The sequence below is a fragment of the Mustelus asterias genome, chromosome 22 (genome assembly GCF_964213995.1).
Source record: "Mustelus asterias chromosome 22, sMusAst1.hap1.1, whole genome shotgun sequence".
NCBI classification, from domain to species: Eukaryota; Metazoa; Chordata; class Chondrichthyes; order Carcharhiniformes; family Triakidae; genus Mustelus; species Mustelus asterias.
In genome coordinates this window covers 55,949,335-56,020,597 of record NC_135822.1, presented here as the reverse complement: position 1 = coordinate 56,020,597, position 71,263 = coordinate 55,949,335, and the positions used below count along the sequence as shown (strand labels likewise).

At 49.5% G+C, this 71,263-nt stretch overlaps 2 protein-coding genes across 5 annotated transcripts; both read right to left on the bottom strand.

Annotated features, from left to right (window-relative positions):
* Positions 1-3,266: 3,266 nt before the first annotated feature.
* On the bottom strand, positions 3,267-8,803 carry LOC144510079 (progonadoliberin-1-like). Its single transcript, XM_078239317.1, has 3 exons — positions 8,641-8,803; positions 6,174-6,251; positions 3,267-3,458 (listed from the first exon to the last, which is right to left on the bottom strand). Exons 1-3 carry the CDS (start codon positions 8,782-8,784, stop codon positions 3,426-3,428), a joined length of 255 nt encoding a protein of 84 aa, XP_078095443.1. The 5' UTR covers positions 8,785-8,803; the 3' UTR covers positions 3,267-3,425.
* A 16,946-nt stretch (positions 8,804-25,749) lies between these two features.
* Positions 25,750-50,375, bottom strand: LOC144510052 (BTB/POZ domain-containing protein KCTD9). Of its 4 annotated transcripts, none has more exons than XM_078239274.1 (13): positions 50,289-50,369; positions 47,926-48,047; positions 43,112-43,155; positions 42,076-42,172; positions 39,638-39,696; positions 39,033-39,161; positions 38,263-38,330; positions 37,217-37,312; positions 33,243-33,392; positions 30,294-30,399; positions 29,974-30,107; positions 27,373-27,524; positions 25,750-27,014 (listed from the first exon to the last, which is right to left on the bottom strand). In XM_078239274.1, exons 1-12 carry the CDS (start codon positions 50,334-50,336, stop codon positions 27,408-27,410), a joined length of 1,170 nt encoding a protein of 389 aa, XP_078095400.1. In that variant the 5' UTR covers positions 50,337-50,369; the 3' UTR covers positions 25,750-27,014; positions 27,373-27,407. The 4 variants fall into 4 exon arrangements, with proteins under 4 accessions (XP_078095400.1, XP_078095398.1, XP_078095402.1 ...); XM_078239272.1 differs by having other exon boundaries at positions 25,750-26,380; positions 27,417-27,524; XM_078239276.1 differs by lacking the exon at positions 43,112-43,155 and having other exon boundaries at positions 25,750-26,380; positions 27,417-27,524; positions 50,289-50,375.
* Positions 50,376-71,263: the final 20,888 nt, after the last annotated feature.

Genomic DNA, 71,263 nt, shown 5'->3' with positions numbered 1-71,263 from the left:
TCCGAAAGACGTGCTGGTTAGGTGCTAAATTCTCCCTCAGTGTAACCCGAACAGGCGCCGGAGTGTGGGACTGGGGGATTCTCACTGTAACTTCATTGCAGTGTTAATGCAAGCCTACTTGTGACACCCAGAGTTAAACATTTGCCTCAAGCCTCAAGGAGGAGGCTGCGGTCTATCAGGCCCCTTCAAGGATGGAAATTCTGGGAAGCTACCTACTCAAGAACCAGGCTTTTGAGGCCTAGCAGCAAAGAGCAAAATGAGGGAGGTGGATACTCAACAAGACCTTGGAGTCCTCGTGCATCAGTCGCTGAAAGTAAGCGCAGCAGGCAGTAAAGAAGGCAAATGGTATGTTGGCCTTCACAGCGAGAGGATTTGAGTATAGGAATAGGGATGTTTTGCTGCAATTGTACAGGGCGTTGGTGAGGCCACACCTGGAGTATTGTGCGCAGTTTTGGTGTCCTTATCTGAGGAAGGATGTCCTTGCTATAGAGGGAGTTCAGCGAAGGTTTACCAGGCTGATTCCTGGGATGGCAGGTCTGTCATATGAGGAGAGACTAAGTCGGTTAGGATTATATTGACTGGAGTTTAGAAGAGCGAGAGGGGATCTCATAGAAACTTATAAAATTCTAACAGGGTTAGACAGGGTAGATTCAGAAAGAATGTTCCCGATGGTCCAGAACTAGGGGTCATAGTTTGAGGATAAGGGGTAAACCTTTTAGGACTGAGGTGAGGAGAAATTTCTTCACCCAGAGGGTGGTGAATGTGTGGAATTCACTCCCACAGAAAGTAGTTGAGGCCAAAACGTTGTGTGATTTGAAGAAGAAATTAGATTTCGCTCTTGGGTCTAAAGGGATCGAGGGATACGGGGGGAAGGGGAAAGGATCAGGATATTGAATTTGATGATCAGCCAATGGGCGGCACGGTAGCACAGTGGTTAGCACTGCTGCTTCACAGCTCCAGGGTCCCAGGTTCGATTCCCGGCTCGGGTCACTGTCTGTGCGGAGTTTGCACATTCTCCCCGTGTCTGCGTGGGTTTCCTCCGGGTGCTCCGGTTTCCTCCCATAGTCCAAAGATGTGTGGGTTAGGTTGATTGGCCAGGTTAAAAATTGCCCCTTAGAGTCCAGAGATGGTTAGAGGGATTAGCAGGTAAAATATGTGGGGTAGGGCCTGGGTGGGATTGTGGTCGGTGCAGACTCGATGGGCTGAATGGCCTCCTTCTGCACTTTAGGGTTTCTATGATTCTATGAATGATCAAAATGAATGGTGGAGCAGGCTCGAAGGGCCGAATGGCCTCCTCCTGCTTCTCGTTTCTAACAAAGATATTAAAAGCCCAAATCAGCGATCCTGTTATTATGATTTATTTTTTAAAAATCACTTTTCTCGATCATTTTCTTTAATTCTAAGCATTGTTTTGGATGTTATATCTTTAAAAACTTTTTAAAAAAAGAAGGATAGAACATAAATATTGAAACAATTGACCGAGCAGGAATGCCAACTGTTGACATAGGTTGAGGCAATTAAAAGCTCAGATGACAGCGTGACAAAAGTTACCCTGACAACGGGCCTGGAATCTTTCGGAAATGCGTTTTGTTTCCAGGGGGTGAGGGAGTTGGGAACTGACTACTCGATCAGTACACAATAGCGGCCAGCTAGCTGACACTTGGCTGCCAGTCTATTGACGCCAAGATACTTCAGATTCCCATCCTTTTCAAATCCCACACCATCTCTCTCTTCCATCCCCCCGGCCTTTCCGAGTTCTCTGAACTCCTCCAAATCCGGCCTATTGGGCAGGCCTAACTGCTCCCCTCGATTTTTATCATCGAACCTCGAAGCAGGAGTAGGCCATTCGAGCTTTGAGCCCACTCCGCCACTCATTGGCGGATCATCAAATTCAATATCCTGATTCCCTCCCCCATATCCCTTGATTCCTTTAGCCTTAAAGGAGATGTATGAGGCAAGTTTTTTTACACAGAGGGTGGTGGGTGCCTGGAACTCGCTGCCGGGGGAGGTAGTGGAAGCGGATACGATAGTGAGTTTTAAGGGGCGTCTGGACAAATACATGAATAGGATGGGAATAGAGGGATACGGTCCCCGGAAGGGTAGGGGGTTTTAGTTCAGTCGGGCAGCATGGTCGGTGCGGGCTTGGAGGGCCGAAGGGCCTGTTCCTGTGCTGTATTGTTCTTTGTTCAAGAGCGATATCTAATTCCCTCTTGAAATCTCACAATGTTTTGGCCTCAACTACTTTCTGTGGGAGTGAATTCCACACATTCACCACCCTCTGGGTGAAGACATTTCTCCTCACCTCAGTTCTAAAAGGTTTACCCCTTATCCTCAAACTATGACCCCTAGTTCTGGACTCCCCCCACCATCGGGAACATTCTTTCTGAATCTACCCTGTCTAACCCTGTTAGAATTTATAAGTTTCTATGAGATCCCCTCTCACTCTTCTAAGCTCCAGTGAATATAATCCTAACCCACTTAGTCTCTCCACATATGACAGACCTGCCATCCCAGGAATCAGCCTGGTAAACCTTCGCTGCGCTCCCTCTATAGCAAGGACATCCTTCCTCAGATAAGGACACCAAAACTGCACACAATACTCCAGGTGTGGCCTCACCAACACCCTACACAATTGCAGCAAAACATCCCTATCCCGATACTCAAATCCCCTCGCTATGAAGGCCAACATACCATTTGCCTTCTTTACTGCCTGCTGTACCTGCGCGCTTTCTTTCAGCGACTGATGCACGAGGACACCAAGGTCTCGCTGAGTATCCACCTCTCTCACTCCAGGTGAGGCCTCGCCAACGGCCTACACAACTGCAGCGGAACATCTGCATCATCGCTCCACCATTGGCGGCCATGCTTTCAGCTGCCATTCCCCCATCATCCCCCTCTAGCTCTGGAATTCCCTCCCTCTGCCTTGGCCAAGCGTTCCGTCAGTTGAAGACCTCTCCTTAAGTGGCTCGGGTAGATATGGTCTGATTGCCCCCGGGGAATATTTGGGCGAATCGAAGGGAAATGCAAAGGTGGTTCTCCGACGTGGTTGGGCTCCCAGCCAGTTGAACCAACATTTCCTCAGGAAAGACTCTTCCCGAAGAGACACAAAGGGCAGGATTTTCCGGCCACGCTTGCCCCCCAAGGCCGGAGATTCCCACCCTAGGACAACGGACCTTTGCACGGTCCATGTCCTGCCCACTACAATTCCTGGCGGGACAGGAAAATTCCACCCATTGTATGAATGAATAATGATTAAGACGCACTTTGGCCCAAAGAGTTTAGAGACTTTATTTGCACTCAACATCGAAGGAACTATTAATTTAACAGATTCGATTCAGGACTGATGGTATAACATCTGCCGTCGATAGAACAGGTTGAAGCTGTCATTCCCAATTCTAGGAATGTCCCTCGGAGTCAGTCCCACTCTAAAACTTCTTTCTCCTGGGCGTAAACTTTGCCTGGAAAGCGGAAAAGTCAAACAGCGTTGGCACAGAGACGTTTAAATAGCTCACTACCAACCGCAAGCTTTCTTTCATTCATTTGTGGGACATGGGCGTCGCTGGCTGGCCAGCATTTATTGCCCATCCCTAGTTGCCCTTGAGAAGGCGGTGGTGAGTTGCCGTCTCGACAGCTGAGTGTCTCGCCCAGCCATTTTCGGAGGGCAGTTGAGAGTCAACCACATTGCTGTGGCTCTGGAGTCACATGTAGGCCAGACCAGGTAAGGACGGCAGATTTCCTTCCCTAAAGGACATTAGTGAACCAGATGGGTTTTTCCAACAATGGTCATCAGTAGATTCTCAATTCCAGATATTTAGGGCGGCACGGTGGTTGGCACTGCTGCCTCACAGCGCCAGGGACCCGGGGTCGATTCCCGGCTTGGGTCAATATCTGTGCGGAGTCTGCACATTCTCCCCGTGTCTGCGTGGGTTTCCTCCGGGTGCTCCGGTTTCCTCCCACACTCCAAAGATGTGCGGGTTAGGTGGATTGGCCTTGCAAAATTGAGCCTTAGTGTCAGGGGGACTAGCTAGGGTAAATGTATGGGGATAGGGGCTGGGTGGGATTGTGGTCGGTGCAGACTCGATGGGCCGAATGGCCTCCTTCTGCACTGTAGGGATTCTATGAATTCAAATTTCACCACCTGCCGTGGCGGGATTCGAAACCAGGGCCCCAGAACATTAGCTGAGATTCTGGATTAATAGTCTCGCGGTAATATCGCTAGGCCATCGCCCTTTTTAGCCAAGGCTGTCGTGAGTAATGTTGCTGTCATTAAAGGCTAACAAGCCAGTTCACGCAAGCAATTGGGAAGGCAAGTAGTATGTTGGCCGTCATCGCAAAGGGATCTGTGTACGCAGAGTGAGAAAACCTTGCTGCAATTGTATACAGCCTTGGTGAGACCTCACCTGGAGGCAATCATGTACACTTTTAGTGTCCTCATCTAAGGGTGTTAACGCTTGAGTCTGTATCATTGCCTGGGAAGTAATGGCCCAGTGGTATTATCGCTCAACTATTAATCCAGAAACTCACCTAATGTTCTGGGGTCCTTGTTAGAATCATAGAATCCCTACAGTGCAAAAGGAGGCCATTCGGCCCATCGAGTCTGCACCGACCACAATCCCACCCAGCCCCTATCCCCATACATTTACCCTATCTAGTTCCCCTGACACTAAAGGGCAATTTATCATGGCCAATCCACCTAATCCGCACATCTTTGGAGTGTGGGAGGAAACCGGAGCACCCGGAGGAAACCCACGCAGACACGGGGGAGAATGTGCAAACTCCACACAGACAGTGACCCAAGTTGGGAATCGAACCCGGGTCGTGCCACCATGCCAAGTGGTAATTAATCACCAGGTTGATATCGGAGATGAGGGGGTGTAGCTTATGAGGAGAGATTGAGCAAATTGGGTCTGTACTCGTTGGAGTTTAGAAGGCTGAGGGGTGATCTTATAGAGACCTATAAGATAATGAAGGGGCTGGATAGGGTAGAGGTAGAGAGATTCTTTCCACTTAGAAAGGAAACTAGAACTAGAGGGCACAGCCTCAAAATAAGTGGGGGCCAGTTCAGAACAGAGTTGAGGGGGAACTTCTTCTCTCAGAGGGTAGTGAATCTCTGGAATTCTCTGCCCATTGAAGTGGTGGAGGCTACCTCGTTGAACATGTTTAAATCACGGATAGATGGATTTCTGATCGATAAGGGAATTAGGGGTTATGGGGAGCAGGCAGGTAAGTGGAACTGATTCACTTCAGCTCAGCCATGATCTTATTGAATGGCGGGGCAGGCTCGAGGGGCTAGATGGCCTACTCCTGCTCCTATTTCTTATGTTCTTATGTAATATCACTAGACTATTAACCCAGAAATTCAGCTAATGTTCTGGGGACCCGGGTTCGAATCCCACCGCGGCAGATGGTGGAATTTGAACTCAATAAAAAAAATCTGGAATTAAGAATCTACTGATGACCATGAAACCATTGTCGGAAAAACCCATCTGGTTCACTAATGTCCTTTAGTGAAGGAAATCTGCCGTCCTTACCCGGTCTGGCCTACATGTGACTCCAGAGCCTCAGCAATGTGGTTGACTCTCAACTGCCCTCGGGCAACGAGGGATGGGCAATAAATGCTGGCCCAGCCAGCGATGCCCATGTCCCGGGAATGAATAATCTTCGGTACCGCTTCGGAGGAAAGGTTTACAGAAATACGAAGACCGAGATTGAGTGGACGTGGAGAAGATGTTTCCACTAGTGGGAGAGACTAGAACTCGAGGGCAAAACCTCAGAGTGAAGGGACGCGCCTTTAACACTGAGATGAGGAGGAATTTCTCCAGCCAAAGGGTTTGGTGAATCTGTGGAACTCATTGCCACAGAGGAGGCCGGGTCATTGAGTGTCTTTAAGACAGAGATAGATAGATTCTTGATCAATAAGGGAATCAAGGGTTACGGGGAAAAGGCGGGAGAATGGGGATGAGGAGCATATCATCCATGATTGAATGGCGGAGCAGACTCGATGGGCCGAGTGGCCTAATTCTGCTCCTATATCTTATGGTCTGATGGACATGGGGACATCTAGCCACCGGGGATGAATGAACAGATCGGGAGTGGAGAAAGGAACTATCAAAGCTAACAAGCCAAGGTTTAGGGGAACACATTCAGAAGGGGCACAATACTCCCTCGCTTACCAGAGTGTTTCCCAAATAATCGGGAGGAGGAAATTCCACCATTTGGTTGTTCATCAACTCATCCGCATCCATGGCAGCCTGGAATAAGGAAGGGTAATGAAATATTAATTCCTTCAAAAAGCACATTCATATCGAGACCCTGGCTTCAAATTCTCTGCTTGTTAGATAGGCCGGTGGGGAGGGGCATTCTGGGAACAAAAGCAGGCTGCGGGGAGATATGATGGAGGTGGCACAGTGGTTAGCGCTGCTGCCTCACAGCTCCAGGGACCCGGTTCGATTCCCGGCTCGGGTCACTGTCTGTGTGGAGTTTGCACATTCTCCCCGTGTCTGCGTGGGTTTCCTCCGGGTGCTCCGGTTTCCTCCCACAGTCTGAAAGACGTGCTGGTTTGGTGCTAAATTCTCCCTCAGTGTAACCCGAACAGGCGCTGGAGTGTGGCGACTGGGGGATTTTCACAGTAACTTCATTGCAGTGTTAATGTAAGCCTACTTGTGACACTGATAAATAAACTTAAACTATTTCTACTCCATTCAAAGTGCTTTTTGGCCCCCTGTTGTCATTTGTTTCCGACTTGACCTCTATGAGGCATCGAGATGCGTACAAAGTTGGGTGGGAGGGTGAGCTGTGAGGAGGATGCAGAGATGCTTCAGTGTGATTCGGACAGGCTGAGTGTGTGGGTATGTGCATGGCAGATGCAGCATAATGTGGATAAATGTGAGGTTATCCACTTTGGTAGCAATAATAGGAAGACAGATTATTATTTGAATGGGTGTAAATTGAGAGAGGTGGATACTCAGCAAGACCTTGGAGTCCTCGTGCATCAGTCGCTGAAAGTAAGCGCGCAGGTACAGCAGGCAGTAAAGAAGGCAAATGGTATGTTGGCCTCATAGCGAGAGGATTTGAGTATCGGGATAGAGATGTTTTACTGCAATTGTACAGGGCGTTGGTGAGGCCACACCTGGAGTATTGTGTGCAGGTTGGTGTCCTTATCTGAGGAAGGATGTCCTTGCTATAGAGGGAGTACAGCGAAGGTTTACCAGGCTGATTCCTGGGATGGCAGGTCTGTCATGTGAGGAGAGACTAAGTCGGTTAGGATTATATTCACTGGAGTTTAGAAGAGTGAGAGGGGAATCTCATAGAAACTTATAAAATTCTAACAGGGTTAGACAGGGTAGATTCAGAAAGAATGTTCCCGATGGTGGGGGGAGTCCAGAACTAGGGGTCATAGTTTGAGGATAAGGGGTAAACCTTTTAGGACTGAGGTGAGGAGAAATTTCTTCACCCAGAGGATGGTGAATGTGTGGAATTCACTCCCACAGAAAGTAGTTGAGGCCAAAACGTTGTGTGATTTCAAGAAGAAATTAGATTTCGCTCTTGGGGCTAAAGGGATCGAGGGATATGGGGGGGAAGGGGGGATCAGGATATTTACCCTGTGAATCCCCCTGACACTAAGGGGCAATTTAGCATGGCCAATCCACCTAACCTGCACATCTTTGGACACTAAGGGGCAATTTAGCATGGCCAATCCACCTAACCTGCACATCTTTGGACACTGAGGGGCAATTTAGCATGGCCAATCCACCTAACCTGCACATCTTTGGACACTGAGGGGCAATTTAGCATGGCCAATCCACCTAACCCGCACACCTTTGGACTATGGGAGGAAACCGGAGCACCCGGAGGAAACCCACGCAGACACGGGGAGAACGTGCAGACTCCACACAGACAGTGACCCGAGGCCAGAATCGAACCCGGGTCCCTGGCGCTGTGAGGCAGCCGTGCTAACCACTGTGCCACTGAGCTGCTGCCTCATAGCGAGAGGATTTGAGTATAGGGATAGGGATGTTTTGCTGCAATTGTACAGGGTGTTGGTGAGGCCACACCTGGAGTATTGTGTGCAGTTTTGGTCTCCTTATCTGAGGAAGGATGTCCTTGCTATAGAGGGAGTGCAGTGAAGGTTTACCTGGGATGGCAGGTCTGTCGTATGAGGAGAGATTAAGTTGGATATGACTCGCGTTCCCATTCTCCACGTGGTAACTGGCTGATTCAACATGTTTGAAAGATAGAAATAGGAGTGGGAGGAGTCCCCTTGAGCCTGCTCCACCATTCATTACGATCATGGCCGATCCTCTATCACAGCGCAACACTCCCCCATTCTTTCCCCATACCCTTGCTGCTTCAGGCTACACTGTTTTCAAACCTTCGGGGTGGCAAAGGTGGTCGTGACGATGCCAGAATGTTTGGTGATTAGTTTGAGCCGGGGCAGAGTCAGTCTGATATTCAACCAGAGACATTTCAAATCAGAACATGCTGTAAATACATGGGACATCCTTTAGTTCTTCCTTGCAGACTCCCTCTGCTGGTACAAGTGCGTGTTCATGTGTCTATGTGTGCGCGCATGTGCGTGTAGGATTCCGTCTGGGAGGAAGCAAGTTAAAACCTGGGAAAAGACAGAATCGAGGCACCTACGTCCTGTAGCGGTTCCAGAAGATCGCCCCCAGCTCTCTTCCCGCCAGGTCGGAGGTCAAAGGACCAATGCTGTGCGGACAGTAGGTTGACAAAGATGGCGAACCCCAGGGCGAGGTAGACAAGTGATCTCATCGTAGCTGGCATTCTGGGATAGCGAGTGTGATGCTAGCTGCAAATAGAAAGACGCACACTTACTTATTATTAAATTTGGAAAAATAAGTCGGGGCGGAGAGAGTGATAAATTATTGTGAGTAAATTGTAGAAATAAGAATGAATGTTGTCTGAAAACTGGAGGAAACAATTTGTGTGGAGTTTGCACATTCTCCCCATGTCTGCGTGGGTTTCCTCCGGGTGCTCCGGTTTCCTCCCACACTCCAAAGATGTGCGGGTTAGGTGGATTGGCCATGCTAAATTGCCCCTTAGTGTCCAAAGATATGTAGATTAGGTGGATTGGCCATGCTAAATTGCCCCTTAGTGCCCAAAGATGTGCAGGTTAGGTGGATTGGCCATGCTAAATTGGCCCTTAGTGTCCAAAGATGTGCAGATTAGGTGGATTGGCCATGCTAAATTGGCCCGAGTATCAGGGGGGACTGGCTAGGGTAAATGCATGGGGTTATGGGGATAGGGCCTGGGTGGGATTGTGGTAAGTGCAGATTTGATGGGCCAAATGGCCTCCTTCTGCACTGTAGGGATTCTATGATTCCGTGAACAGGCGCCGGAGTGTGGCGACTGGGGGATTTTCACAGTAACTTCATTGCGGTGTTAATGTAAGCCCACGTGTGACATGACTAAATAAAGAAGATTTAAACTTTTAAAAGCACGGTTTTAACTAACCCCACTGGAATCCTTTAAACAGTGAAACCAGGAGGCCATTCGGCCGTTTGAGCCTGTTTCACCATTCACTACAATCGTGGCCGATCTTTGGCCATCTTCCCGCTATTGTCCCATACCCTCGATGCCATTAAAATCTAACACATTCACCATCTCTTTCCTGAAGACACTTAGAGGGTGAGGCGATGGCCTCGTGGTATTATCGCTCAGGCTATTAATCCAGAAACTCAACTAATGTTCTGGGGACCCCGGGTTCGAATCCCGCCACAGCAGATGGTGGAATTTGAATTCAATAAAAAACATCTGGAATTAAGAATCTACTGATGACCATGAAACCATTGTCGATTGTCGGAGAAACCCATCCGGTTCTCTTTCGGGAAGGAAATCTGCCGTCCTTACCTGGTCTGGCCTACATGTGACTCCAGAGCCAATGTGGTTAGAATCATAGAATCCCTATAGTACAGAATGAGGCCATTCAGCCCATTGAGTCTGCACCGACCACAATCCCACCCAGGCCCTATTCCCGTAACCCCACACATTCATCCTGCTAATCTCACTGACACTAAGTGTCAATTTAGCATGGCCAATCCACCTAACCCACACATCTTTGGACTGTGGGAGGAAACTGGAGCACCCGGAGGAAACCCACGCAGACACGAGGAGAATGTGCAGACTCCACACAGACAGTGACCCAAGCCGGGAATCGAACCCAGGTCCCTGGCGCTGTGAGGCAGCAGTGCCAACCACTGTTCCACCATGCCACCCTACTTCTTTTTGCTTTCTGTAAATCCTCATTTAAGTCCTCCTGGCTCCCCCTGTTCATCACCATGTCAAACCAGGTGCCTTCATGGGTGCGGCACGGTGGCACAGTGGTTAGCACTGCCTCCTGACAGCGCCAGGGACCCAGGTTCGATTCCCGGCCTTGGGTCACTGTCTGCGTGGAGTCTCCCCGTGTCTGCGTGGGTTTCCTCCGGGTGCTCCGGTTTCCTCCCACAGTCCGAAAGACGTGCTGGTTAGATGCTAAATTCTCCCTCAGTGTACCCGAACAGGAGTCGGAGTGTGGCGACTAGGGGATTTTCACAGTAACTTCATATAAGCCGACTTGCGACACTAATAAATAAACTAAAACATGCCCTTCTTATTGAGTTTGAACTTTATGAGGCCTTTCTGTCTCTGATCCAGTTAAAGCAGTTACATCCCCACAAGATTTAGCTGTCCAGTATGTGAGAATAGGACAGCAATATTAGAAACAAACGGAAATATTAAAATTCCAGTTCCCGACACTCACATCTCAGTTCTACTTGTACGTACCTCCATCCCTCACTTGTGGGAGCGTTCCGTTTGAGTGTAGCATTCCTTACCAATGGCTCTGTCGTTTGATGCCTTTTTCCTAATCCCAAACGTCCGGGATCTCCGTAGGCTGGGATAGCAGCAAGTGAGTGACAATACAGATTGGAAACCAGAGCCACACCTATCTATTTACGGAGCTACGCATTACAAGCAAGTACCTCCGAACCCAAAAGCTTAGAGCTCCAGCCCGCTGCTATTGACAGGAGCTTAAGTGAGTGCCTAGTCTACAATTCACATACAATTAACACTCAAAAGGATACCTCTCCCTCAGGTTACTGTCTAAATTCACTATTCATTGTGGATTTACATAGAACAGTACAGCACAGGAGCAGGCCCTTCGCCCCACAATGTTGTGCCCAACTTGACACCAAATTAAACTAATCCCTTCTCCCTGCCCTTGTTCCATATCCCTTTGCATATTCATGTGCTTATCTAAAAGCCCCTTAAACCCCTCTCTATCGTATCTGCCTCCACCACCACCCCTGGCAACGCGTTCCAGACACCCACCACTCTCCGTGTAAAAACTTACCCCTCACATCTCCTTTGAACTTTCCCCTCTCACCTTTTAAGTGCCCGCCCCCGAGTATTAGACATTTCCACTCTGGGAAAAAAGATTCTGTCGACCCTATCTCTGCCTCTCATAGTTTTATAGACTTCTATCCGGTCTCCCCTCAGCCTCCGCCGCTCCAGAGAAAACAACCCTAGTTTGTCCAGCCTCTCCGAATAACTCACACCCTCTAATCCAGGCAGCATCCTGGTAAACCGCTTCTGCACCCTCTCCAAAGCCTCCACATCCTTCCTGTAATGTGGCGACCAGAATTGAACGCAATTCTCTAAAGTGCGGCCTAGCCAAAGTTTTATAAAGCTGCAACGTGACATCCTGACTCTCGTACTCAGTGCCCCGACCAATAAAGGCAAGTGTGCCATCCGCCTTCTTTACCACCCTATCCACTTGTGTGGTCACTTTCAGGAAACTATGGACTTGTGGGTTGTTTTTGCTGGAGTTCAGACGAATGAGGGGGAATCTCATAGAGACTTATAAAATTCTAACAGGACTAGACAGGGTAGATGCAGGGAGGATGTTCCCGATGGTGGGGGTGTCCAGAACCAGGGGTCACAGTCTGAGGATTCGGGGTAGATCATTTAGGACGGAGATGAGGAGACATTTCTTCACCCAAAGAGTGGTGAGCCTGTGGAATTCATTACCACAGGAAGTAGTTGATGCCAAAATGTTGAATGTATTCAAGAGGCGGCTGGATATAGCACTTGGGGCGAACGGGATCAAAGGTTATGGGGGGAAAGCAGGATTAGGCTATTGAGTTGGACGATCAGCCATGATTGTGATGAATGGCGGAGCAGGCTCGAAGGGCCGAATGGCCTCCTCCTGCTCCTATCTTCTATGTTTCTATGAACCCCAAGATCCCTCTGTATATCAATGCTGTCCAAGGTCCTGCCACTAACTGTATACTTACCCTTAATAATTGATCTCCCAAAGTGTCGCACCTCACACTTGCCCCGATTAAACTCCATCTGCCATTTCTCCGCATATCTGCAACTGATCTATAATCCCGCTGTATCCTTTGACAACCTTCTACACTATCCACAACTCCACCTACCTGCAAACTTACTAACCCACCCATCTACGTTTTCATCCAAGACATTTATATATATATTACAAACAGCAGAGGTCCCAGCACGGATCCCTGTGGAGCACCGCTGGTCATAGAGTTCCAGCCAGCAAAACGCCCTTCCACCATCTCCCTCTGCCTTCTGCGGGCAAGCCAATTCTGAATCCAAACAGCCATGTCATTGTGGATCCCGTGCACCTTAATCTTCTGGATGGGCCCACCATGAGGGGCCTTGTCGAAAGTCTTACTAAAGTCCATGCCATAGTCATAGAGGTTTACAGCATGGAAACAGGCCCTTCAGCCCAACTTGTCCATGCCGCCCCTTTTTTTTAAACGACTAAGCTAGTCCCAATTGCCCGCATTTGGCCCATATCCCTCTATACCCATCTTACCCATGTAATTATCTAAATGCTTTTTAAAAGACAAAATTGTACCCACCTCTACTACTGCCTCTGGCAGCTCGTTCCAGACACTCACCACCCTCTGTGTGAAAAAATTGCCCCTCTGAACCCTTTTGTATCTCTCCCCTCTCACCTTAAACCTATGCCCTCTAGTTTTAGACTCCTCTACCTTTGGGAAAAGATATTGACTATCTAGCTGATCTGTGCCCCTCATTATTTTATAGACCTCTATAAGATCACCCCTCAGCCTCCTACACTCCAGAGAAAAAAGACGCACTCTATCCAGCCTCTCCTTATAACTCAAACCATCAAATCCCGGTAGCATCCTAGTAAATCTCTTCTGCACTCTTTCTAGTTTAATAATATCCTTTCTATAATAGGGTGACCAGAACTGTACACAGTATTCCAAGTGTGGCCTTACCAATGTCTTGTACAACTTCAACAAGACGTCCCAACTCCTGTATTCAGTATTCTGACCAATGAAACCAAGCATGCCGAATGCCTTCTTCCCCACTCTGTCCACCTGTGACTCCACTTTCAAGGAGTTATGAACCTTTACCCCTGGGTCTCTTTGTTCTGTAACTCTCCCCAACGCCCTACCATTAACTGAGTAAGTCCTGCCCTGGTTCAATCGACCAAAATGCATCACCTCGCATTTATCTAAATTAAACTCCATCTGCCATTCGTCAGCCCACTGGCCCAATTGATCAAGATCCCGTTGCAATCCGAGATGACCTTCTGATGCAGACAGCATCCACTGTGCTACCCTCATACCCTTTGCCTGGCTTAAACCAGACATGTTGCACTCAGCATCCTGGAACAGGAACCTTCAGGAGATATAGTCGGGAGCTGGCACCGATAGCCCAGGGAACCAGAGGGAAGGATTAAAGAGATGCGCCAAGAGGAAGAATATCCTTACCTTGCTTGGTTGACACTTGGAGCCCAGTGCTCAGTTCGCGTTTCAGCCGCTGCTTATATTCAACACAGCCATGAAGAGACCAATAGCGGGGGGGGGGGGGGGATCGTCCAGAGGATTAAACCAAATCCATAATCCCCTCCGCATTGTAATTATTCAGCCATTGAAGTCAAAACTAACAGATTTCTGGCTACTTAATCAAGCTCAGGGGAATGCTTTGTGATCCCAAAGTGCTCAGACTTAGAGACAACAGTGTCCCACTGTGCCGCGAAGTGGGGACACGGATGCGTGTGTCAGCACCATCCTTCTCTTGAGCAGGCGATAACCTATTCAACCATTACAGATTAACACATTAAACAGGTCCCCTACTGCGTAACCTTAAGACTTCACTTGTGGATGTCCCCCTTTCAAATCCAGCATGGGAGTCCATTAAGTGCGCACATTTTTCGAAAACTAAGAACTGCTCCTTCTAAGGTGTGTTATTCATCTCCCTGTTCAGAGTTTTCATCCCCAACAAACTTTCTCGCCTCTTTTGAAACCAAATTATTCACAAAAATAATGACTTTTGCCTTCACTTTTTTTCATTTGATTTGATTTGATTTATTATTGTCACATGGGGAGACGATGGTATTATCGCTCGACGATTAATCCAGACACTCAACTAATGTTCTGGGGACCCGGGTTCGAATCCCGCCACGGCAGATGGTGGAATTTGAATTCAATACAAAATAATCTGGAATTTAAGAATCCACTGATGACCCATTGTCGATTGTTGGACAAACCCAACTGGGTCACTAATGTCCTTTAGGGAAGGAAATCTGCCGTCCTTACCCGGTCTGGCCTACATGTGGCCAGGTTAAAGTCCAACAGGTTTATTTGGGAGCAAAAGCCACACAAGCTTTTGCTACCAAATAAACCTGTTGGACTTTAACCTGGTGTTGTTAAACTTCTTACTGTGTTTACCCCAGTCCAACGCCGGCATCTCCACATCATGGTTACATGTGACTCCAGAGCCACAGCAATGTGGTTGACTCTCAACTGCCTTCAGGCAACTAGGGATGGGCAATAAATGCTGGCCCAGCCAGCGACACCCATGTCCCACGAATGAATTTTAAAAATGTATTGGGCTGTAGTGAAAAGTATTTCTTGCGCACTATACAAACAAGGCATACTGTTCATAGAGTATGTAGGGGAAAAGGTAAGGATTTGATTTGATTTATTGTCACATATATTAGCATACAGTGAAAAGTATCCTTTCTTGTGCGCTATACAAAGCATACCGTTCATAGAGAAGGAAAGGAGAGGCTGCAGTTGATCTCTCGCTACATCCTAGCTATGACTATAACAGTGGGGTTATATTCATAGCTCGGGTGCAGCGAAAGATCAACTTAATATTTGATTTGATTTATTATTGCCACATATTGGGATACAGTAAAAAGCATTGTTTCTTGCGCACTTTACAGACAACGCATACCATTCATAGAGTACATAGTGGAGAAGGAAAGGAGAGGGTGCAGAATGCAGTGTTACAGTCATAGCTAGGGTGTAGAGAAAGATCAACTTAATATTTTTGATTTATTATTGTCACATGTACTGGGATACAGTAAAAAGTATTGTTTCCTGCGCTCTAAACAAAGCATACCATTCATAGAGTACATGGGGAGAAGGAAAGGAGAGAGTGCAGAATGTAGAGTTACAGTCATAGCTAGGGTGTAGAGAAAGATCAACTTAATATGAGGTTGATCCGTTCAAAAGTCTGACGGCAGCAGGGAAGAAGCTGTTCTTGAGTCGGTTGGGACGTGACCTCAGACTTTTGTATCTTTTTCCTGACGGAAGAAGGTGGAAGAGAGAATGTCTGGGGTGCGTGGGGTCCTTGATTATGCTGGCTGCTTTTCCCGAGGCAGCGGGAAGTGTAGACAGAGTCAATGGATGGGAGGCTGGTTTGCGTGATGGATTGGGCTACATTCACAACCCTTTGTAGTTTCTTGCGGTCTTGGGCAGAGCAGGAGCCCTACCAAGCTGTGATACATCCGGAATGGATGCTTTCTATGGTGCATCTGTAGAAGAGTGGTGACTTGCCGGAACTCCTAATTGATTTTTAAAAAGAAAACCTTCTAGTGACTTGGAGTCAAAGATGGCTGTACATCTGCATCACTGTACCTTGTGTTGCAGAACAATTAAAATAGGCAACATCTGTCTGCAGAGTTGCACCAGGCATCTGAAATCCTTGAAAGAGTGGCCATCTCCTATCCCTTTAGCGAAGCGTCAAGGCAATAACTCAGGCACTCAACGGGAGGTGAAGACAAACCATCGGATGTGATCACTTGGACAACGTGGACCCTGACTGAGAGGAATTCGCAGCCATGATCTAGTCAAGTGTAACTGGAATACACTGGCCATCACCATATTTGGGTCACTGGGCAGTCGGCGAGAGAAAGTTGTGAGACAAGCCAACCCTCGCTGTTTCAACACTTGTTTTCTCTGCAGGACAGGACAAGAAGTCTCACAACACCAGGTTAAAGTCCAACAGGTTTATTTGGAATCACGAGCTTTTGGAGCGCTGCTCCTTCGCCAGGTGAGTCTTCGAAAGCTCATGATTCCAAATAAACCTGTTGGACTTTAACATGGTGTTGTGAGACTTCTTACTGTGCCCACCCCAGTCCAACGCCGGCATCTCCACATCATGGACAGGACAAGCGACTGAGACGCTGAAGGAACAGAACCTGGAATGGGGGTCCCCACTCCCCTCCCCCTCCCCACACCCACCCCTGCACCTTTTTAAACTTGACTGAGACTGGGTTAAGTACAGCACCTCACCCAATGATAAGAGCTTACGCCTCTAATACCTACAGGGCTGCTAGGAAGGGCATTCCAGGATTTTGACCCAGCGACAGTGAAGGAACAGCCGATATATTTCCAAGTCAGGATGGTGAGTGGCTCGGAGGGGAACTTGCAGGTGGTGATGTTCCCCATGTATCTGCTGCCCTTGTCCTTCTAGATGGTAGAGGTCGTGCGTCTGGAAGGTGCTGTCTAAGGATGAGTTGCTGCAGTGCATCTTGTAGATGGTCCACACTGCTGTTACTGAGCGTCGGTGGTGGAGGGAATTGGATCAAGTAGGTTGCTCTGCCATGGTTGGTACCATCATAGAGACAGAGAGAGGACATGCAAAGTATATTAAAACAGGTGGGAAAGCAGGCAGTGAAGAGGGGATCAAGAGTTTACAGATGGATATTGATAGGCTAGGAGAATGGGCCAAAATTTGGCAGATGGAGTTTGATGTGGATAAGTGTGAGGTTGTCCATTTTGGCAGAAAAAATAGAAAGGCAAATTGTTCCCTGAATGGGAAGCAGATTCAAGATGCGTCAGTGCAGAGGGATCTGGGTGTCTTTGTCCATGAATCACAGAAAGTCGATACACAGGTGCAGCACATCATAAAAAAGGCCATTGGGATGTTGGCATTTATTGCAAAGGGACTGGAGTATAAAAGTAGAGAAACATAGAAGATAGGGGCAGGAGGAGGCCATTCGGCCCTTCGAGCCTGCTCCACCATTCATCACCATCATGGCTGATCGTCCAACTCAATAGCCTAATCCTGCTTTCTCCCCATAACCTTTGATCCCATTCGCCCCAAGTGCTCTATCCAGCCGCCTCTTGAATACATTCAATGTTTTGGCATCAACTACTTCCTGTGGTAATGAATTCCACAGACTCACCACTCTTTGGGTGAAGAAATGTCTCCTCACCTCCGTCCTAAATGGTCTACCCCGAATCCTCAGACTGTGACCCCTGGTTCTGGACTCCCCCACCATCGGGAACATCCTCCCTGCATCTACCCTGTCTAGTCCTGTTAGAATTTTATAAGTCTCTATGAGATCCCCCCTCATTCGTCTGAACTCCAATGAAAACAATCCTAACCTAGTCAATCTCTCCTCATACATCAGTCCCGCCATCCCCGGAATCAGCCTGGTAAACCTTCGCTGCACTCCCTCGAGAGCAAGAACATCCTTCCTCAGAAAAGGAGACCAAAACGGCACACAATACTCCAGGTGTGGCCTCGCCAAGGCCCTGTATAATTGGAACAACACATCCCTGCTCCTGTGCTCGAAACCTCTCGCAATGAAGGCCAACATACCATTTGCCTTCTTTACCGCCTGCCGCACCTGCATGCTTCAGGTCTGAAGCGTTGTTGCAATTGTATCGGGTGTTGGTGAGACCACATCTGGAGTATTGTGTCCAGTTTTGGTCTCCTCATCTGAGGAAGGGTGTTGCGGCATTGGAGGCAGTTCAGAGGAGCTTCACCAGATTGATTCCGGGGATGAAAGGGTTGACGTACGAGGAGAGATTAAAGTTTGGGCTTGTACTCGCTGGAGTTTAGAAGGACGAGAGGGGATCTGATCGAGGTATGTAAAATACTAAAAGGGATTGATAGAGTAAAGATAAGAACTAGGAGCAGGAGTAGGCCATCTGGCCCCTCGAGCCCGCTCCGCCATTCAATAAGATCATGGCTGATCTTTTCATGGACTCAGCTCCACTTACCCACCCGCTCACCATAACCCTTAATTCCTTTACTGTTCAAAAATCTATCTATCTTTGCCTTAAAAACATTCACTGAGGTAGCCTCAACTGGGCAGGGAATTCCTCAGATTCACAACCCTTTGTGTGAAGAAGTTCCTCCTCAACTCAGTCCTAAATCTGCTCCCCCTTATTTTGAGGCCATGCCCCCTAGTTCTAGTTTCACCCGCCAGTGGAAACAACTTCCTTGCTTCTATTTTAACTTTTCCTTTCATAATCTTATATGTTTCTGTAAGATCTCCCCTCATTCTTCTGAATTCCAATGAGTATAGTCGCAGTCTACTCAGTCTCTCCTCATAAGCCAACCCTCTCAACTCCGGAATCAACCTAGTGAATCTCCTCTGCATCCCACTCCAGTGCTAATATGTCCTTTCTCAAGTAAGGAGACCAAAACTGTACACAGTACTCCAGGTACTGTAGGTAAATGTAGACCAAATGTTTCCTCTTATGGGGCAATCTAGAAGAGGTCACAGGTATAGGTTGAGAGAGGGTAGATTTAAAACTGAGGTGAGGGGGAACTGCTTCTCGCAGAGGGTGGTGAATTTGTGGAACTCGCTGCCCCATCGCGCGGTGGAGTCTAAATCATTAAATAGTTTCAAGAAAGCGCTACAATCATCTCCAAACTCCTAAAACAGGTATGGGGTGACTACAGGAACCTTAGTCACTTGCGTTAACATCCAAGGGCAGCTATGGGATTAAACCTCAGCAAGAAACCTACGTGGGCGGCACGGTGGTTAGCACTGCTGCCTCACAGCACCAGTGACCCGGGTTCGATTCTAGGCTTGGAGTTGTCTGTGTGGAGTTTGCACATTCTCCTCGTGTCTGCGTGGGTTCCCTCCGGGTGCTCTGGTTTCCTCCCACAGTCCGAAAGATGTGCTGGTTAGGTGCATTGACCCGAACAGGCGTCAGAGTGTGGCGAAAGTCTGCGAAGGGATATAGATAGTCCTTAAGTGAGTGGGCGAGGGTCTGGCAGATGGAGTACAATGTTGGTAAATGTGAGGTCATCCATTTTGATGGGAATAACAGCAAAATGGACTATTATTTAAATGGTAAAAAATTGCAGCATGCTGCTGTGCAGAGGGACCTGGGTGTCCTTGTGCAGGAATCTCAAGGAGTTCGTTTGCAGGTGCAGCAGGTAATTAAGAAGGCAAATGGAGTTTTGTCCTTCATTGCTAGAGGGATGGAGTTTAAAAACAGCGAGGTTATGTTGCAGCTATATAAGGTGCTGGTGAGGCCACACCTGGAGTACTGTGTACAGTTTTGGTCTCCTTACTTGAGAATGGATGTACTGGCACTGGAGGGGGTGCAGAGGAGATTCACTAGGTTGATTCCGGAGTTGAGAGGGTTGGCTTATGAGGAGAGACTGAGTAGACTGGGGCTATACTCACTGGAATTCAGAAGAATGAGGGGAGATCTGATAGAAACCTATAAGATTATGAAGGGAATAGATAAGATAGAAGCACGGAGGTTGTTTCCACTGGCGGGTGAAACTAGAACGAGGGGGTCAAAATAAGGGGAAGCAGATTTAGGACTAAGTTGAGGAGGAACTTCTTCACACAAAGGGTTGTGAATCTGTGGAATTCCCTGCCCAGTGAAGCAGTTGAGGCTACCTCATTGAATGTTTTTAAGGCAAGGATAGATACATTTTTGAACAGTAAAGGAATTAAGGGTTCTGGTGAGCGGGCGGGTAAGTGGAGCCGAGTGCACGAAAAGATCAGCCATGATCTTATTGAATGGCGGAGCAGGCTCGAGGGGCCAGATGGCCTACTCCTGCTCCTAGTTCTTCTGACTAGGGGAATTTCACAATAACTTCATTGCAGTGTTAATGTAAGCCTTACTTGTGACTAATAAATAAACTTAACTTACTTAAGAAAGAGTAAACAGACAAGAATAACTCACAGGAAAGGAGTTTTAAGTTTATTAGTCACAAGTAGGCTTACATTAACACCGCAATGAAGCTTCTGTGAAAATCTCCTGGTCGCCACACTCCAGCTGAGGGAGACACTGAGGGAGAATTTACCATCTAACCAGCACATCTTTCGGACTGTGGGAGGAAACCGGAGCCCCTGGAGGGAACCCACACAGACACGGGGAGAACGTGCAAACTCCGCACAGTGAACCAAGCCGGGTGCTATGAGGCAGCAGAGCTAACCACCGGGCCACTCCTGAAAACACACACTAAAGTTTCCACTTGTGGCTTGAAATACACTTAAAACTTTGGAGATTAAATGTTAAGTGATCTTTCCCCGATGCCAAAGAGTGACTAAGAGAAGGATTAATGGGATAATTGGCCTTTTTATTTCCCACCCGGGGTTTAATTGCTGGCTTACTTGTCCTGATGTTCCAAAAGGGTTTAACCCTATCCTGTCCATTTCAAATGCTTAAAATAAGGTTTTGGAAGAGGTAACACACCCAGCTCATAGAATCGAAATCGTAGAATCCCTACAGTGAAGGATACCATTCGACCCATCAAGTCTGCACCAACCACAACCCTGCCCAGGCTCTATCCCCCTAACCCCACACATTTACCCTGCTATTCCCCGAGACTTAGGCTTAATTTAGCATGGCCAATCCGCCTAACCTGCACATCTTTGGACTGTGGGAGGAAACCGGAGCACCCGGAGGAAACCCACGCAGACACAGGGGAGAACGTGCAAACTCCACACAGACGGTGACCCAAGGTGGGAATTGAATCTGGGTCCCAGGCGCTGTGAGGCAGCAGTGCTAACCCACTGTGCTACCGTGCTGCCCTAAGTTGTCCAAAAGACCACCAGTGTGTCGTGCTTCTCACCTGAAGCCCACTCCTCTCAAGGCACAGTCCCACCCGTGAGCCTCGAACATAGAAACTAGAAGCAGGAGGAGGCCATTCGGCCCTTCGAGCCTGCTCCGCCATTCATTGTGATCATGGCTGATCATCAAATCCAATATTCTTATCCCCCCTTCCCCCCCATATCCCTTGATCCCTTTAGCCCCAAGAGCGATATCTAATTCCTTCTTGAAATCACACGTTTTGGCCTCAACTTTCTGTGGTAGTGAATTCCACACATTCACCACTCCTCTACAGATGCACCATAGAAAGCATCCTTTCTGGTTGTATCACAGCTTGGTATGGCTCCTGCTCTGTCCAAGACCGCAAGAAACTACAAAGGGTCGTGAATGTAGCCCAATCCATCACACAAACCAGCCTTCCATCCATTGACTCTGTCTACACTTCCCGCTGCCTCGGGAAAAGCAGCCAGCATAACCAAGGACTCCACACACTCCGGACATTCTCTCTTCCATCTTCTTCCGTTGGGAAAAAGATATAAATCTGAGATCACGTACCAACCAACTCAAAAACTATTTGAATCATACAGTGCAGAAGGAGGCCATTTGGCCCATTCTGCACTCACCACTATCCCACCCAAACATAACCCCACATATTTACCCTGCTAATCCCCCTGACACTAGGCTTAATTTAGCAGGGCCAATCCACCTATCCCGCACATCTTTGGACTGTGGGAGGAAACCGGAGCACCCGGAGGAAACCCACGCAGACACGGGGAGAATGTGGAAACTCCACACAATCTTCAAACTCCAGTGACCTGAGCCGGGAATCGAACCCAGATCCCTGGCACTGTGAGGCAGCAGTGCTAACTGTGCTACAGTGCCACCCCTTCTTCCCTAATGCCATCAGACTTTTGAATGGACCTACCTCGCGCTAAGTTGATCTTTCTCTACACCCTAGCTGTAACTGTAACACTACATTCTGCACCCTCTCCTTTCCTTCTCTATGAACAGTATGCTTTGTCTGTATAGCGCGCAAGAAACAATACTTTTCACTGCATCCCAATACATGTGACAATAATAAAACAAACAATACTTTTCACTGTATCCCAATACATGTGACAATAATAAAACAAATCAAATCAAAATCAAATCTCTGGGTGATGAAATTTCTCCGCACCTCAGTCCTAAAAGGTTTACCCCTTATCCTCAAACTATGACCCCTAGTTCTGGACTCCCCCCACCATCAGGAACATTCTTTCTGAATCTACCTTGTCTAACCCTGTTAGAGTATTCTAAGTTGGGCAGCTGTTTTGCCTTGATCATTAACAGAAGGGAGCTCAGACAGTGCACTAGGGTGGTGATGATTCTAGGCTACCAATCCAGAGTCCAAGCTCATGTGTCTGGAGACGCATGTTTGGTTCCGAATTAAAACTTACCATTCAAAGAATGTGGAATCAAAGTCTCAGTAACAGTGACCATGAGGGGCATTAGGCAGTCGTAAACAACCCATAAGACACAGGAGCAGAATTAGGCCATTCAGCCCATCGAGTCTGCCCCGCTATTCGATCACGGCTGATAAGTTTCTCAACTCCATTCTCCCGCCTTTTCCCCGTAACCTTTGACCCCTTTACCAATCAAGAACCTATCTATCTCTGTCTTAAACACACTCAATGACCCGGCCTCCACAGCCTTCTGCGGCAATGAGTTCCGCAGATTCACCAAACCCTCAGGCTGAAGAAATTCCTCCGCATCTCGGTTCTAAAGGATCGTCCCTTTACTCTGAGGCTGTGCCCCTCGGATCCGAGTCTCTCCGACTAATGGAAACATCTTCCCCACGTCCACTCTATCCAGGCCTCGCAGTATTCTGTAAGTTTCAATGAGATCCCCCCCCTCATCCTTCTAAACTCCATCGAGCACAGACCCAGAGTCCTCAACCGTTCCTCATACATCCAGCCTTTCACTCCCGGGATCATTCTCGTGAACCTCCTCTGGACCCTCTCCAGGTCCGGCACATCCTTCCTTGGATACGGGGCCCGAAATTGCTCCAAATGTGGTCTGACCAGAGCGTGATAACCCTCAGCAGTACATCCCTGCTTTTGGATTCTAGTCCTCTCGAAATGAATGCTAACCCATCTGGTTCACTAATGTCCTTCAGGGAAGGAAATCTGCCCTCCTTACCCGGTCTGACCTACACGTGATTCCAGAGCCACAGCAACGTGGTTGACTCTTAACTGCCCCTCAAACAGCCGAGGGAGCCATTGTTAGAACTCAAGGGCATTTCATTGAAGTGTACCAAGATTCAAAGTGGGCTCGAGAGAGAGTAGAGGCGGAAATGCTATTAGCCCCTTTACCTGGAGAATCTAAACATGGGACGACAGTCCCAGGATAACGGGTGGGGCGGGGAATCCATTTTGGACAGAGAGGTTTCTTTGCTCAGAGGGTGCAGAACCTTTGGAATCCTCTACCCCCAAGGGTTGTGAATGCAGCACTGCTGAAAATACTTCAGGCCGAGAGTGATTTTTGATCTCTTGGGAAATCAATGGGCAGTGGACAGACAAGTACAACTGAGGCAGATTGATCAGCCATGGCCCATAATCGAATGGGGCAGCAGAGTCAAGGGGCCGAATGGTCTACTCCTGCTCCCCATTCAGAGGTCATTTCAACATCACGATATTATTGAAATGGTGGCACAGTGGGTCAGCACTGCTGCCTCACAGCGCCAGGGACCCAGGTTCGATTCCCACCTCGGATCACTGTCTGTGTAGACTCTGCACGTCCTCCCTGTGTCTGCGTGGGTTTCCTCCCACAGTCCAAAGATGTGCGGTTTGGATTGGCTATGCTAAAATTGCCCTCAGTGTCCAAAGATGTGGTTAGGTGGATTGGCCATGCTAAATTGTCCCTTAGTGTCCAAAGATGTGCAGGTTAGGTGGATTGGCCGTGCTAAATTGTCCCCAAGTGTCCAAAGATGTGCAGGTTAATTGGATTGGCTATGCTAAATTGTCTATTAGTGTCCAAAGATGTGTAGGTTAGGTGGATTGGCCGTGGTAAATTGTCCCTTAGTGTCCAAAGACGTGCGGGTTAGGTGGATTGGCTATGCTAAATTGCCTATTAGTGTCCAGAGATGTATAGGTTAGGTGGATTGGCCATGCTAAATTGCCCTGTAGTGTCCAAAGATGTGCAGGTTAGGTGGATCGGCTATGCTAAATTGTCCCTTAGTGTCCAAAGATGTGCAGGTTAGGTGGATCGGCTATGCTAAATTGTCCCTTAGTGTCCAAAGATGTGCATGTTAGGTGGATTGGCTATGCTAAATTGCCCCTTAGTGTCCAAAGATGTGCAGGTTAGGTGGATTGGCTATGCTAAATTGTCCCTTAGTGTCCAAAGATGTGCAGGTTAGGTGGATTGGCTATGCTAAATTGTCCCTTAGTGTCCAAAGATGTGCGGGTTAGGTGGATTGGCTATGCTAAATTATCCCTTAGTGTCCAAAGATGTGGTTAGGTGGATTGGCCGTGCTAAATTGTCCCTTAGTGTCCAAAGATGTGCAGGTTAATTGGATTGGCTATGCTAAATTGTCCCTTAGTGTCCAAAGATGTGCAGGTTAATTGGATTGGCTATGCTAAATTGTCCCTTAGTGTCCAAAGATGTACAGGTTAGGTGGATTGGCCGTGCTAAATTGTCCCTTAGTGTCCAAAGATGTACAGGTTTGGTGGATTGGCCGTGCTAAATTGTCCCTTAGTGTCCAAAGATGTGCAGGTTAATTGGATTGGCCATGCTAAATTGCCGATTAGTGTCCAAAGATGTGCAGGTCAGGTGGATTGGCTATGCTAAATTGTCCAAGAGTCAGCAGCATTAGCCGGGTAAATACCTGTGGTCATGAATACAGGAGTTGGAACTTCTTGTTGGAGTTGTACAAGACATTGGTAAGGCCACACTTGGAATACTGTGTACAGTTCTGGTCACCCTATTATAGAAAGGATATTATTAAACTAGAAAGAGTGGAGAAAAGATTTACTAGGGTGCTACCAGGATTTGATGGTTTGAGTTACAAGGAGAGGCTGGATAGACTGGGACTTTTTTCTCTGGAGCGTAGGAGGCTGAGGAGTGATCTTATAGAGGTCTATAAAATAATGAGGGGCACAGATCAGCTAGATAGTCAACATCTTTTCCCAAAGGTAGGGGAGTCTAAAACTTGAGGGCATAGGTTTAAGGTGAGAGGGGAGAGATACAAAAGGGTCCAGCGGGGCAATTTTTTCACACAGAGGGTGGTGTCTGGAATGAGCTGCCAGAGGCAGTCGTAGAGGCTGGTACAATTTTGTCCTTTAAAAAGTATTTAGTTACATGGGTACGATGGGTATAGAGGGATATGGGCCAAATGCGGGCAATTGGGACGAGCTAAGGGGTTTTAAAAAAGAAAGGGCGGTGTGGACAAGTTGGGTCGAAGGGCCTGTTTCCATGCTGTAAACTTCTATGACTATGAGGACAGGGCCTGTGGGATTGTTGTCGGTGCTGGCTCGATGGGCTGAATGGCCTCCTTCTGCACTGTCGGAATGATTCTAAACCATAACTGAACTGAAAACTCATGACGGGCTAAATTAGTTCAAACGAACAGTGGTAAATATGTAAAAAAAAAAGCAGCCTCCGGACATCCGGCAAAGGTGTATTTTTTACTTTCAGGTGATCAGTAAAACTTTGCAATGAGTAATCCTTACAGCATTGAAAACTAAGTGGCAACGTGCAAGGGAGGAGTCCCTGCAGAACACACCCAGATTTCTGCTTTAACAGGCTCCGTGCTTTAGTGTTGTGTCATTCCAACAGAGCTTCAGCCATGCCCTCTCCTCTCACCCAGCGACCAGACTCCAGCTCAGACGGGCAGCGTTGGCGACTTGTCCTCCTGTACGATCCTGGACCGTGCCCCCTCCCAGGCGTTAGCTGACGGGGCGTCGGGTGAAGGAATCGGCGGGTTTCTTTGGCAGAGGCTGGCGTGACCAAGCTGAATGGCATCCCCATTGGCACCAAGGGGAGCGATGGGAGGCGGGGAGGGGGGAAGGCCAAGACTTCACCTCTGGAGAACTGAATCCCCTGCTAATCGAGTTCGTGCACGCACGTATCTTCCCCCGTCCCGCACGAGGTGGGCGAACCGGCCTGGGATTAACCGGCGCAGGATTCCGACAGGGCAGCCCAGCCTGCCTGCTGTACCACAGCTCCAGGCTGTGTCAGAGGCCTACCTCTGGGGGCTCCTCCACCGACCAGTCCACATGGTCCATTTGCGTGTGACCCTGAGGGCACAACGCGAGCGCGATTAGTTCCTAGCTTGCTTTTGTACAGGCATTGAGGTGAGGGGTGTGTGTGTTTGGGGAGGTGGGAGCGGGGGGGGGCGGAGTTGTGGGTGCCACCCAGCAACGACAGAAATTCCCCGCGAGTCCCTGTTTGAGACCTGGGCCCGAGGCGCGAAGCCCTGCCTCGTGCTGAGCGAACGGTCGGTCGGTGCAAACTCAAACAGGGCACCTCAGCTCTTCTGCGCCGCGGTTGTTACCGACTTGTGTCGCAAACAGGAACTGTTCCGGGACTGAACAAACCGCCGCCACATTTTCCGAAGCGACTTTCCGCGCTGTGCAAAAATATCCCGTCCGAACGGCGCACGCGGGTTTGGGTGGGGCGATCGCAGGCAGGTCACTGACGCAGAGGCTTCCTGTCTTCAGGTGTGGACAGCCTGTTTGTGTGGTTTGTGTGTGTGCGTGAGAGAGCGCGCGTGCGGGGAGTGCGCGCATTTGAATGTCCACGAGTGCGTGTGTGCGCGTGTATATATTACAGAGCGTGCTACAAGCAAGCTCAAACAAGTACATAATATATCTGAGCCAAGGGTTCTGATGCGTTAAAGACTCAGGGCTGGGTACATGTTCAAACTCCCCCCTCCCTCCCACCTCGTCTCTCTTTTATATTCCACGTGCGAATAGGCGTGGGTGGAGGTTGTGACCCGTTTCCCGAATCGGTACGGAAGCCCTACGCCCGACTCAGAAGAAAGCAAAACACCGCCTTCCCAGCTGCTGTCGAGCAAATGCACTTTGTGTATAGCGGTCAAACCTGGGCAGGGTGTCACTCGACAGAGAGAGAGAGGAACAGAAACAGCGTCACGGCGCTAGGCGGCAGGGGGAGGGAAGCAACTCTCTTGTCGTCCTGGACTGGTGCGTCCAAACAGAACGCCGTGTGATTCGAGGCGATTGTCAATGTCCCAGCTGGGGGGGGGGGGAGGGGGGAGAATCTTTCCCACCACCACCACCCTCCCAAACGCTCTCGCCGTCCCGTTTATCTCACGCTCTGAGACATATGCAGGGGGGTCAGCATCTCCTCGAAGATGGCGCCTTTCACGTTGGACCCCCGGAGATTGGCCTCTTGCAGATCGCAGCCAGAGAGGTCGCAGTTCTGGAATGCAGCAGGGGAACGGGTTAGAGCGCGACTCACGGGCAGGAAGGAGCTCTGAGTCCAATTACACACACCCTCCCTCACCCTCACGCCCCCACACATTCCCACACAGCTCAAAGAACAAAGAGAAGTCCAGCACAGGGACAGGCCCTTCGGCCCTCCAAGCCTGTGCTGATCACGATGCCCGAACTAAACTAAAAAAAAACCTTCTGCCCGTACCCGGTCTGTATCCCTCTATTCCCTCCCTATTCATGAACCCATCCAGATGCCTCTTAACTGTTGCTGATGTTCCTGCTTCCACCACCTCCTCTGGCAGCGCGTTCCAGACACCCACCGCTCTCTGCGAGAAAAACTTCCCCCGCACATCTCCCTTAAACTCTCCCCCTCTCACCTTGAACCTGTGCCCCCCGTGTAATTGACACTTCCACCCTGGGGAAAAAGCCTCTGACTATCCACCCTGTCTGTGCCTCTCATAAATTACCCCACCTTTGTGACAAGGTGGGGGTGGGAGGAATGGAGATGAAATCCCCTCCCGTGGCAACTTGAACCAGGTACAATATTAAAGTTTAAAGTTTATTTATTGGTCGGCTTACGTTAACACTGCAATGAAGTTACTGTGAAAATCCCCTAGTCGCCACACTCCTGTTCGGGTTACACTGAGGGAGAATTTAGCGCCGAACCAGCACGTCTTTTGGACTGTGGGAGGAAACCCGGAGCACCCGGAGGAAACCCACGCAGACACGGGGAGAACGTGCAGACTCCACACAGACAGTGACCCCAAGCCGGGAATCGAACCCGGGTCCCTGGCGCTGTGAGGCAGCAGTGCTGACCCACTGTGCCGCCGAGCCTATATCTATTATTTGCAAAAAAAAACAACAAACCTTTGCTGCTTAAGGGAGCACCTTCATGTCTTTTAAGGGGCGTCTGGACAAATCCATGAATAGGATGGGAATAGAGGGATATGGTCCCCGGAAGGGTAGGGGGTTTTAGTTCAGTCGGGCAGCATGGTCGGTGCAGGCTTGGAGGGCCGAAGGGCCTGTTCCTGTGCTGTAATTTTCTTTGTGCTTTGTTCATTATTGACAGCCAGATTGAGAGATGGATTTGACCGACTTTTCAGACGTCTGGCATGGTGACAGTCCCCACATTTATAGAAATAAGGCACGTCAACAGCTGTAAAATACTTTTTGAGACGCCTGATACAATTTAAAAATTGGTACATGTGCTGGAATCTCAAGGAGTTGGTGTACAGGTGCAGCCGGTAATGAAGAAGGCAAATGGAATTTTGTCCTTCATTGCTGGAGGGATGGAGTTTAAAAACAGCGAGGTTATGTTGCAGCTGTATAAGGTGCTGGTGAGGCCACACCTGGAGTACTGTGTACAGTTTTGGTCTCCTTACTTGAGAAAGGATATACTGGCACTGGAGGGGGTGCAGAGGAGATTCACTCGGTCGATTCCGGAGTTGAGAGGGTTGGTTTATGAGAAGAGACTGAGTAGACTGGGGCGATACTCATTGGAATTCAGAAGAATGAGGGGAGATCTTATCGAAACATATGATTATGAAGGGAATAGATAAGATAGAAGCAGGGAAGTTGTTTCCACTGGCGGGTGAAACTAGAACGAGGGGGCATGACCTCAAAATAAGGGGAAGCAGATTTAGGACTGAGTTGAGGAGGAACTTCTTCACACAAAGGGTTGTGAATCTGTGGAATTCCCTGCCCAGTGAAGCAGTTGAGGCTACCTCATTGAATGTTTTTAAGGCAAAGATAGATAGATTTTTGAACAGTAAAGGAATTAAGGGTTATGGTGAGCGGGCGGGTAAGTGGAGCTGAGTCCATGAAAAGATCAGCCATGATCTTATTGAGTGGCGGAGCAGGCTCGAGGGGCCAGATGGCCTACTCCTGCTCCTAGTTCTTATGTTCTAACAAGTCCCGCTGACACTAAGGGGCAATTTCCCATGGCCAATCCACCTAACCCTGCATATCTTTGGACACTAAGGGCCAATTTAGCATGGCCAATCCACCGAACCCGCACATCTTTGGACACTAAGGGCCAATTTAGCATGGCCAATCCACCTAACCTGCACATCTTTGCAGGCTAGGTGGGAGGAAATCGGAGCACCCGGAGGAAACGCACGCAGACACGGGGAGAAAGTGCAAACTCCACACAGACAGTGACCCGAGCCGGGAATCGAACCCGGGTCCCTGGCACTGTGAGGCAGCAGTGCTGACCACTGTGCCGCCGTGCTGCCAGGCTGAATTGTTCTTGCAGAGGGCAAGCACAGCCATGAAGGGCTGAAAGGCCTCTTTCTGTTGGGTAACCATTCTAAAATCCTGTTAAACCCCGAAGTTTAATCTACCACCCTTCGGGTAAAAGTCGTGAGGTTAACCTCGGGTGAAAGGGCAGTAGGATGGTCGAAAACGAAAGGGTAAAGGTGGTCCGAGCGACTCACCTCCAGGTCGGTCCCGGCCAATGTGGCCCCTCGGAGGTTGCAGTTTTTGAGCTTGGCGTTCTTTAGGGTGGCGACCCGCAGATTGATGCCCGTCATCTGGCTGCCCTCCATGTCCACTCCCTTCAGATTGGCACCTGCAAAACAACAACACCGATTACAGATTCCTGCTGGTGTGCGCGCTGGTCCACTCCCTCACCACCCGCTGTCCCCGCACCCTCCCCCGTCCCCGTCCCCCCCCCCCCCCACCGAACCGGCGGCCTCCTGCCGACACAGACAAATACTCTGCGGAAAACAGGAGCACCGAGGGCGGCGCGGCCTACCTTCCAGGTTGGCCTTCAGGCCTGAAGGGTCCTCGAAGTTGCAGCCTTTCAGCGACGCCCCCTCCGCGTTCGAACACAGCATCTTCACCCCCTGGAGATTGGCACCCTGGGCATGGGTTAGAAACAGCCCTCGGTGAAAATAAACCGCCTCACCGGCTCCGAGTCGCCATACCGGGGAAGGGCCGGTGCCAGGCTCCTTCGCCCCAGCGTCAAACATTTACAAACTCAAACCGCCGTCTCCTGTCTCGCGATATAGAACCCCGACAGCCATTCAGCCCATCAAGTCTGCGACAACTCACTGACAAGATTATCTCACCCAGGCCCTCACCCCATAACCCCACACAATTTAGCATGGCCAATCCACCTAACCCTGCACATCTTTGGACACTAAGGGGCAATTTAGCATGGCCAATCCACCTAACCCTGCACATCTTTGGACACTAAGGGACAATTTAGCATGGCCAATCTTCCTAACCTGCACATCTTTGGACTGTGGGAGGAAACCGGAGCACCCGGAGGAAACTCATGAAGGCATGGGGAGAATGTGCAAACTCCACACAGACAGTGACCCAAGTCAGGAATTGAATCCGGGTCCTTGGCGCTGTGAGGCAGCAGCGCTAACCACTGTGCCACTGCGTCAGATCTAGTGCAGAACTGATTATCAAATCCTCAAGCCCCTCTATTGGAGCCCAGCGTCTCAGCGCAGAGAGACCGGAGTGAATTCTTACTGCAATGTGGAAGCGGTGGTGTAGTGATATTGACACTGGACTCATAATGCAGAGACCCAGGGTAATGCTCCGGGGACCCGGGTTCGAATCCCGCCACAGCAGATGGTGAAATTTGAATTTAATTTTAAAAATCTGGAGTTAAAAGTGTGCTGACACTGTGCCTTTAAGAAATGCATTCATACCATGTTTCTCGCGAGGGGCATGTTTAAAATTCAGCTGTTTTACATGGTTCCAATTTGTGACACTAATAAATAAACATAAACTTAAAAACTTAGAACAAGTGATCTCTCATTCTGAGGATCCTGAAGGCGTTCGATCAGATAGTCAGAGGTTCTCTGGGGACTCAGGAACGCAGTTTAAAGTTTTAAAGTTTATTTATTAGTGTCACAAGTCGGCTTACATTAATACTACAATGAAAATCCCCGGGTCGACACACTCCGGCACCCGTTTGGGTGACACTGAGGGAGAATTTAGCACCTAACCAGCACGTCTTTCGGACTGTGGGAGGAAACTGGAGCACCCGGAGGAAACCCAGAGGGCAGCATGCACTGTAGGGATTCTATGATATAAACCCACTCAGACACGGGGGAGAACGTGCAGTTGTTAGGACTGCGGCCTCACAGCCCCAGGGACTCAGGTCACTGTCCGAGTGGAGTCTGCACATTCTCCTCGTGTCTGCGTGGGTTTCCTCCCACACTCCAAAGATGTGCGGGTTAGGTGGATTGGCCATGCTAAATTGCCCCTTAGCGTCAGGGAACTAGCTAGGGTGAATGTATGGGGTTGCAGGGGTAGGGGCTTGACGGGATTGTGGTCGGTGCAGACTCGATGGGCCGAATGGCCTCCTTCTGCACTGTAGGGATTCTGTGATATAAACCCACGCAGACACGGGGGAGAACGTGCAGACTCCGCACAGACAGTGGCCCGAGCCGGGAATCGAACCCGGCTCCCTGGCGCTCTGAGGCAGCAGTGCCAACCACTGTGCCACCCCAGGGCACGGCGCGGATCATTTCAGACTGAGGTGAGGTGCGCTGGGCAGGAACGAGACCCGACTGCAGCGCGAACGTAAACCAATATAGAACAAGAACAAAGAACAATACAGCACAGGAACAGGCCCTTCGGCCCTCCAAGCCCGCGCCGCTCCCTGGTCCAAACTAGACCATTCTTTTGTATCCCTCCATTCCCACTCCGTTCATGTGGCTATCTAGATAAGTCTTAAACGTTCCCAGTGTGTCCGCCTCCACCACCTTGCCTGGCAGCGCATTCCAGGCCCCCACCAACCACTGTGTAAAATACGTCCTTCTGATATCTGTGTTAAACCTCCCCCCCTTCACCTTGAACCCATGACCCCTCGTGAACGTCACCACCGACCTGGGGAAAAGCTTCCCACCGTTCACCCTATCTATGCCTTTCATAATTTTATACACCTCTATTAAGTCTCCCCTCATCCTCCGTCTTTCCAGTGAGAACAACCCCAGTTTACCCAATCTCTCCTCATAACTAAGCCCCTCCATACCAGGCAACATCCTGGTAAACCTCCTCTGTACTCTCTCCAAAGCCTCCACGTCCTTCTGGTAGTGTGGCGACCAGAACTGGACGCAGTATTCCAAATGCGGCCGAACCAACGTTCTATACAACTGCAACATCAGACCCCAACTTTTATACTCTATGCCCCGTCCTATAAAGGCAAGCATGCCATATGCCTTCTTCACCACCTTCTCCACCTGTGACGTCACCTTCAAGGATCTGTGGACTTGCACACCCAGGTCCCTCTGCGTATCTACACCCTTTATGGTTCTGCCATTTATCGTATAGCTCCTCCCTACATTATTTCTACCAAAATGCATCACTTCGCATTTATCAGGATTGAACTCCATCTGCCATTTCTTTGCCCAAATTTCCAGCCTATCTATATCCGTCTGTAGCCTCTGACAATGCTCCTCACTATCTGCAAGTCCTGCCAATTTTGTGTCGTCCGCAAACTTACTGATCACCCCAGTTACACCTTCTTCCAGATCATTTATATAAATCACAAACAGCAGAGGTCCCAATACAGAGCCCTGCGGAAAACCACTAGTCACAGGCCTCCAGCCGGAAAAAGACCCTTCCACTACCACCCTCTGTCTTCTGTGACCAAGCCAGTTCTCCACCCATCTAGCCACCTCCCCCTTTATCCGTATATATATATATATATATACACGTATTCAATTTTACAAAGACTTACGTCGAGTATAGCACCGGACAGGTCGGCCCGCTCCAGGTTCGAGCTGCACAGGTTGGCGTGGCTGAGGTTACAGTTGCTGAGGTTGGCCATCTTGAAGTTGATGTAGCGAAGGTCCAAGCGGGATAAATCCGTCCCTCGGAAATTCAAACCCTGAACAGAAGGCAAGAATTTCAAACCGCCTGCTCTTTGGAAGGAGGTTTCCGATCAGTCCCACTTCTCTAACCCCTATTCTACTGAGTTCATGTGGCAAGAATGACAAATAAAGCTTCCTTTCTCTCACAGTCCATGTGTGGAGACACCTGGGCAACGTTTCGCTTTGGGCAATGAGTGACGATGGTGCCACAACCTTCTTGACTGACACTGACTCCTGGTTAAGCAACACGGTGGCACAGTGGGTTAGCGCTGCTGCCTCACAGCGCCAGGGACCCGGGTTCGATTCCCGGCTCGGGTCACTGTCTGTGTGGAGTTTGCACGTTCTCCCCCGTGTCTGCGTGGGTTTCCTCCGGGTGCTCCGGTTTCCTCCAAAGATGTGCGGGTTAGGTGGATTGGCCGTGCTAAATTGCCCCTTAGTGTCAGGGGGATTAGCTAGGTAAATGCACGGGGTTATGGGGGCAGGGCCTGGGTGGGATTGTGGTCGGTGCAGACTCGATGGGCCGACTGGCCTCCTTCTGCACTGTAAGAATTCTATGAAGTCAATTTTAAAACTCTCATCCTTGTTTTCAAACCTGTCCAGCGTGTCTCCACCGAGATCTCTGCGCTCCTCCAATTCTTGCCACGCAGGTGCCAGGCAGTGACCATCTCAAACAAGAGAGGATCTATCCATCGCCAAATGGCCTCCTTCTGCTCTGTCGGGATTCTCTGATGTCCAACTGCAGCAAGACCTGGACAATATCCAGGCTTGGGCAGGCGAGTGACAAGTCAGATTCACGCCACACAAAAAGCAGGCAATGACCGACTCCAACAAGAGAGAGGATCTAACCATCACCCCATGGCATTCCCATCGCTGAATCCCCCCACTATCGACATCCTGGGGGTTTCCATTGACCAGAAACTGAGCTGGACCCAGCCATATAAATACTGTGGCTCCCAGAGCAGGTCAGAGGCTGGGAATCCTGCGGAGAGTAACTCACCTCCTGACTCCCCCAAAGCCTGTCCCCCATCTACAAGGCACAAGTCAGGAGTGTGATGGAATACTCCCCACTCGCCTGGATGGGTGCGGCTCCAACAACACTCAAGAAGCTCGACACCATCCAGGACAAAGCAGCCCCGCTTGATTGGCACCCCATCCACAAACACTCACTCCCTCCACCACCGACGCTCAGTAGCAGCAGTGTGGACCATCTACAAGATGCACTGCAGCAACTCATCCTTAGACAGCACCTTCCAAACCCACCACCTCTACCATCTAGAAGGACAAGGGCAGCAGATACATGGGGAACACCACCACCTGCAAGTTCCCCTCCGAGCCACTCACCATCCCGACTTGGAAATATAACGGCCGTTCCTTCACTGTCGCTGGGTCAAAATCCTGGAACTCCCTCCCTAACAGCATTGTGGGTGTACCTACATCACACATGGACTGACTGATGTCCCATAACAATCCTGGAACTCCCTCCCTAACAGCACTGTGGGTGTACCTACACCACACGGACTGACTGATGTCCAATAACAATCCTGGAACTCCCTCCCTAACAGCACTGTGGGTGTACCTACACCAGACGAACTGACTGATGTCCAGTAATAATCCTGGAACTCCACTCCCCCCCTAACAGCACTGTGGGTGTACCTACACCACACAGACTGACTGATGTCCAACAATAATCCTGGAACTCCCTCCCTGGAGGCACTAAATGAATATTTTTCGTCGGTATTCACACTGGAGAGGGACAGTGTTGTTGAGGGGAGTACTGAGATGCAGGCTGTAGGACTGGACGGGATTGATGTTCATAAGGAGGAGGTGTTAGCAATTCTGGAAAGGGTAAAAATAGATAAGTCCCCTGGGCCGGATGGGATTTATCCTAGGATTCTCTGGGAGGCTAGAGAGGAGATTGCAGAGCCTTTGGCTTTGATCTTTGTGTCGTCATTGTCTACAGGAACAGTGCCAGAAGACTGGAGGATAGCAAATGTTGTCCCCTTGTTCAAGAAGGGGAGTAGGGACAACCCTGGTAATTATAGACCGGTGAGCCTTACTTCTGTTGTGGGCAAAGTATTGGAAAGGATTATAAGAGATAGGATTTATAATCACCTAGAAAGGAATAATTTGATTAGGGATAGTCAGCACGGTTTTGTGAAGGGTAGGTCGTGCCTCACAAACCTTATTGAGTTCTTTGAGAAGGTGACCAAAGAGGTGGATGAGGGTAAAGCGGTTGATGTGTGTATATGGATTTCAGCAAAGCGTTTGATAAGGTTCCCCATGGTAAGCTTTTGCAGAAAATACGGACGCATGGGATTGAGGGTGATTTAGCGGTTTGGATCAGGAATTGGCTCGCTGTAAGAAAACAGAGGGTGGTGGTTGATGGGAAATATTCATCCTGGAGTTCAGTTACTAGTGGTGTACCGCCAGGATCTGTTTTGGGGCCACTGCTGTTTGTCATTTTTATTAATGACTTGGATGAGGGCGTGGAAGGATGGATTAGTAAATTTGCGGATGACACTAAAGTCGGTGGAGTTGTAGACAGTGCGGAGTAAAGTGGCAGGTTACAGAGGGACATAGATAAGCTGCAGAGCTGGGCTGAGAGGTGGCAAATGGCGTTTAATGCAGAAAAGTGTGAGGTGATTCACTTTGGAAGGAGTAACAGGAATACAGAGTACTGGGCTAATGGTAAGATACTTGGTAGTGTGGATGAACAGAGGGATCTGGGTGTCCATGTGCATAGATCCCTGAAAGTTGGCACCCAGGCTGATAGGGTTGTTAAGAAGGCGTACGGTGTGTTAGCTTTTATTGGTAGAGGGATTGAGTTTCGGAGCCAGGAGGTCATGTTGCAGCTGTACAAAACTCTGGTGCGGCCGCATTTGGAGTATTGCGTACAGTTCTGGTCGCCGTATTATAGGAAAGATGTGGAAGTGTTGGAAAGGGTGCAGAGGAGATTTACCAGGATGTTGCCTGATATGGTGGGAAAATCGTATGAGGAAAGGCTGAGGGGCTTGAGGTTGTTTTCGTTAGAGAGAAGAAGGTTAAGAGGTGACTTAATAGAGGCATACAAGATGGTCAGAGGATTAGATAGGGTGGATAGTGAGAGCCTTTTTCCTCGGATGGTGTTGGCTAGCACAAGGGGACATAGCTTTAAATTGAGGGGTGAGAGATATAGGACAGATGTTAGAGGTAGGTTCTTTACTCAGAGAGTAGTAAGGGCGTGGAATGCCCTGCCTGCAGCAGTGGTGGACTCGTCAACGTTGAGAGCGTTCAAGTGGTTATTGGATAAACATATGGATGATATTGGAATAGTGTAGATTAGAGGGGCTTTAGATTGGTTCCACTGGTCGGCGCAACATCGAGGGCCGAAGGGCCTGTACTGCGCTGTAATGTTCTATGTTCTAACAGCACTGTGGGTGTACCTACACCACACGGACTGACTGATGTCCAATAACAATCCTGGAACTCCCTCCCTAACAGCACTGTGGGTGTACCTACACCACAATGACTGCAGTGGGTTCAAGATGGCGGCTCAGCCACCACCCTCTCAAGGGGCAATTAGGGATGGACAATGAATGTTGGGCCCAGGCAGCGAGGCCCACCTCTGTGAAAGAAGAGAGAGACCCCAGTCTTCAAGCTGCCATGAGATTCCCCTGTACTTTCTGTCCGACAGTCTCTCTCTCCGATTGCTTCATGTTTCGTTGCCTCTTGCTCCTTTCTGTAGAAATACAGCATTGAAAGCAAAGCTTACCCTCACCGAGCTCACCCCAACACCCTCGCCATCATGTGGCCTCATCCCCCTCAGTCTCTCCCTTCACCCACAGTTTTTGGAGACACTCACCTGACATCGGAGTTCCGACTTGGTGGGCGTGGCCAAGAGAAACCGGACAAACTCCTTCCGGGAAATGGGAGAGTGATCTTCGGCCGGCAAGGAATTCTGCAAAGAAGCAACCGATCGAAGCGGTTAGTCCGCCATTCCACCGGGTGCCTGATCCGGCTCCCAATATATCGCCAGTGATTGGCTCGGTGGGTGAAAGGGAACACTGCCACGTGGGCATGTACTGTGCCCATACACTCGCCAATCGTGCAGGCCCCCCAGACCCCGTGCGAACCCCATCACCCCCCCCCGACTACCCTCCAGTCCCCCACGGCCCCTCCGGTCCCCCAACCCCTTCGCGCGTTCCCTCCAGCTTCCCCCCTTCGCGCGTTCCCTCCAGCTTCCCCCCCTCGCACTTTCCCTCCAGCTTCAACCCCCCCCGCGCTTTCCCTCCAGCTTCCCCCCTCGCGCTTTCCCTCCAGCTTCCCCCCTCGCGCTTTCCCTCCAGCTTCCCCCCCGCCGCGCGCCCTCCAGCTTCAACCCCCCTCGCGCTTTCCCTCCAGCTTCCAGATTCCCCACTCGCGCGCGCCCTCCACCTTGCCCCCTCGCGCGCGCCCTCCACCTTGCCCCCTCGCGCGCGCCCTCCACCTTGCCCCCTCGCGCGCGCCCTCCACCTTGCCCCCTCGCGCGCGCCCTCCACCTTGCCCCCTCGCGCGCGCCCTCCACCTTGCCCCCTCGCGCGCGCCCTCCACCTTGCCCCCTCGCGCGCGCCCTCCACCTTGCCCCCTCGCGCGCGCCCTCCACCTTGCCCCCTCGCGCGCGCCCTCCACCTTCCCCCCTCGCGCGTTCCCTCCACCTTCCCCCCTCGCGCGCGCCCTCCAGCTTCCCCCCCCGTGCGCGCCCTCCAGCTTCACCACCCCCTCCCTGCGCCCTCCAGCTCCCCCCGGGCCCTTCGGCCCCCTCGCGCCCCCCTCCGTGCACCCATTCCAGCCCGCCGCATGCATATAGCAGACAGGAGGCCATTCAGCCCATCGGATGTGAAACATTCCCATATTGGCCAATTCCCCTACCTTAATCAGTAATTCCAACTGTTCAATTAGTGAGTCAATGCCGAAGAACTTGGCCTCCTCGAGAACACCTGCAGCAAATCACAAAAAAAACGACTGCATCAAACTACCCATTTATTAACAGGAATAGAAAGAGCTGTACACAGGGTCCGGGGCTGGGAGCCGTCACTGTACACAGGGTCCGGGGCTGGGAGCTGTCACTGTACACAGGGTCCGGGGCTGGGAGCTGTCACTGTACACAGGGTCCGGGGCTGGGAGCCGTCACTGTACACAGGGTCCGGGGCTGGGAGCTGTCACTGTACACAGGGTCCGGGGCTGGGAGCTGTCACTGTACACAGGGTCCGGGGCTGGGAGCTGTCACTGTACACAGGGTCCGGGGCTGGGAGCTGTCACTGTACACAGGGTCCGGGGCTGGGAGCTGTCACTGTACACAGGGTCCGGGGCTGGGAGCTAATACTGTACACCGGGGCTGGGAGCTAATACTGTATACAGGGTACAGGGCTGGGCACTAATACTGTTCACCGGGTCCGGGGCTGGGAGCTAATACTTTACACAGGGTCCGGGGCTGGGAGCTAATACTTTACACAGGGTCCGGGGCTGGGAGCTGTCACTGCACACAGGATCTGGGGCTGGGAACGAATACTGTACACAGGGTCTGGGGTTGGGAACGAATACTGTACACAGGGTCTGGGGTTGGGAACGAATACTGTACACCGGGTCTGGGGTTGGGAACGAATACTGTACACCGGGTCGGGGGATCGTGCAGGACCTACCCAGCAAGTTGAGGCCTTTGTTGACGATGAGTTGTCCGTGCCGCAGGTAGTTCAGAATCGGCATGAAGTACTCCGGGCTTCGATCGATCAGAAAGCCTCCCTGGTGGTCCCTCTTATTACCCCAAGCGTCTTGTCCCCAGAGGAAGCCATAGTGCAAACAACAAAACAAAAAGTGGGAGGGGGAGGTGGGAAACGTATCAACAAGAACAACGTTACACTTCAGCTTCTAACAGAAATACATCGCATGAGAGAAAACGTTAAAGACAAGTTCTTCTCTGGTCTTTCACGGTAGCACAGTGGTTAACACTGCTGCCTCACAGCGCCAGGGACCCGGGTTCGATTCCCGGCTCGGGTCACTGTCTGTGCAGAGACCGCACATTCTCCCCGTGTCTGCGTGGGTTTCCTCCGGGTGCTCCGGTTTCCTCCCATGGTCCAAAAGACATGTTGGTTGGATGCTAAATTCTCCCTCCGTGTTACCCGAAAAAGCGCCGGAGTGTGGCGACTAGGGGATTTTCACCATAACTTCATTGCAGTGTTAATGTAAGCCTACTTGTGACACTAATAAATAAGCTTGAATACACTGGGGGGTGCGCGGTAAAACTAACCTTTGTCCCGGAACATGTGTGCAAGCATGCTCTCCGGTTCCTTATTCACTAAAGTGCTCCTGGGAATGACAGGAAAGGAAGTGTTAGTTGTGGAATGGGGAAAGAGATGCTCCAATCTTTGGGAGAACAGCGATGAGAACATTCCCAACACGACAACACAGGAAGAGCAACGCAAAGCAAAACTCCCACAGGGTTAGATACAACTCCCTCTACACTGTCCCCATCAAACACTCCCAGGACAGGTACAGCACGGGGTTAGATACAGAGTAAAGCTCCCTCTACACTGTCCTCCATCAAACACTCCCAGGACAGGTACAGCACGGGGTGAGATACAGAGTAAAGCTCCCTCTACACTGTCCCCATCAAACACTCCCAGAACAGGCACAGCACGGGGTTAGATACAGAGTAAAGCTCCCTCTACACTGTCCCCATCAAACACTCCCAGGACAGGTGCAGCACGGGTTAGATAGAGAATAAAGCTCGCTCTACACTGTCCCCATCAAACACTCCCAGGACGGGTACAGCACGGGGTTAGATACAGAGTAAAGCTCCCTCTTCACTGTCCCCATCAAACACTCCCAGAACAGGCACAGCACGGGGTTAGATACAGAATAAAGCTCCCTCTACACTGTCCCCATCAAACACTCCCAGGACAGGTACAGCACGGGGTTAGATACAGAGTAAAGCTCCCTCTACACTGTCCCCATCAAACACTCCCAGGACAGGTGCAGCACGGGTTAGATACAGAATAAAGCTCCCTCTACACTGTCCCCATCAAACACTCCCAGGACAGGTACAGCACGGGGTTAGATACAGAGTAAAGCTCCCTCTACACTGTCACCATCAAACACTCCCAGGACAGGTACAGCACGGGGTTAGATACAGAGTAAAGCTCCCTCTACACTGTCCCCATCAAACACTCCCAGGACAGGTACAGCACGGGGTTAGATACAGAGTAAAGCTCTCTCTACACTGTCCTCCATCAAACACTCCCAGGACAGGTACAGCACGGGGTGAGATACAGAGTAAAGCTCCCTCTACACTGTCCCCATCAAACACTCCCAGAACAGGCACAGCACGGGGTTAGATACAGAGTAAAGCTCCCTCTACACTGTCCCCATCAAACACTCCCAGGACAGGTGCAGCACGGGTTAGATACAGAATAAAGCTCCCTCTACACTGTCCCCATCAAACACTCCCAGGACAGGTACAGCACGGGGTTAGATACAGAGTAAAGCTCCCTCTACACTGTCCCCATCAAACACTCCCAGAACAGGCACAGCACGGGGTTAGATACAGAGTAAAGCTCCCTCTACACTGTCCCCATCAAACACTCCCAGGACAGGTGCAGCACGGGTTAGATACAGAATAAAGCTCCCTCTACACTGTCCCCATCAAACACTCCCAGGACAGGTACAGCACGGGGTTAGATACAGAGTAAAGCTCCCTCTACACTGTCCCCATCAAACACTCCCAGAACAGGCACAGCACGGAGTTAGATACAGAGTAAAGCTCCCTCTACACTGTCCCCATCAAACACTCCAAGAACAGGTACAGCACGGGGTGAGATACAGAGTAAAGCTCCCTCTACACTGTCCCCATCAAACACTCCCAGGACAGGTGCAGCACGGGTTAGATACAGAATAAAGCTCCCTCTACACTGTCCCCATCAAACACTCCCAGGACAGGTACAGCACGGGGTTAGATACAGAGTAAAGCTCCCTCTACACTGTCCCCATCAAACACTCCCAGAACAGGCACAGCACGGGGTTAGATACAGAGTAAAGCTCCCTCTACACTGTCCCCATCAAACACTCCCAGAACAGGCACAGCACGGGGTTAGATACAGAGTAAAGCTCCCTCTACACTGTCCCCATCAAACACTCCCAGGACAGGTACAGCACGGGGTTAGATACAGAGTAAAGCTCCCTCTACACTGTCCCCATCAAACACTCCCAGAACAGGCACAGCACGGGGTTAGATACAGAGTAAAGCTCCCTCTACACTGTCCCCATCAAACACTCCCAGAACAGGCACAGCACAGGGTTAGATACAGAGTTAAGCTCCCTATAAATGCATCCCTAATCTCAGAGCAATATCCCTGCTTTGTGAGTGCGATACTTTTCACATCTTCCACAGCAGACATCCCTTTGTTGTGGGACTTGTACTGAATTATGATCAGTTTTGAATTGGAGATCATGGAATAAAAATCTCCAGGAGACGAAGAATGCCGTTTAGAAGTTATTCACTGCTGAGGCACTTTCGAAACTCTCCTGCCCGGGACAGAGATCATTTGGTTCCGTCCCTGTTTCGACAAGCCTCGAGTCACTTCCAGCCCAGCGTGCGCTGAAAGCTCAGGGATAAACACTCGAGTACGGCAGTGAGGCTCTCCCTGTGGCAATCGCGCATCCCCCTCCCCCGCCACTAACCGGCCTTACCGCGTCGTGGTGAAATACTGCCCCCCGACGTTTAGTGTTATCCAGTCGGTACACACGCTGGATTTGGCCTCCATGTCCTTCTCCTGAGCCTCCGGGTCTGTCAGATATACAAGCGAAGAAAGTCAGCCTCCGATTCTCTCCCAAGCCGGCGTTTGTGTAGACATGCAAAGGTGGAAAGTGTCCCGCTGAGTAACGCACGCTGTCAGGCTAATCGAGACTTTCCTTGGCAATAGGTGTAGTCACAGGAACGCAGCATTGGAGAAAACCGCTGTCTGTCAACTCCCCCTCCCCCCCGTGCAGTGCTCTCTCTTTATCATGTGGGTAAAGTACAATAATTGACCCATTCAACCAATTAAACAGAAGGACCGTCCTTACAGGGCAGCGGTCTCTCTTTATACATGCTCGGAGTACTCAATTAAGCAACGCCCTTCACCTGGATATCTTAACAACAAAATTAACATCCCCCAGAGCGTAGAAAACAATGAAATGCGTGTATTATGGTTTCAGAAATACTACTGAACACTTTAGGATAGCACAGTGGGTTAGCACTGCTACCTCACAGCGCCAGGGACCCGGGTTCGATTCCCAGCTTGGGTCACCGTCTGTGCGGAGTCTGCACGTTCTCCCCGTGTCTGCGTGGGTTTCCTCCGGGTGCTCGGGTTTCCTCCGGGTGCTCCGGTTTCCTCCCACAGCCCAAAGATGTGCAGGTTAGGTGGATTGGCCATGCTAAATTGCCCTTTAGTGTCTAAAGATGTGCAGGTTAGGTGGATTGGCCGTGCTAAATTGTCCCTTAGTGTCCAAAGATGTGCAGGTTAGGTGGATTGGCCATGCTGAATGTTTGGGGTTACCGGGATAGGGTGGGGAAGAGGGCCCGAGTCAGATGATGCTCTTTGGCAAGTCGGTGCTATGTTGATGGGTCGAATGGCCTCCTTCTGCACTGTAGGGATTTATTAAAAAAAGCTCCCCAGAGTCAATATTGTGGAAAGGGATTAAAGGATGTCCGCACGGGTGAATATTTCAGTTCAGAGGCACCCACCTATAAACGGTTCCCCCTCCGACACGTATAACACGTCATCATCTCTGCCCAGGAGCAAACAGAAAAGAGAAAGTTACCAACACCACAGTCAGCATCATTGAGGCCATAGGCCCAGCATTGGGTCAAACTACAGGTCAAACGCAGACCACATTTGAACTTTCACCTCCCAGACCTCGGTCAGCTGGAGGCACCAGCAAGCAGACTGTCATTTTGAGAGTCACTTAGAATCATGGAAACCCTACAGTGCAGGAGGAGGCCATTCAGCCCATCGAGTCTACTCCGCCATTCATTCTGATCATGGCTGATCATCAAATTCAATATCCTGATCCCCCCCTTCCTTCCCATATCCCTCGATCCCTTTAGCCCCAAGAGCGAAATCTAATTTCTTCTTGAAATCACACAACGTTTTGGCCTCAACTACTTTCTGTGGGAGTGAATTCCACACATTCACCACCCTCTGGGTGAAGAAATTTCTCCTCACCTCAGTCCTAAAAGGTTTACCCCTTATCCTCAAACTATGACCCCTAGCTCTGGACTCCCCCCACCATCGGGAACATTCTTTCTGAATCTACCCTGTCTAACCCTGTTAGAATTTTATAAGTTTCTCTGAGATCCCCTCTCACTCTTCTAAACTCCAGTGAATATAATCCTAATTGACTTAGTCTCTCCTCATATGACAGACCTGCCATCCCAGGAATCAGCCTGGTAAACCTTCACTGCACTCCCTCTATAGCAAGGACATCCTTCCTCAGATAATGAGACCAAAACTGCACACAATACTCCAGGTGTGGCCTCACCAACACCCTGTACAGTTGCAGCAAAACATCCCTATCCCTGTACTCGGGTTCCCCCAAGCAAATTCCACTCAGCCCGAGTCTGCTGGTGATATGCTCCTTGCCAGTCTCCCCGCATCCATCCATGGGCGGCACGGTGGCACAGTGGCTAGCACTGCTGCCTCACAGCGCCAGGGACCCAGGTTCAATTCCTGGCCTCGGGTCACTGTCTGTGTGGAGAGTGCACATTCTACCCCTGTCTGCGTGGGTTTCCTCCGGGTGCTCCGGTTTCCTCCCACAGTCCAAAGATGTGCGGGTTAGGTGGATTGGCCATGCTAAATTGCCCCTTAGTGTCGGGGGACTAGCTAGAGTAAATGCATAGGGTTATGGGGACAGGGCCTGGGTGGGATTGTGGTCGGTGCAGACTCGATGGGCCGAATGGCCTCCTTCTGCACTGTAGGATTCAATGACGCTATGACAATTCGCCTCAGCATCTCTTTCTATCCCTTCGTCTCTCACTTTCTTTCAAATGCAGCAGTTTATTTGCCTCAAACCTACCCCGGCGAGTTCCACACTTTCCCGGAGATAAAAAATTTCCCGATTAAGCCTTGAAGAAAACACGGGGCGGGAAAGAGGCCATTCAGCCCCTCGAGCCTGCTCTGCCATTCAATACTATCATGACTGACCTCATCTGGGCCTCAGCTCCATCTTCCTGCCCACACCCCTTCATCCTGTTACTAAACAAACCTACCTCTCTCCTTCTTACATTTGTTTAGTGTTCCAGAGTCCACTGCACTCTGGGGTAGAGAATTCCGCAGGTTCCCCACCTTTTGAGTGAAGTGAGAGTCCCTACAGTGCAGAAGGAGGCCATTCGGCCCATCGAGTCTGCACCGACCACAATCCCACCCAGGCCCTATTCCCATAACCCCACACAATTACCCAAAATTCCCCTGACACTGGGGTCAATTTTAGCATCTCCAATCAACCTAACCTGCACATTTCAGACTGTGGGAGGAAACCGGAGCACCTGGAGGAAACTCTGGAGGGGGCCTTGAATGCGCTGCCAAGTAGGGTGGTGGAGGCAGACATAAGAACATAAGAAATAGGAGCAGGAGTAGGCCACCTAGCCCCTCGAGCCTGCCCCGCCATTCAATAAGATCATGGCTGATCTGAAGTGGATCAGTTCCACTTACCCGCCTGCTCCCCATAACCCCTAATTCCCTTACCGATCAGGAATCCATCTGTCCGTGATTTAAACATATTCAACGAGGTAGCCTCCACCACCTCAGTGGGCAGAGAATTCCAGAGATTCACCACCCTCTGAGAGAAGAAGTTCCTCCTCAACTCTGTCCTAAACCGACCCCCCTTTATTTTGAGGCTGTGCCCTCTAGTTCTGGTTTCCTTTCTAAGTGGAAGGAATCTCTCCACCTCTACCTTATCCAGCCCCTTCATTATCTTATAGGTCTCTATAAGATCCCCCCTCAGTCTTCTAAATTCCAACGAGTACAAACCCAATCTGCTCAGTCTCTCCTCATAATCAACACCCCTCATCTCTGGTATCAACCTGGTGAACCTTCTCTGCACTCCCTCCAAGGCCAATATAGCCTTCCGCAAATAAGGGGACCAATACTGCACACAGTATTCCAGCTGCGGCCTCACCAATGCCCTGTACAGATGCAGCAAGACATCTCTGCTTTTATATTCCATCCCCCTTGTGATATAGGCCAACATCCCATTTGCCTTCTTGATCACCTGCTGCACCTGCAGACTGGGTTTTTGCGTCTCATGCACAAGGACCCCCAGGTCCCTCTGCACAGCAGCATGTTGTAATTTCTTTCCATTTAGATAATAATCCAATTTGCTATTATTTCTTCCAAAGTGAATAACCTCGCATTTGTCAACATGCTGGCATCGTTTAAGACTTACCTGGATAGTCACATGAGCAGCCTGGGAATGGAGGGATACAAACGAATGGTCTAGTTGGACCAAGGAGCGGCACAGGCTTGGAGGGCCGAAGGGCCTGTTTCCTGTGCTGTACTGTTCTTTGACACGGGGAGAACGTGCAGACTCCACACAGCCAGTGACCCAAGGCCGGAATCGAACCCAGGTCCCTGGCGCTGTGAGGCAGCAGTGCTAGCCACTGTGTCTCCTCATTTCTGTTTTTAAATCCCACTCCCCCCCACCCCCAACCCTTAGTCTCAAACTGTGCCCTCTCGTTCTAGAATGTACAACAAGAGGAAACATCCTCTCTACGTCTACCCTGTCAATCCCCTTCAGCATCTTATTTACCTCAACGATTCTCGGCCTAAACTGCCCAATCTCTCTTCATAAGACAATCCTGGAATCAATCTAGTCAACCTTCTCTGAACCGCCAATGCATTTATATCCTTCCTCAAGGGGAGCAGAACTGTGCACAGTACTCCAGATGCAGTCTCTCCAACACCCTATACAATTGCAGCAAGACTTCCCTACTTTAATACTCCATTCCATTAGCAATGAATGCCAAAATTCCATTGTCCTTTCTCATTATCTGCTGCACCTGTGTACTAACTTGCTGCGATTCATGCTGGCACAGTGGTTAGCACTGCTGCCTCACAGCGTCGGGGACCCGGGTTCGATTCCCGGCTCGGGTCACTGTCTGTGTGGAGTCTGCACGTTCTCCCCCTGTGTCCGCGTGGGTTTCTTCCGGGTGCTCCGGTTTCCTCCCACAGTCTGAAAGACGTGCTGGTTAGGTGCTAAATTCTCCCTCAGTGTAACCAAACAGGAGTGTGGCGACTAGGGGATCTTCACAGTAACTTCATTACAGTGTTAATGTACTTGTGACGCGAACAAATAAACTTTAAAAATTGAAATTGTGTCTCTCAGTCCCCAGAGAACCTCTATCTATGTGATCAAACACCTTCAGAATTGCAGTGTGTTAATGTAAGCTTATTTGTGACACTAAACTTTTTAAAAATCTTTTGAAAAAACAGGGACACCCACCAAGATCCCTCTGCATCAAAGCTGTTTGAGGTTTCTCTCCGTTTAGGTTATAAGTTGCCTCAGACCAAAATGGACAACCTCCTTTGCGGGACACGGGTGTCTCTGCCTGGCCAGCATTTATTGCCCATCCCTAGTTGCCCTTGGAGGGCTCTGGAGTCACATGTAGGCCAGACCAGGGTAAGGACAGCAGGGGTGGCACAGTGGTTAGCACTGCTGCCTCACAGCGCCAGGGACCCGGGTTCAATTCCGGCCTTGGGTCACTGTCTATGCGGAGTTTGCACGTTCCCCCCGTGTCTGCGTGGGTTTCCTCCGGGTGCTCCGGTTTCTTCACACAGTCCAAAGATGTGTAGCATTTTAATTTGATGTTTTTAAGTTTCCTTTGTACTTTGATTTCTGTTCGGGCTGTTCCCCCCTCCTTTTGGGGAGCTGCCCCTTTTACTTTGTCCCGACTTAATTTGAGTTTGTTTATTTGGTTTGACCTAAAAAGAGGCCAAAGATGTGTGGGTTAGGTGGATTGTCCATGCTAAATTGTCCCTTAGTGTCAGGGGGATTAGCTAGGGTAAATGCATGGGTTTACGCGCATAGGGCCTGGATGGATTGTGGTTGCTGCAGCCTCGATGGGCCGAATGGCTTCCTGCTGCACTGTAGGGATTCTATGATTTATGGGACATGGGCGTCGCTGGCTGGGCCAGCATTTATTGCCCATCCCTAGTTGCCCTTGGAGGGCAGTTGAGAGTCAACCCCATTGCTGTGGCTCTGGAGTCACATGTAGGCCAGACCGGGTAAGGACGGCAGATTTCCTTCCCTAAAGAGAACCAGATGGGTTTTTCTGACAATCGACAATGGTTTCATGGTCATCAGTAGATTCTTAATTCCAGATTTTTTTTATTGAATTCAAATTCCACCATCCTGCCGTGGCGGGATTCGAACCCGGGTCCCCAGAACATTAGTCCAGCGATAATACCACTCGGCCATCGCCTACCCTTATCCACATTCAGTTCGATTTGCCAGTGGAAGGCATGTTCGACCAGCCCTCTGGCGGGTTAAAGGCAGACTTACCGAATGAGTGCAATGTCATCGATGAGGCCGCCCTTTCCATTGTAGAGGTTAACTGCCTTAATGCTCAGTTTATTGCTGGCCACAGATAGCAGGTCCGAGAGCGCGCCGTACACAGCAACCACCTGCCCAGAGAGGGGGGTAAAATAACAGTGTGAGAACACGACCGGGCATTGCGGGCTGTAACGCAGAACCTGAGTGGGTGCACAGCAAGATCCCAATGTTAAAACCCGCCACCGGGGTTTCTGTCTGAAAGCGCAATGTCCGGCGTCCGCCCCGGGGGGAAAGCAGACGGAGCCTCGGGTTTTTAATATCTCGACTCCTCTGAGACGGTGAAATCAGGAATTGGTTCGATACCAGAGGCAGTGCTTGGAAAAGGGAATCATCTCCCAAGCCCAACACAGGCTCAGAGGGAAACACCTTCCTCCCAAAGTAAACTAAATCCGCTTTATTAACTGCATCGCGGTAAAATCTTTCGCACAAACCAACACATCTTTGTGCTGAAACGTGACTGTGTGGAGTTTGCACGTTCCAAAGATGTGAGGGTTGGGGTGGATTGGCCGTGCCGAATCGCCCCTTAGTGTCAGGGGGGCTAGCTGGGGGAAATACGTGGGGTTATGGGGACAGGGCCTGGGTGAGATTGTGGTCGGTGCAGACTCGATGAGCCGAATGGCCTCCTCCTGCACTGTAGGGATTCTATGATTCTGTGCCCTTTCGCCAATGCCAGGGGTCGGACCTTTACTGCCTCGCCCCCTTGCTTGGAAAGGTCAATCCTTTCCCCCGCCCTGACCCCCAGGCGCTGCCCTTTCCCCCCTGACCCCCAGACGCTGCCCTTTCCCCCCTGACCCCCAGGCACTGCCCCTTTCCCCCCTGACCCCCAGGCACTGCCCCTTTCCCCCCTGACCCCCAGACGCTGCCCTTTCCCCCCTGACCCCCAGGCACTGCCCCTTTCTCCCCTGACCCCCAGGCTCAGCCCTTTCCCCCCTGACCCCCAGGCTGAGTCCTTGCCCTCTGCCCCCTGACCCCCAGACGCTGCCCTTTCCCCCCTGACCCTGCCCTTTCCCCCCTGACCCCCAGGCGCTGCCCTTTCCCCCCTGACCCCCAGACGCTGCCCTTTCCCCCCTGACGCTGCCTTTCCCCCGACCCCCCAGACGCTGCCCTTTCCCCCCTGACCCCTAGGCGCTGCCCTTTCCCCCCTGACCCCCAGGCGCTGCCCTTTCCCCCCTGACCCCCAGGCGCTGCCCTTTCCCCACTGACCCCCCAGGCGCTGCCCTTTCCCCCCTGACCCCCAGGCTCAGCCCTTTCCCCCCTGATCCCCAGGCTGAGTCCTTGCCCTCTGCCCCCTGACCCCCAGGCGCTGCCCTTTCCCCCCTGACCCCCAGGCGCTGCCCTTTCCCCCCTGACCCCCAGGCTCAGCCCTTTCCCCCCTGATCCTCAGGCTGAGTCCTTGCCCTCTGCCCCCTGAACCCCAGGCGCTGCCCTTTCCCCCCTGACCCCCAGGCGCTGCCCTTTCCCCCCCTCGACCCCCAGGCTGAGTCCTTGCCCTCTGCCCCCTGACCCCCAGGTTCTGCCCTTTCTCCCCCCCTGACCCCCAGGCGCTGCCCTTTCCCCCCTGACCCCCAGGCGCTGCCCTTCCCCCCCTGACCCCCAGGCGCTGCCCTTCCCCCCCTGACCCCCAGGCGCTGCCCTTTCCCCCCTGACCCCCAGGCGCTGCCCTTTCCCCCCTGACCCCCAGGCTGAGTCCTTGCCCTTTGCCCCCTGACCCCCAGGCGCTGCCCTCCCCCCCTGACCCACAGGCACTGCCCTTTCCCCCCTGACCCCCAGGCTCTGCCCTTTCCCCCCCCCCTGACCTCCCCAGGCGCTGCCCTTCCCCCCCCTGACCCCAGGCGCTGCCCTTCCCCCCCTGCGCTGCCCTTCCCCCCCGACCCACAGGCTCTGCCCTTTCCCCCCCCCCGACTCCCAGGCGCTGCCCTTTCCCCCAGGCTCAGTCCTTGCCCTTTGCCCCCCGACCCCCAGGCTCTGCCCTTTCCTCCCCCTGACCCCCAGGCTCTGCCCTTTCCTCCCCCTGACCCCCAGGCTCAGCCCTTTCCTCCCCCTGACCCCCAGGCTCAGCCCTTTCCCCCCTGACCCCCAGGCTCTGCCCTTTCCCCCCTGACCCCCAGGCTCTGCCCTTTCCTCCCCCTGACCCCCAGGCTCTGCCCTTTGCCCCCTGACCCCCAGGCTCTGCCCTTTCCCCCCTGACCCCCAGGCGCTGCCCTTTCCCCCCTGACCCCCAGGCTGAGTCCTTGCCCCCTGACCCCCAGGCTCTGGCCTTTCCCCCCTGACCCCCAGGCTGAGTCCTTGCCCCTTGACCCCGCCGCTCTGACCTTCCCGTCCCGGTGGCTCCCGTTCACAAACAGCGTCACCCGCCGCATCCCCACCAGCCGCGCGCCCCGAGCGGAACCGGAAACAGCTCCAGGGTCCCGCCCCCCCCCGTGCCCTGCACCAATCACAGCGCGGGGAGGGACCGGAGTGACAGACGGGCAGTCCAATCAGCGGGCGGGGCTGGAGAGCGCAGCCTGTGACTGACCGAGGAACTGACCAATCGGAGATCCGGATTGCGCTGAGCGACCAATCAGCGAGTGGAGGGCGGGCTGAGGAGCGGGGGGCGGGGACAGAGTCTGGATTGACAGCGGGAACAGCCAATCTGAGGGCGGCGTAACGCAGCGTGACCGGGGAACTGACCAATCCAGAGCAAGGAGCAGGGGAAGCCCGCCTTCCACTGTGAGACCAATCAGAGCTCTGTATTCTGAGTGACAGCGCCGCTAGCCAGTCAGTGGGGAGAGGTGGGGTATGACGAACACCAGTCACTGAGATGGACCAATCAGAATAAAGCTGGAGGAGACTGACGGAGGAATTGACGGACCGGTGAAGCGGGGCGGGGCTAACACCACCTGATTGACAGCGGAAACACCCAATCAGGACCCGGGCTGACAGAGGAGTCAACCAATCGGAATGGAGAGCGGGAGCGCCAGGGGCGGGATCACCATCCACACACTGACCAATCAGAATGCAGGGTAGCGTGGACTGGCAGTGCGGCCGGCCAATGGGGAGGGAGGGGCGGGATCAGCGCCCCTGCAAGAGGGGAGGAGTCACTGCCCCTGCTGGAGGGGAGGAGTCACTGCCCCCTGCAGGAGGGGAGGAGTCACTGCCCCTGCTGGAGGGGAGGAGTCACTGCCTCCTTGCTGGAGGGGAGGAAGCACTGCCCCTGCGGGAGGGGAGGAGTCACTGCCCCCTGCAGGAGGGGAGGAGTCACTGCCCCTGCTGGAGGGGAGGAGTCACTGCTCCTGCTGGAGGGGAGGAGTCGCTGCCCCCTGCTGGAGGGGAGGAATCACTGCCCCTGCTGGAGGGGAGGAATCACTGCCTCTGCTGGAGGGGAGGAAACACTACACCTGCTGGAGGGGATGAAGCACTGCCCCCTGAGGGAGGGGAGGGGTCGCTGCCCCCTGCGGGAGGGGAGGGGTCGCTGCCCCCTGCGGGAGGGGAGGAAGCACTGCCCCCTGCGGGAGGGGAGGAAGCACTGCCCCCTGCGGTAGGGGAGGAGTCACTGCCCCTGCTGGAGGGGATGAAGCACTGCTCCCTGAGGGAGGGGAGGAGTCACTGCCCCCTGAGGGAGGAGAGGGGTCGCTGCACCCTGCGGGAGTGGGAGGAGTCACTGCCCCTGCTGGAGGGGATGAAGCACTGCCCCCTGCGGGAGGGGAGGAGTCGCTGCCCCCTGCGGGAGGGGAGGACACAGTAAGAGTTTTAACAACACTGGGTTAAAGTCCAACAGGTTTATTTGGTAGCAAATACCATTAGCTTTCGGAGCGCTGCCCCTTCGTCAGGTGGAGTGGATATCTGTTCTCAAATCTGTAGAGTGGAATAGAGTTGAAATCTGTGCCCTGTTTGAGAGCAGATTTCCACTCCATCTGACGAAGGAGCAGCGTTCTGAAAGCTAATGGTATTTGCTACCAAATAAACCTGTTGGACTTTAACCCAGTGTTGTTAAAACTCTTACTGTGTCTACAGGACAATGTTCCGAGCAGACAGGGAGGAGTTGGTAGGTTAAAGGAACCGTGGTGCACGAAAGTTGTGCGGGACCTAATCGAGAAGAAAAGGAAAGCGTACAAAAGGCTCAGAGAGCTTGGCGAAGATAGGGATTTAGAAGAGTATACGGCTCGTAGGAAGGGACTAAAGAAGGAAATTAGGAGAGCCAGAAGGGGTCACGAGAAGGCCATGGCAAGTAGGATTAAGGAAAACCCTAAGGCGTTCTATAAATATGTGAAGAGTAAAAGGATGAGACATGAAGGAATAGGGCCTATAAAAGGTGAAGGCGGGATAGTCTGTACGGAACCAGTAGAAATGGCAGAGGTGCTTAATGAGTATTTTGCCTCGGTTTTCACAGAGGAGAAGGACCTGGGTGAATGTACTGCGGGGCTTGCGGTGGACTGAAAAGATTGAGTATGTGGACTTTAAGAAAGAGGTTGTGCTGGAATCTTTGAATGGCATCAAGATAGATAAGTCGCTGGGTCCGGATGGGATGTACCCCAGGTTACTGTGGGAGGCGAGGGAAGAGATTGCAGAGCCTCTGGTGATGATCTTTGCGTCGTCGATGGAGACGGGAGAGGTGCCGGAGGATTGGAGGATTGCGGATGTGGTTCCTATTTTCAAGAAGGGGAATAGGGATAGCCCAGGAAATTACCGATCGGTAAGTCTAACCTCAGTGGTTGGTAAGCTGATGGAGAAGATCCTGAAGGACAAGAATTATGAGCATTTAGAGAGGTTTAGTATGCTCAAGAATACTCAGCATGGCTTTGTCAAGGGCAGATCGCGCCTTATGAGCCTGGTGGAGTTCTTCAAAAATGTGACTAAACACATTGACAAAGGAAAGGCGGTAGATGTGGTTTATATGGATTTTAGCAAGACGTTCGATAAGGTCCCCCCTGCAAGGCCTCTAGAAAAAGTGAGAGGGCATGGGATACAAGGGGTTGCTGCCCTGTGGATCCAGAACTGGCTTGCCCAAAGGAGGCAGAGAGTGGGTATAGATGGGTCTTTTTCTAATTGGAGGTCGGTCACCAGTGGTGTGCCCCAGGGATCTGTTCTGGGACCCTTGCTGTTTGTCATTTTCATAAATGACCTGGATGAGGAAGTGGAGGGATGGGTTGGTAAGTTTGCTGACGACACGAAGGTTGGTGGGGTTGTGGATAGTCTGGAGGGATGTCAGAAGTTACAGAGGGACATAGATAGGATGCAAGACTGGGCGGACAAGTGGCAGATGGACTTCAACCCAGATAAATGCGTCGTGGTCCATTTTGGCAGGACAAATGGGATGAAGGAGTACAATATAAAGGGAAAGACTCTTAGTACTGTGGAGGATCAGAAGGACCTTGGGGTCCGGGTCCATAGGACTCTAAAATCGGCCCCGCAGGTGGAGGAGGTGGTTAAGAAGGCGTATGGTGTGCTGGCCTTTATCAATCGAGGGATTGAGTTTAGGAGTCCGGGGATAATGATGCAGCTATATAAGACCCTCGTCAGACCCCACTTGGAGTACTGTGCTCAGTTCTGGTCGCCTCATTACAGGAAGGATGTGGAAAAGATTGAAAGGATGCAGAGGAGATTTACAAGGATGTTGCCTGGATTGAGTGGCATGCCTTATGAGGATAGGCTGAGGGAGCTCGGTCTTTTCTCCTTGGAGAGACGTAGGATGAGAGGAGACCTAATAGAGGTGTATAAGATGTTGAGAGGCATAGATCGGGTGGACTCTCAGAGGCTTTTTACCAGGGTGGAAATGGCTGCTACAAGGCGACACAGGTTTAAGGTGCTGGGGGGTAGGTACAGGGGAAATGTTCGGGGTAAGTTTTTCACACAGAGGGTGGTGGGCGAGTGGAATCGGCTGCCGTCAGTGGTGGTGGAGGCAAACTCAACAGGGTCTTTTAAGAGACTCCTGGATGAGTACATGGGACTTAATAGGATGGAGGGTTATAGGTAGGCCTAAAAGGTAGGGATATGTTGGGCACAACTTGTGGGGCCGAAGGACCTGTTTTGTGCTGTTTCTATGTTTCTATATCTGCTCTCAAACAGGGCACAGAGACACAAAATCAAGTTACCGAATACTGATTAGAATGCGAATCTCTACAATCAACCAGGTCTTAAAGATACAGACAATGTGAGTGGAGAGAGGGTTAAGCACAGGTTAAAGAGATGTGTACTGTCTCCAGACAGGACGGCCAGTGAGATTCTGCAGGTCCAGGCAAGTCGTGGGGTTTACAGATAGTGTGACATGAACCCAATATCCCGGTTTATGCGTGTGGAACTTGGCTATCAGTTTCTGCTCAGCGATTCTGCGCTGTCGTGTGTCGTGAAGGCCGCCTTGGAGAACACTTACCCGAAGATCAGAGGCTGAATGCACATGACCGCTGGAGGAGCCACTGCCTCCTGCTGGATAGGAGGAGTCACTGCCCCTGCTGGAGGAGCCACTGCCTCCTGCTGGATGGGAGGAGTCACTGCCCCCCTGCTGGAGGGGAGGAACCACTGCCCCCTGCTGGAGGGGAGGAGTTGTTGCCCCCTGTTGGAGGGGAGGAGTCACTGCCCCCCTGCTGGAGGGGAGGAGTCACTGCCCCCTGTTGGAGGGGAGGAGTCACTGCCCCCCTGCTGGAGGGGAGGAGTCACTGCCCCCTGTTGGAGGGGAGTAGTCACTGCCCCCTGCTGGAGGGGAGGAGTCACTGCCCCCCTGCTGGAGGGGAGGAGTCACTGCCCCCTGCTGGAGGGGAGGAGCCACAGGGGAGTAGTGAAATATCAGGTACTGACAGGCCAGAGGGAAACTATTGGACAAACCTCTGAGGGGCAGAATTAATCTCCTCCTGGAGAGACAACGATTAATCCAGGATAGTCAGTAAGGCTTTGTCACGGGGACCATGTCGAACAAATCTTTCAAGGAGGTTTCTAAGCGTGTCGATGAGGGTAGTCCAGTTGATGTAGTTGATATAGACTTGGATAAGGCTTTTGACAAGGTCCTCAGTGGGAGAGGGGTCAAGATAAAAACCCAAGGGATCCAGAACAATTTCCATCCAAAATTGGCAGGAGGGAGATTATCCATAGAATCCCTACAGTGCAGAAGAGGCCATTCGGCCCATTGAGTCTGTACCGACTCTCCAAAAGAGGATATTATCCGGGCCCACTCCCCCACCCTATCCCCGTAACTCCACACATTTACCACCTAACTTGCCCATCTTTGGACATTAAGGGGCAATTTAGCATAGCCAATCCACCTAACCTGCCCATCTTTGGACATTAAGGGGCAATTTAGCATGGCCAATCCACCTAACCTGCACATCTTTGGAGTGTGGGAGGAAACCGGAGCACCCGGAGGAAACCCACGCAGACATGGAGAGAACATGCAGACTCCGCACAGAGGTTACAATTGAATGCGGGTCCCTGGCGCTCTGAGGCAGTAGTGTTAACCACTGTGCCACCATGCCGCCTGGATTGGTGCTGGGCCCCTTGCTGTTTGCAGTGTAAGTTAATGATCTCGAGGTGAATGTGGGGGTATAATCAGTAATGATCTGAAAAATGATGTTGTGATTTGATTTGATTTATTATTGTCACATGCATTAGTATACAGTTAAAAGTATTGTTTTTTACACACAGGCAAAGCATACCATTCATAGAGAAGGAAAGGAGAGAGTGCAGAATGTAGTGTTACAGTCATAGCTAGGGTGTAGAGAAAGATCAACTTAATGCAAGGTAGGTCCATTCAAAAGTCTGATGGCAGCAGGGAAGAAGCTGTTCTTGAGTCGGTTGGTACGTGACCTCAGACTTTTGTATCTGAGTAGAGGCATTGGTGGGGCTTTCTTAACTATAGTGTCGGCATGGGGGGACCAGGACAGGTTGTTGGTGATCTGGACACCTAAAAACGTGAAGCTCTCGACCCTTTCTACTTCGTCCTCATTGATTTGGACAGGGGTATATCCTCCACTCCGCTTCCTGAAGTCGATGACAATCTCCTTCGTTTTGTTGACATTGAGGGAGAGATTATTGTTGCCGCACCAGTTCACCAGATTCTCTATCTCATTCCTGTACTCTGTCTCGTCATTGTTTGAGATCTGACCCACTACGGTGGTGTCGTCAGCAAACTTGAAAATCGAATTGGAGGGGAATTTGGGCATTTGGAGTGTGGTAAATAGCGAGGATATTACTAAAAGCATTTAGACAGTTACATGGGTAAGATGGGTATATAGGGATATGGGCCAAACACCCATATCCAATTGGGTCTAGCTTGGTGGTAAAAACTGGGTGGCATGGACAAGTTGGGCTGAAGGGCCTGTTTCCGTGCTGTAAACCTCTATGCCTCTATTGGGCAATATAGACGGGTTGGTCAGATGGGCAGAGCAAATGGAATTTAACCCTGACAAGTGTGAGGTGATGCATTATGGGGGGGACTAACAAGACAAGGGAATACTGGGACACTAGGAAGAGGACCGGGGGACCTTGAGATGCCTGTCCAAAGATCTGTGAAGGCAGCAGGACAGGTAGATAAGGTGGTTAAGAAGGTATTTCAAGTTTGCTGACGACACCACTGTAGTGGGTCGGATCTCAAACAATGACGAGACAGAGTACAGGAATGAGATAGAGAATCTGGTGCGGCAACAATAATCTCTCCCTCAATGTCAACAAAACGAAGGAGATTGTCATCGACTTCAGGAAGTGTAGTGGAGAACATACCCCTGTCTACATCAACGGGGACGAAGTAGAAAGGGCCGAAAGCTTCAAGCTTTTAGATCACCAACAGCCTGTCCTGGTCCCACCATGCCAACACTATAGTTAAGAAAGCCCCACCAACGCCTCTACTTTCTCAGGAGGCAAAGGAAATTTGGCATGTCAGCTACAACTCTCACCAACTTTTACAGATGCACCATAGAAAGCATCCTTTCTGGTTATATCACAGCTTGGTCTGGCTCCTGCTCTGCCTAGGACTGCAAGGAACTACAAAAGGTCGTGAATGTAGCCCAATCCATCACGCAAACCAGCCTCCCATCCATTGACTCTGTCTACACTTCCCGATGCCTCGGGAAAAGCAGCCAGCATAATTAAGGATCCCACGCACCCCGGACATTCTCTCTTCCACCTTCTCCCTTCAGGAAAAAGATACAAAAGTCTGAGGTCACGTACCGACCGACTCAAGAACAGCTTCTTCCCTGCTGCCTTCAGTCTTTTGAATGGACCTACCTCGCATTAAGCTGATCTTTCTCTACACCCTAGCTATGACTGTAACACTACATTCTGCACTCTCTAATTTTCTTCTCTATGAACGGTATGCTTTGTCTGTATAGCGCGCAAGAAACAATACTTTTCATTTTATGTTAATGCATGTGACAAAAATAAATCAAATCAAAATCAAATCAAAATGGGGATACTTGCCTTTATTAGCTGAGGTTTAGAATATAAGAGTAGGGGGGTTATAATGGAGCTGTATAAAACGCTGGTTAGGCCACAGCTGGAGTACTGTGTGCAGTTCTGGTCACCACACTACAGGAAGGATGTGATTGCACTGGAGGGGGTGCAGAGGAGATTCACCAGGATGCTGCCTGGGACGGAGCGTTCCAGCTCTGAAGAGAGGCTGGTTAGACTGGGGTTGTCTTCCTTACAGCAGAGAAGGCTGAGGGGGGACCTGATTGAGGTGTACAGAATGATGAGGGACATCGATAGCGTGGATAGGAAGGAACTTTTCCCCTTAGTAGAGGGGGCAATAACCAGGGGAGCAGAGATTTAAGGGAAGGGGGCAGGAGATTTAGAGGGGATTTGAGGGAAAGCTTTTCCACCCAGAGGGTGGTGGGTCTCGCTGCCTGAAAGAGGGGTAGCGGCGGGAACCCTCAGAACATTTAGATGGAACGCCGTAGCACACAAGGCTACGGACCAAGTGCTGGGAAAATGGGATTAGAATAGAGACCAAAAGAGAAAATGCTGGAAAATCTCAGCAAGTCCAGCAGGAGAGAAAAGAGCTGACGTTTCGAGTCCGGATGACCCTTTGTCAAAGCTAAAAAGGCGTAGAAAGTGGGAGATATTTATACTGCCGGGGGAGGGAATGAAAGATGAGTCGTAGCCACAGAAACCAGGGGAAAGGCTGCTAATGGCAGCCGATAGAGAGAATAGAAGGTGTGAATGGCCACACGGCAGAGAAGCTGAAACCAGAGGGTAAGCTGTGACAGATGAGGATATGGGGGGAGGGGGGAGATGGGTGGGAGAGGGGGTAAAATGGAGAGAAAGGGGAAGCAAAGGGGGAAAAAAGGTAAGAAAAGCTCGATGACTCTGTGATGTTGAAATGAAAGGTGTTCCAGGACAGAGAGAAAGTTGGACAGTGCAGTTGACCACGGCTTCTGGGAAGACGGGAATAGGAGTAATCCCAGCAGGATGCACCCCTTCATCACCAAGGAGTTGACTCCCGTCCTCCTGGAATATTTTCCGTAGGGATTGGGGCGGGGGGGGGGCAGTGGGAGAGGAGGAAAGGGGGAGCGAGAGGCAGAATGTGTTTCAGGAGGCGAGACAATTGAAATTTGAGATGGTCTTTTAACCCAAATTCACCAAAAATATTCCGCTAGGAATCCTGCGGAGAGTAACTCACCTCCTGACTCCCCCAAAGCCTGTCCACCATCTACAAGGCACAAGTCAGGAGTGTGATGGAATACTCCCCACTTGCCTGGATGGGTGCGGCTCCAACAACACTCAAGAAGCTCGACACCATCCAGGACAAAGCAGCCCCGCTTGATTGGCACCCCATCCACAAACACTCACTCCCTCCACCACCGACGCTCAGTAGCAGCAGTGTGGACCATCTACAAGATGCACTGCAGCAACTCATCCTTAGACAGCACCTTCCAAACCCACCACCTCTACCATCTAGAAGGACAAGGGCAACAGACACATGGGGAACACCACCACCTGCAAGTTCCCCTCCGAGCCACTCACCATCCTGACTTGGAAATATATCAACTGTTCCTTCGCTGTCGCTGGGTCAAAATCCTGGAATTCCCTCCCTAACAGCATTGTGGGTCAACCCACAGCACGTGGACTGCAGCGATTCAAGATGGCGGCTCACCACCACCTTCTCAAGGGGCAACTAGGGATGGGCAATAAACGCTGGGCCCAGCCAGCGACACCCATGTCCCACGAATGATTGAAAAAGGACAGCAATGGCCACCAGGCAAGCAGATGTTGACAGCCATCGGCCGAAAGGCCTCGCTAGTCCACACCGAACTTCAGAACCCAGCACTTGTGGCTTTTGGACAGTTTTTCTTCAGGTAAGTGCCTGATGAAGGAGCGGCGCTCCGAAAGCTCGTGCAACCAAATAAACCTGTTGGACTTTAACCTGGTGTTGTGAGACTTCTTACTGTGTTTACCACTAAGGGGAGCTATTTCCTCACTCAATGAGCGAACTCCAAATGAACTTTAACTATTTTCACTTTCCCAAGGGTCCAATTCCCTCCCTGGTGCCATCCCTCCCCATCTCCATTGTCCCTTCCCTCCATCCCCCAGAATTCTCTCACATCAGACAGAGATGGAGAACAGGAATGAGATAGAGAATCTGGTGAACTGGTGCGGCAACAATAATCTCTCCCTCAATGTCAACAAAATGAAGGAGATTGTCATTGACTTCAGGAAGTGTCAAGGAGAACATGCCCCTGTCTACATCAACGGGGACAAAGTGGAAAGGGTCGAGAGCTTCAAGCTTTTAGGTGTCCAGATCACCAACAACCTGTCCTGGTCCCCCCATGCCGACACTATGGTTAAGAAAGCCCACCAACGCCTCTACTTTCTCAGAAGACAAAGGAAATTTGGCATGTCAGCTACGACTCTCACCAACATTTACCGATGCACCATAGAACCAGAGGGCAGCACGATGGCACAGTGGTTAGCACTGCTGCCTCACAGCACCAGAGACCCCAGTTCGATTCCAGGCTTGGGTTACTGTCTGTGTGGAGTCTGCACATTCTCCCCATGTCTACGTGGGTTTCCTCCGGGTGCTCCGGTTTCCTCCCACATTCTGAAAGACGTGCTGGTTAGGGTGCTAAACTCTCCCTCAGTGTAACCCGAACAGGCACTGGAGTGTGGCGAGTAGGGGATCTTCACAGTGACTTCATTGCTGTGTTAATGTAAGCTGACTTGTGACTAATAAATAAACTACTACCACTTGAGGATGCATTCTTTCTGGATGTATCACAGCTTGGTATGGCTCCTGCTCTGCCCAAGACCGCAAGAAACTACAAAGGGTTGTGAATGCAGCCCAATCCATCACTCAAACCAGCCTCCCATCCATTGACTCTGTCTACACTTCCCGCTGCCTCGGGAAAAGTAGCCAGCATAATCAAGGACCCCACGCACCCCGGACATTCTCTCTTCCACCTTCTTCCATCAGGAAAAAGATACAAAAGTCTGAGGTCACGCACCAACCGACTCAAGAACAGCTTCTTCCCTGCTGCCATCAGAATGGTCCTACCTTGCACTAAGTTCATCTTTCTCAACACCCGAGCTATGACTGTAACACTATATTCTGCACCCTCTCCTTTCCTTCTCCCTATGTACTCTATGAATGGTATGTTTTGTCTGTATAGTGCGCAAGAAACAATACTTTTCACTGTATCCCAATACATGTGACAATAATAAATCAAACAATACTTTTCACTCTATCCCAGTACATGTGACAATAATAAATCAAACAATACTTTTCACTGTATCCCAGGACATGTGACAATAATAAATCAAACAATACTTTTCACTGTATCCCAGTACATGTGACAATAATAAATCAAACAATACTTTTCACTGTATCCCAGGACATGTGACAATAATAAATCAAACAATACTTTTCACTGTATCCCAGTACATGTGACAATAATAAATCAAACAATACTTTTCACTGTATCCCAATACATGTGACAATAATAAATCAAACAATACTTTTCACTGTGTCCCAGTACATGTGACAATAATAAATCAAACAATACTTTTCACTGTATCCCAGTACATGTGACAATAATAAATCAAACAATACTTTTCACTGTGTCCCAATACATGTGACAATAATAAATCAAACAATACTTTTCACTGTGTCCCAGTACATGTGACAATAATAAATCAAACAATACTTTTCACTGTATCCCAATACATGTGACAATAATAAATCAAACAATACTTTTCACTGTGTCCCAGTACATGTGACAATAATAAATCAAACAATACTTTTCACTCTATCCCAGTACATGTGACAATAATAAATCAAACAATACTTTTCACTGTATCCCAGTACATGTGACAATAAATCAAACAATACTTTTCACTGTATCCCAGTACATGTGACAATAAATCAAACAATACTTTTCACTGTATCCCAATACATGTGACAATAATAAATCAAACAATAGTTTTCACTGTATCCCAGTACATGTGACAATAATAAATCAAACAATACTTTTCACTGTATCCCAGTACATGTGACAATAATAAATCAAACAATACTTTTCACTGTATCCCAGTACATGTGACAATAATAAATCAAACAATACTTTTCACTGTATCCCAGTACATGTGACAATAATAAATCAAACAATACTTTTCACTGTGTCCCAGTACAAGTGACAATAATAAATCAAACAATACTTTTCACTGTATCCCAATACATGTGACAATAATAAATCAAACAATACTTTTCACTGTGTCCCAGTACATGTGACAATAATAAATCAAACAATACTTTTCACTGTGTCCCAGTACATGTGACAATAATAAATCAAACAATACTTTTCACTGTATCCCAGTACATGTGACAATAATAAATCAAACAATACTTTTCACTGTATCCCAGTACATGTGACAATAATAAATCAAACAATACTTTTCACTGTGTCCCAGGACATGTGACAATAATAAATCAAACAATACTTTTCACTGTATCCCAATACATGTGACAATAATAAATCAAACAATACTTTTCACTGTATCCCAATACATGTGACAGTAATAAATCAAACAATACTTTTCACTGTGTCCCAGTACATGTGACAATAATAAATCAAACAATACTTTTCACTGTATCCCAGTACATGTGACAATAATAAATCAAACAATACTTTTCACTGTGTCCCAGTACATGTGACAATAATAAATCAAACAATACTTTTCACTGTATCCCAATACATGTGACAATAATAAATCAAACAATACTTTTCACTGTATCCCAATACATGTGACAGTAATAAATCAAACAATACTTTTCACTGTGTCCCAGTACATGTGACAATAATAAATCAAACAATACTTTTCACTGTGTCCCAGTACATGTGACAATAATAAATCAAACAATACTTTTCACTGTGTCCCAGGACATGTGACAATAATAAATCAAACAATACTTTTCACTGTATCCCAGTACATGTGACAATAAATCAAACAATACTTTTCACTCTATCCCAGTACATGTGACAATAATAAATCAAACAATACTTTTCACTGTGTCCCAATACATGTGACAATAATAAATCAAACAATACTTTTCACTGTATCCCAGTACATGTGACAATAAATCAAACAATACTTTTCACTCTATCCCAGTACATGTGACAATAATAAATCAAACAATACTTTTCACTGTATCCCAGTACATGTGACAATAAATCAAACAATACTTTTCACTGTATCCCAGTACATGTGACAATAATAAATCAAACAATACTTTTCACTGTATCCCAGTACATGTGACAATAAATCAAACAATACTTTTCACTGTATCCCAGTACATGTGACAATAATAAATCAAACAATACTTTTCACTGTATCCCAGTACATGTGACAATAAATCAAACAATACTTTTCACTGTGTCCCAGTACATGTGACAATAATAAATCAAACAATACTTTTCACTGTATCCCAGTACATGTGACAATAAATCAAACAATACTTTTCACTCTATCCCAGTACATGTGACAATAATAAATCAAACAATACTTTTCACTGTATCCCAATACATGTGACAATAATAAATCAAACAATACTTTTCACTGTATCCCAGTACATGTGACAATAATAAATCAAACAATACTTTTCACTGTATCCCAGTACATGTGACAATAAATCAAACAATACTTTTCACTCTATCCCAGTACATGTGACAATAATAAATCAAACAATACTTTTCACTGTGTCCCAATACATGTGACAATAATAAATCAAACAATACTTTTCACTGTATCCCAGTACATGTGACAATAAATCAAACAATACTTTTCACTCTATCCCAGTACATGTGACAATAATAAATCAAACAATACTTTTCACTGTATCCCAGTACATGTGACAATAAATCAAACAATACTTTTCACTGTATCCCAGTACATGTGACAATAAATCAAACAATACTTTTCACTGTATCCCAATACCTGTGACAATAATAAATCAAACAATAGTTTTCACTGTATCCCAGTACATGTGACAATAATAAATCAAACAATACTTTTCACTGTATCCCAATACATGTGACAATAATAAATCAAATCAAATTATATCAAGTGGGCAGCACAGAGGCACAGTGGTTATCACTGCTGCCTCACAGCGCCAGGGACCCGGGTTCGATTCCCGGCTTGGGTCACTGTCTGTGTGGAGTCTGCACGTTCTCCCCATGTCTGCGTGGGTTTCCTCCGGATGCTCCGGTTTCCTCCCACAGTCCGAAAGACGTGCTGGTTAGATGCTAAATTCTCCCTCAGTGTAACCCGAACAGGCGCCGGAGTGTGGCGACCGGGGGATTTTCACAGTAACTTCATTGCGGTGTTACTGTAAGCCTAACTTGTGACACTATTAAATAAACTTTAGCTCGCTCGAGCTGTTCCGTGATGCAAGTTGATTTTTTTTAAAGAATGTTTTGACCTATTTTTGGAGCAGGTTTTTGTGCTTTGGTGAAATGATGCCATCACTGAAGAGGGAGGGGCCAAATTATCTCGAGGGCGTCAACTTGGCAGCTTGAGGCCTGTGGTTTTTAATTGTTTTTCGAACACCCTCCATTGTGCCTCATTTTTTTCCATGTGATGACAAGCTGCGTTAGCTGGAAAGGAAGATTTTACAATACCTCAGTGGCAGCCTCGGCTGGGGTGGGGGGCGGGGAAACCTCACCATACACCGGTCGAACTCCTATACAGAAGTGCCATCCTCAAAGGCACAGCAAGATCCCAGGAATGGTCACAAAATTGGCCTCAGGTGTTGCTCGAGGGGCGTCGGTAAAGTTATTTTTTGGCATATGGCATGCTTGCCTTCATCGGCTGGGGTATTGAATACAAGAGTTGGGAAATTATGTTGCAGCTATATAAACCTCGGTTAGGCCGCATTTGGAGTATTGCGTGCAGTTCTGGTCACCAGATGGACGTGGAAGCTTTGGAGAGAGTGCAAAGAAAGTTCACCAGGATGTCCATAAAATCCCATAGAATCCCCACAGTGCAGAAGGAGGCCATTCAGCCCATCGAGTCTGCACTGACCACAATCCCACCCAGGTCCCATTCCCGTAACTCCATATATTTACCCGAGCTAATCCCCCCAACACTAGGGTCAATTTATCATGGCCAATCAACCTAACAATCTTTGGATTGTGGGAGGAAACTGGAGCACCTGGAGGAAACCCACGCCGACACGGGGAGAAAGTGCAGACTCCGGACAGCTGATGTAGCCTGGTCTCGAGGGTGTTGGCTATGAGGAGAGGTTGAATAAAGTGGGATTGTTTTCACTGGAAAGACGGAGGTTGAGGGGAGACCTGATAGAGGTCTACAAAATAATGAGAGGCACAGACAGGGTGGAGAGTCAGAGGCTTTTCCCCCAGGGTGGAAGTGTCGATTACAAGGGGGCACAGGTTCAAGGTGAGAGGGGGAGAGTTTAAGGGAGATGTGCGGGGGAGGTTTTTCACGCAGAGAGTGGTGGGTGCCTGGAACGCGCTGCCAGAGGAGGTGGTGGAAGCAGGTACATTAGCAACATTTAAGAGACATGTGGATGGGTTCATGAATAGGGAGGGAATAGAGGGACACGGTCCGAGTAAGGGCTAGTTTATTTAGGGCATCATGATTGGCACGGGCTTGGAGGGCCGAAGGGCCTGTTCCTGTGCTGGACTTTTCTTTGTACTTTGTTCTTGTTCTTTGGAATAGGGCCCCAAGGGCTTCCACATCCACTCAGATATCGGTGTCACATCCGAGACTTGGCTCCTCTGACAATGCAGCACTCCCAGCACATCAGCCTGGAGTTTACGCTTAGGTCTCCAGGACAGGGGGGGCACTTGAACCCTTGACCTTCTGAGTCAGAGGTGAGCGTGCTCCCTGACACTTGAGTCAGGGCCTATCGGATGAGGACACCAAGCATGGGGGAACTTGCACAGTACAGGTTTCTGTGTGAGTAGCTGTCTCAAAGCCAGTCAATATAACTATTCTGACTTTAGAGCCTTAATTCTCCTCATCCCTCAACATCCTGGGAGTTCCCATTGACCAAAAACTGAACTGGACCCAGCCGTATAAATACTGTGGCTCCCAGAGCAGGTCAGAGGCTGGGAATCCTGTGGAGAGTAACTCACCTCCTGACTCCCCCAAAGCCTGTCCACCATCTACAAGGCACAAGTCAGGAGTGTGATGGAATACTCCCCACTTGCCTGGATGGGTGCGGCTCCAACAACACTCAAGAAGCTCGACACCATCCAGGACAAAGCAGCCCCGCTTGATTGGCACCCCATCCACAAACACTCACTCCCTCTATGTGACAGTTGGTGTCTCAGTGAGGGAGTGCTGCTCGGGCTGCAGTAGAGTGTGACAGTTGGTGTCTCAGTGAGGGAGTGTTGCTCGGGCTGCAGTGGAGAGTGACAGTTGGGGAAGTGTGGGGAAGTTTTTTGTTTTCTTTTTTTCTTGCTGGTAATGGCTTCAGGGATGGCAGTTCAGGCAGTATGCTGCATCTCCTGTGGGATGTATGTGGTGAGGAAATCCAGTAGTGTTTCAGGAGATTTTAGTTGTAAGAAGTGCATTAGATTGCAGCTTCTGGAGGAGCGTGTAAAGGAGCTGGAGGGGGAGGTAGAGGAACTCCGCATAATTCGGGAGGCGGAGGTGGAAGTTGATAGGAGTTATAGAGAAATAGTAACTCCTAGAAATGAGGCTTGGGTCAATGCCAGGAGGAGGGGTAAGAAGCAATCGGGAAGACAATCCCCTGGGGCGGTTCCCCTCCATAATAGGTTTTCGGTGCTGGAGGCTACAGTTGAGGAGGAATCAACTGAGCATAGAGAGCAGATCTCTGGGGGTGAGCCGAGTGAGAAAGCTCAGGTGGTTAGGGGCTGTAAAAGACTGGGCCTTGTGATTGGGGACTCCACAATTAAGGGGACAGATAGGAGGGTCGGAACTAAAGGTAGGGACTCAGGGTTGGTGTGTTGCCTACCAGGGGCTGGGGTCCGGGATGTGTCTGACAGGGTATTCAGGACTCTTAGGGGGGAGGGAGATAAACCACAAGTTATTGTACATGTGGGGACACACGACATAGGGAGGATAGGGGAAGGGGATATTAGGCAGGGATTTATGGAGTTGGGGTGGAAACTAAAGGCCAAGACTGACAGAGTGGTTATCTCTGGACTCTTGCCTGTACCACGGGATAGTTTAGAGAGGAATAGGGAGAGGGAAGGTTTGAATTCATGGCTGAGGGGATGGTGCAGGAGGGAGGGATTCAGGTACTTAAGCAATTGGGGCTCGTACTGGGGAAGGTGTGACCTCTATGAGAAGGATGGTCTACACCTTAATCAGAAGGGGACCAATATCCTGGGGGGTAAATTTGCTAAGGCCATGCAGGGAGGTTTAAACTGATTCGGGGGGGGGGAGGGATCCTGAGTAGTGGGGCTGAAAGTGAGGGATGCATGGATGGGGACTGCAATGCACGGCATTGCAGAGGTGGGGTGGAGCAGGGTTTGAAATGTGTATACTTCAATGCCAGGAGTATTCGCAATAAAGTGGGTGAACTTGCAGCGTGGATCAGTACCTGGGACTTCGATGTTGTGGCTATTTCAGAGACATGGATAGAGCAGGGGCAGGAATGGATGCTGCAGGTCCCGGGGTTCAAATGTTTTAGTCGAAGTAGGGAAGGAGGTAGAAGAGGGGGAGGGGTAGCATTATTGGTCAGAGATTGTATCACAGTGTCAGAGAGGAGGTTTGATGAGGACTTATCTGTTGAGGTAGTATGGGCGGAGATTAGAAATAGGAGAGGAGAGGTCACCCTGTTGGGAGTCTTTTATAGACCTCCTAAAAGTTCTAGAGAGGTTGAGGAAAGGATTGCGGAGTCAATCCTGCTTAGGAGTGAAAGTAATAGGGCAATTGTTATGGGGGATTTTAACTTGACTAATATTGACTGGAATTGTTATAGCTCTAGCTCGTTAGAGGGGTCAGTTTTTGTTCAAAGCGTGCAGGAAGGTTTTTTGACTCAGTATGTAGACAGGCCAACTAGAGGTGAGGCTATATTGGATCTGGTGCTGGGAAATGAGCCAGACCAGGTGCTAGACTTGGAAGTTGGTGTGCATTTTGGTGATAGTGACCACAATTCGGTTACGTTCACCTTAGTGATGGAAAGGGATAGGCATGAACCTCGGGCCAGTGGTTTTAGCTGGGGGAAGGGTAATTATGAGGCTATTAGGAGAGAATTAGGAAACATAGGTTGGACTAGGAGATTACAGGGACTGGGAACGTCCGACATGTGGAGTTTTTTCAAGGAGCAGCTACTGCGAGTCTGTGATAGGTATGTCCCTGTCAGGCAAGGAGGAATTGGTAGGGCTAGGGAACCGTGGTGCACCAAAAAAGTTTCTTTGTTGGTTAAAAAGAAAAAGGAGGCTTATGTTCGGATGAGACGTGAGCACTCGGGTAGTGCACTAGAAAGCTTTAGATTGGCTAAGAGGGAGTTGAAGAGCGAGCTTAGAAGGGCTAAAAGGGGACATGAGAAGACTTTGGCGGATAGGGTTAAAGAGAATCCTAAGGCGTTCTATAGGTATGTCAAGAACAGAAGGTTGGTTAGGGCAAGTTTAGGGCCAGTTATAGATGGCAGAGGGAAGTTATGTGTGGAACCGGAGGAGATTGGTGAAGCATTGAACCAATATTTCTCTTCGGTGTTCACGCAAGGGGACATGAATATAGCTGAGGAGGACACTGGGTTGCAAGGGAGTAGAATAGACAGTATTACAGTTGATAAGGAGGATGTGCAGGATATTCTGGAGGGTCTGAAAATAGATAAATCCCCTGGTCCGGATGGGATTTATCCAAGGATTCTCTGGGAGGCAAGAGAAGTGATTGCAGAGCCTCTGGCTCTGATCTTCAGGTCGTCGTTGGCCTCTGGTATAGTACCAGAAGATTGGAGGTTAGCGAATGTTGTCCCATTGTTTAAGAAGGGGAACAGAGACTTCCCCGGGAATTATAGACCGGTGAGTCTCACTTCTGTTGTCGGCAAGATGTTGGAAAAAATTATAAGGGATAGGATTTATAGTTATTTGGAGAGTAATGAATTGATAGGTGATAGTCAGCATGGTTTTGTGGCAGGTAGGTCGTGCCTTACTAACCTTATTGAGTTTTTTGAGAAAGTGACCAAGGAGGTGGATGGGGGCAAGGCAGTGGACGTGGTATATATGGATTTTAGTAAGGCGTTTGATAAGGTTCACCATGGTAGGCTTCTGCAGAAAATGCAGATGTATGGGATTGGGGGTGATCTAGGAAATTGGATCAGGAATTGGCTAGCGGATAGGAAACAGAGGGTGGTGGTTGATAGTAAATATTCATCATGGAGTGCGGTTACAAGTGGTGTACCTCAGGGATCTGTTTTGGGGCCACTGCTGTTTGTAATATTTATTAATGATCTGGATGAGGGTATAGTTGGGTGGATTAGCAAATTTGCTGATGACACCAAAGTCGGTGGTGTGGTAGACAGTGAGGAAGGGTGTCGTAGTTTGCAGGAAGACTTAGACAGGTTGCAAAGTTGGGCCGAGAGGTGGCGGATGGAGTTTAATGCGGAGAAGTGTGAGGTAATTCACTTTGGTAGGAATAACAGATGTGTTGAGTATAGGGCTAACGGGAGGACTTTGAATAGTGTGGAGGAGCAGAGGGATCTAGGTGTATGTGTGCATAGATCCCTGAAAGTTGGGAATCAAGTAGATAAGGTTGTTAAGAAGGCATATGGTGTCTTGGCGTTTATTGGTAGGGGGATTGAATTTAGGAGTCGTAGCGTTATGTTGCAACTGTACACAACTCTGGTGCGGCCGCACTTGGAGTACTGTGTGCAGTTCTGGTCCCCACATTACAGGAAGGATGTGGAGGCTTTGGAGAGGGTGCAGAGGAGGTTTACCAGGATGTTGCCTGGTATGGAGGGGAGATCCTATGAGGAGAGGCTGAGGGATTTGGGATTGTTTTCGCTGGAAAGGCGGCGGCTAAGAGGGGATCATATTGAAACATATAAGATGATTAGAGGTTTAGATAGGGTGGATAGTGATAGCCTTTTTCCTCTGATGGAGAAATCCAGCACGAGGGGGCATGGCTTTAAATTGAGGGGGGGTAGTTATAGAACCGATGTCAGGGGTAGGTTCTTTACCCAGAGGGTGGTGAGGGATTGGAATGCCCTGCCAGCATCAGTAGTAAATGCGCCTAGTTTGGGGGCGTTTAAGAGATCCGTAGATAGGTTCATGGACGAAAAGAAATTGGTTTAGGTTGGAGGGTCACAGTTTTTTTTAAACTGGTCGGTGCAACATCGTGGGCCGAAGGGCCTGTTCTGCGCTGTAATGTTCTATGTTCTATGTTCTAATACTTTTCACTGTGTCCCAGGACAAGTGACAATAATAAATCAAACAATACTTTTCACTGTATCCCAATACATGTGACAATAATAAATCAAACAATACTTTTCACTGTGTCCCAGTACATGTGACAATAATAAATCAAACAATACTTTTCACTGTGTCCCAGTACATGTGACAATAATAAATCAAACAATACTTTTCACTGTATCCCAGTACCTGTGACAATAATAAATCAAACAATACTTTTCACTGTATCCCAGTACATGTGACAATAATAAATCAAACAATACTTTTCACTGTGTCCCAGTACATGTGACAATAATAAATCAAACAATACTTTTCACTCTATCCCAGTACATGTGACAATAATAAATCAAACAATACTTTTCACTGTATCCCAGTACATGTGACAATAATAAATCAAACAATACTTTTCACTGTGTCCCAGTACATGTGACAATAATAAATCAAACAATACTTTTCACTGTATCCCAATACATGTGACAATAATAAATCAAACAATACTTTTCACTGTATCCCAATAAATGTGACAGTAATAAATCAAACAATACTTTTCACTGTGTCCCAGTACATGTGACAATAATAAATCAAACAATACTTTTCACTGTGTCCCAGTACATGTGACAATAATAAATCAAACAATACTTTTCACTGTATCCCAATACATGTGACAATAATAAATCAAACAATACTTTTCACTGTATCCCAGTACATGTGACAATAATAAATCAAACAATACTTTTCACTGTATCCCAATACATGTGACAGTAATAAATCAAACAATACTTTTCACTGTGTCCCAGTACATGTGACAATAATAAATCAAACAATACTTTTCACTGTGTCCCAGTACATGTGACAATAATAAATCAAACAATACTTTTCACTGTATCCCAATACATGTGACAATAATAAATCAAACAATACTTTTCACTGTATCCCAGTACATGTGACAATAATAAATCAAACAATACTTTTCACTGTATCCCAGTACATGTGACAATAAATCAAACAATACTTTTCACTCTATCCCAGTACATGTGACAATAATAAATCAAACAATACTTTTCACTGTGTCCCAATACATGTGACAATAATAAATCAAACAATACTTTTCACTGTATCCCAGTACATGTGACAATAAATCAAACAATACTTTTCACTCTATCCCAGTACATGTGACAATAATAAATCAAACAATACTTTTCACTGTATCCCAGTACATGAGACAATAAATCAAACAATACTTTTCACTGTATCCCAGTACATGTGACAATAAATCAAACAAAACTTTTCACTGTATCCCAGTACATGTGACAATAAATCAAACAATACTTTTCACTGTATCCCAATACATGTGACAATAATAAATCAAACAATACTTTTCACTGTATCCCAGTACATGTGACAATAATAAATCAAACAATACTTTTCACTGTATCCCAGTACATGTGACAATAATAAATCAAACAATACTTTTCACTGTATCC

What these genes read in the sequence shown, in the direction of transcription:
- LOC144510079 (XM_078239317.1), bottom strand. Translation starts at nt 8,784, where the DNA reads ATGCCAGCTACGATGAGATCACTTGTCTACCTCGCCCTGGGGTTCGCC. An exon ending in TTCTGGAACCGCTACAGGAC is followed by an intron (nt 6,252 to 8,640) that starts GTAGGTGCCTCG and finishes TCCTTATTCCAG; the next exon opens with GCTGCCATGGATGCGGATGA. An exon ending in ATTATTTGGGAAACACTCTG is followed by an intron (nt 3,459 to 6,173) that starts GTAAGCGAGGGA and finishes TCCGCTTTCCAG; the next exon opens with GCAAAGTTTACGCCCAGGAG.
- LOC144510052 (XM_078239272.1), bottom strand. Translation starts at nt 50,336, where the DNA reads ATGCGGCGGGTGACGCTGTTTGTGAACGGGAGCCACCGGGACGGGAAG. An exon ending in CAAAGGCCTCAACTTGCTGG is followed by an intron (nt 38,331 to 39,032) that starts GTAGGTCCTGCA and finishes GATTTGCTGCAG; the next exon opens with GTGTTCTCGAGGAGGCCAAG. An exon ending in TGTCCGGTGCTATACTCGAC is followed by an intron (nt 30,400 to 33,242) that starts GTAAGTCTTTGT and finishes ACCCATGCCCAG; the next exon opens with GGTGCCAATCTCCAGGGGGT.